This window comes from Arachis hypogaea, chromosome 18 (genome assembly GCF_003086295.3).
Source record: "Arachis hypogaea cultivar Tifrunner chromosome 18, arahy.Tifrunner.gnm2.J5K5, whole genome shotgun sequence".
Classification (NCBI taxonomy): Eukaryota; Viridiplantae; Streptophyta; class Magnoliopsida; order Fabales; family Fabaceae; genus Arachis; species Arachis hypogaea.
This window is the reverse complement of record NC_092053.1, coordinates 42,928,206-43,000,294: the sequence shown is the minus strand read 5'-3', so window position 1 is coordinate 43,000,294 and position 72,089 is coordinate 42,928,206. Positions and strand designations below refer to the sequence as shown.

Below are 72,089 nucleotides of genomic sequence, written 5' to 3'. Positions count from 1 at the left end.
TGAGGAAAGACATTTCCACAATTGTTCAGGATGACAATGAGACTCTCTTTGAATACTGGGAGCGCTTCAATACTGGGAGCGCTTCAATAGCATGCCCCCACCACATGATTGACAAGATAGTGTTACTTAGCTATATCACACAGGGTATGAGGCCCCAAGACCACATTGAAAAGTGCTAGCAATGGGTATATGAAGAAGTACAAGACCACTGATGAGGCATGGCAATTGATCAGTGATTTAGCTGAATCTACTAGGAATCACAGGCAAAAGCAAGGCCGTTCAAAAGCCGTTGCAGAAGTATCCTCTAACAGAGAGACTGCTGCTCTAACTCAGAGTATCTGTGAGATGACCAACTTGCTGAAGCAAATGCAATTGGATCAACAACAAGTTCAGCAAGCTCAACCTCCTCCACCACAGTAAAGCCAACAGTTAGTCCCACATAGAGTTTGTGGAGTCTGTGCTGATTATAGCCATTATACTGATGAATGCCCGCAGCTCCAATAAGAAGACAACATGGTTGCATCCACTCATAACTTCTATGACCGCCCCAACCAAGGGTACAATTAAAGTGGAAATAATAACCATGGATGGCAGGACAATTCTAATCAGAATTGGAGGGACAACAATAACAGAGGAGGCAGAGATAATCAGGGAAATCAGAGGTGGAATAATAATAACAACAGGCAGCAGAATCAACCTTACAGAGCACCTCACTTGAGGCAATCCCAAGGACCACAGAATACCCAACAGCAGACCTCTCAATTTACTCATTCTTCTTCATCTCCTAATGATGAGTTACTGCAATCTATTGAGCGGAGACAACAGACCATGGAAAATACAATTAATGCCAGTCTGAATAGTTTGACCGCTACTTTGCAAGCTCTTGTTTCACAGATTGGATCAATGCAAAATTCCAGTAACTAACCTTCAAGCTCCACTGGAATCCCCTCTCAACCATTACCCAATCCAAAGGGAGGCATTAATGCCATCACCCTAAGGTCCGGAACCACACTGCATGAGAGGAATCAGGAGGAGCCAAGCTTACCAGAACACGCCTCAGCTGAAGAGGTAGTAGAAATAGAAGATGTTGAAGAGGAAGAGGACATACAAGACGTAGCTGAAGAAGAAAAAATAGCTCAACCACAGGAGGAAGCACAAAAAGGAGCAGACACTGCGGAAAACACCACTCCTATTCCATTTCCACAACTTGCAAGGAAGCCCAGGAAGCAGCTGGAACCCGATCCTAAAATGGTAGAAATATTCAAAAAGGTCGAGGTAACTGTTCCTCTTTTTGATGTTGTTCAACAGGTACCTAAATATGCAAAGTTTCTAAAAGATTTATGTATCCATAAAGATAAAATTAATGAATTAGAAACTATTCCTTTAGGTAGTTCTATATCTGCTTTAATGGGAGGATTACCTGAAAAGTGTAGTGACCCAGGTCCTTGTATAGTTAGTTATACTATTGGTGGTGTAGTAATCTATGATTGCATGTGTGATTTAGGAGCATGTGTTAGTATAATGCCTTTGTCTATATATGATATTTTGAGGCTCCCTCCCTTAAAAAGGTCGGCAGCTCGTTTTGTGTTAGCAGATAAAAGCATTATTACAGTGGCTAGAGTTGCTAAAGATGTTTTAGTGAACATTAAAGGGCTTACATTTCCCACTGATTTTTATATCTTGGAGATGCCCCATAATGACTCAGATAAGCCATCGTCAATCCTACATGAAAGACCATTCCTAAAGACATAAAAATTCAAATTGGATGCTTTTTCAGGAACATATTCTTTTGAAATAGATGGTCGTATAGTAATCTTCAATCTGAATGGAGTCATAAACAACCCTCCAAAAGATCATTTTATCTTCTGGTGTGATGTTATAGATGAAACTGTAGCTGAAGTTCACAAGGAAGAGTTAGAAGAGAGGCACACTGGATAAGGTCCAAGTGTGGGGACCCTCTTAACTGACAATGAGGGCACTTCGCCATTTTCACAAGCTCCAGACAATCCAGAGCCTGCCCATGATCAGAAGTTAGAGTTGAAACCCCTCTCTCCACATCTCAAATATGCTTATCTTGAAGATGAGCAGAAGTTTCCAATTATCATTGCAAGGGAACTTACTTCTCAACAAGAAGAGCAGTTACTTGATGTGCTGAGGAGGCACAAGAAGGCAATTGGGTGGAGTTTGGCAGACATAGTAGGAATCGACCCTCAAGTATGTGAGCACAGAATATTTTTAGAAGAGGGAGCAAGACCTGTCCGTCAACCCCAAAGAAGATTAAATCCCACTATCTTGGAAGTTGTCAAGAAGGAAGTAACCAGACTATTGGAAGCAGGTATCATATATCCCATTTCAGACAGTGAATGGGTAAGCCCAGTACAAGTGGTGCCCAAGAAGTCTGGAGTCACTACAGTGAAGAATGAGCATGAAGAGCTCATAGCAACTAGAGTTAAGAATGCTTGGAGAGTCTGCATTGATTACAAGCGTCTCAACCAAGCTACCCGTAAGGATCACTACCCACTTCTATTCATTGATCAAATGCTGGATCGCCTGTCAGGTAAATCACATTATTGCTTTTTAGATGGTTACACAGGTTATTTCCAGATTCATATAGCCCCTGAGGATCACGAAAAGACCACTTTTACATGTCCTTTTGGGACTTATGCTTACAAGAGAATGCCCTTTGGCTTGTGCAATGCACCAGCTACTTTCCAAAGGTGCATGATGAGTCTTTTTTCTGATCTTATTGAGGACTGTATGGAAGTTTTTATGGACGATTTTAGCGTTTATGGTGATTCTTTTAGCCTTTGCTTAGATGGATTATCTAGAGTATTAGATAGATGTGTTAATACAAACCTTGTATTAAATTTTAAAAAATGTCACTTTATGGTAAAACAAGAGATTGTATTAGGACATGTGGTATCTAATAATGGCATTTCTGTAGACCCAGCAAAGGTGATTGTTATTTCTAGTTTACCTTACCCCTCTTCTATGAGGGAAGTCCGTTCGTTCCTTGGCCATGCAGGTTTTTACAGGAGATTTATTAAGGACTTTAGTAAGGTAGCACTTCCCTTATCCAGATTACTGCAGAAGGATATTGAGTTCGAGTTCAGTGAGGATTGCAAACAAGCGTTTGATAAGTTGAAGACCGCCCTGACTCAAGCTCCAATTGTGAGAGGACCAGACTAGAGCCAACCGTTTGAAATCATGTGCGATGCTTCCAACCATGCAGTAGGAGCAGCGCTGGGTCAGCGTGGAGGTAATGTTCCTTACCCACTATTTTATGGTTTATATTGTGTTTAATTGTGTGGTTTTATCATGATCCTTACCCACTTATTCATTAAATTAGCATGCATTTATATTTCCTTCCTAAATTTATTACATGTTTGAAAACTGCTTCCTAAGAGACTTTAATTATGTATTTTAATTCTCCTTTATTCCATTCGATGCCGTGATCTGTGTGTTAAGTGTTTCAGGCTTTACAGGGCATGAATGAGTTGGAGATTGGAAAGGAAGCTAGCAAAAATGGAAGGAACACAAGAATTTGAGGAGATAACCAGCGAGAAGTGACGCGGTCGCATGGCTCATGCGACCGCGCGAAAGAGGGCAAATCGCAGTGACGTGGCCGCATGACTCACGCGACCGCGCGGATTGGAAAAGCTCGAGCGACGCGGAAGCGTGGACGACGCGAATGCATGGCAGGGAAAAGCGCGAATGACGCGTTCGCATGGATGACGCGATCGCGTGACATGTGCAATCTGCATAATCTGTAGAATTCGCTGGGGGCAATTTTGGACCCTATTTCGACCCAGTTTTCGGCCCAGAACAGCGGACTAGAGCCGGAGAAAATGCAGAAACCAAAGACAACATTCATTCTACAGAGTTTTTAGTTTTAGATCTAGTTTTACTCCTCCTCTAGGTTTTCTCTCTAGACATTCATAGTTCTTAGGATTTAATTTTCTCTTACTTTTGGCATTGGAACATTGAGAAGAGTTATTACCTCATCAAGACTTCATCATTCTAGTTCGTTTTCTTTACTTGGTTTTATTCTTCCATGTTCTTTGCTTTGTTTAATTTTACCATTGGAATACTTTTAGAATTATTTAATATAAGGATTATTTTTATTTTTAATTAATCATTTTAATTTCCATTAATCATGTCTTCTTTTAATTCCCTTTCATATGTTATAGATTTATTATTTACAATGAGCGAGTAGTTCCCCCACTTGATGGGGAGTTGATTGAAAGGAATTCTTGAGTTGGAAGGATTGAAAGAAAAATTTGTAATTGGGTTAACTGTTGGATTGCTCTCTAGTCACTAACACCAATCCCTTTGAACTAAGTGGGTTGCAACTCGTGAACAGACGTAGCATTCCAACTTGTTTGACTTTCCTTTACCTAGTAAAGGATAACTAAACAGAACAACCATTAATTATCAATTAACCTTGAAAGCATTCCAACAATAATAGAGATTCCAACTAATCAACTCTCAGTCAAGGCTTTTATTCACTTTATTCAATTTGATCAATTTAATTTTCCATCTACTTAACTCAACTTTTTTGAAAACATCTGATTAAGAAAATAGCACACTTTCCTGCAACTCGTTGGGAGACGACCTGGGACTCATACTCCCAGTATTTTTAATTTCAATTCTCTGTGACATATTTCTAAATTGATAGGCAGATTTTCAGTGAGTTAAGAACTATACTTGCAACGTAATTAATTTAACAATTTTTAATTTGCCAATTTCTGTGCTCCATCAAGGTTGCAAATGCCGGATACTTCAACTCGCAGTATCGGTTTGCAAATTTTATGGGATCAGTAGCAGGGAGTAGCTGGTCAGCCTTCTCCTGCACGGTAAAGTATTTCTCCCGCGCGGAGTCATCTTGCTGGATGTCCAGGACAGACATAGAGGATTCTCCTCTTTTTTCGTTTGCCAGTTGTTACCTTTCCTTTTCCTTTCCTTTGAGTGTCAGACATCCCGAAAAACAGAAATCAAGGATATAATAAAAGCTGGAAAACAAGTAGGCAAATAACAAAATAAGCACATAGTGGCAGAGGAGTAGTAAAGTAATGAAAATGAGTTAAGTAAATGTGCATTAAGGATTGAATAGGAATTAAAAGTCCGAGAATAAAAATTCACAATCCAAAATATAAAAAGATTCATGTTAAGTAGGAAAAACGTCCGTCATGCCTTTGTTAGAATGTTAGAGAGAATAGTGAAAAACCAGAAAAGATGTTTTGAAAGTTAAGTGGGTTAGGAATGAAAAAGAGGTTAGGAAGGTTAAAATTAGTGAATTAGTAAAAAGTGGGTTAGAGTAAGTGGCATGATGAGCATTTTCTAAATAACAAGAATCACAAATTAAAGCAACAGATAACTCAAATTCAATCAAGGAACTTAAGGATGAGTCAAATGAAAATAGCAAAAAGTGGAATTGAATATTCCAAGATGCAATTTGTAAACCGGGAATTTAAAAAGAATAAGAAAGCTTGCCCTGTCATTCATGAATTGTTTGGTAAGAGCTGAGTAAAGCAAAATTGAAATTGCCAAAACCAAAACATGAATGAAAATCAAAACATTTTACAAAAATTTGGGTAGCATTCCGGCTAAAATTGGATGTTCCCAGAATTTAAACAGCAATCAGAATCAGTTCATATGAATTAAAATACAGCTGCAATACATAAAGGGAATATGAATCATGGAAAAGCAGTGTAAAAAGTAGCGTGAAACAGTAAAACAAACATATGAACAATACTAACATCACAGCAATAGCAGAATTACGAAAATTATAAAACAAGTAGCATGAACAGCGCAATTAGTCAGGCCTAAATCTACTAACCACATCCTAATCTACCTAACAACCTAGGATCCACTACATCATGCATATCTAACTAACCTAAATATGAACATAAACAGAAAAATAGGAAATTAACGATGAATGAAAGAAAAATGGCGTTCAGCGGAACCTGGAAAATGTAGGGATGATAGTGGGGCAGAGAGGTGGTTCGGGATGGTGGCGGCGGCGGTTGACGCGGCGGTTGAGGGTAATGGGGGTAGGAGGGTGATGGGTTAGGACGGGAAGGGTTGAGGGTGGTGGTTGTTGGCGGAGGCGCGGCGGATGGTTGGCGCGGCGGTGATGGGTACTGTTCGGAGGCAGGGGCTTCGGGAAGGGTAATGGGGAAGAAGGGGAAGGGGCGGGGGTTGTGGGTGGTGGTGGGGGCGCAGCGGTTGAAGTGATGGCGGCGCGGTTGCTGGTGGTGGTTGCGGAGGGGCAGTGGTGGTGGAGGGGAGAAGAGAAGAGAAGAGGAAGAAAGGGAGAATGGGGAAGGGTGGTGGGATTACAGTGGGGCTGGGGTTTGGTTGGCGGTGCGGCGGTGGTTGGTGGTCGGTGGTCGGTGGCGAAGGGCAGAGAGAGAGGAGTGATTGCAGGGAAGAGGGAGAAGAAAGGGTTTGGAGGGGCGCGATGGGTAGGGTTTCGCGTCACTGGGGGGGTTAATGAATTTGAATCCACGCGATCGCGTGGGGCACGCGGTTGCGTGGCTTGGGGGTAATGGGGGTTGACGCGATCGCGTGGGTGGTGCGATCGCATGGATTTGGTGAAGGATATATGACGCGGTCGCGTGAGGCATGCGACCGCGTCGCTGGAAATTGTGCTAAACGCATACTTCCAGCACCATTTCAGCGCAACTCTCTGTCTCCTTTTGGGGTGTTGTGCTATCCATGCGATGCGATCGTGTCGCTCACGCTGTCGTGTGGGATTGGTGATTGTGCATGTGACGCGATCACGTCAGGGACGCGACTGCGTGGGTCATTTTGTGCGAAACGCACAATGGCCGCACGATTCCAGCCCAACTTTCTGGGCGTTGGATCATTACGCCAATTTCCAGGTCACGCGACCGCGTGGATGACGCGGACGCGTGGAAGATGTTTTATCATAACTAACGTGATCGCGTGGGTGATGCGGTCGCGTCGTACGCCCTTTTTTTTTATATGCAGGTATGTAATTATGCAGTATGCAGTGCTAAATGCAAATGTTATGAATAGCATCCAGGTTCAAAATAAAACAATATAAAATAAACAAAACGAAATAAAACTGAAAAAAAACGACCATACCACGGTGGGTTGTCTCCCACCTAGCACTTTTAGTTATAGTCCTTAAGTTGGACATTGGATGAGCTTCCTGTTATGGTGGCTTGTGTTTAAATTCATCCAGAAATCTCCACCAATGTTTGGAATGCCAATAGCCTCCGGGGTCCCAAACTAGGCATGTAAAGCTTCTGAGCAGCTTCAGACAAATTTTCATGCTCCCGGGGTGGCGAATATCAGAATAGATTCTAGGATCCCAAACTTTGCTTTTAAATCTGCCTTCATCTTGATCTATATTTTTTCATCCGAGCGGTTTAGAAATTAGATTCTCACCAGGATAACCAAACATTTTCCGAGATCCATTCGAGTGAACATGATACCAATCCGTGCACTTCGAGTTGAAGTGTGGAACCTCATTGAACCTTGTGCACCAGCTCTTAGCACGAGCCATCTCCCTCTTACTCTTAAAGCTGCAGAGAGCTCTAAGCTGGCCATCTGTTTCAAGCAAACCATATTCAAGTGAAAAAGTAAAGTTAAAGGTTAAGGATTGTACCCACTTGAAGCTTGTATTAGGTGGTAATGGCCTCGGGATAGGTGTTTCTGGTGGTTCCGTAAGTTCTGCTCCCTAGTAATCTTTTGTGAATTCCTCCACTTCTTTGCAAGATTCTTCAAATGCATTTGTGTCCTGATCAAAGTCTTCTATGTCTTCCTCATCACTTAAGTCATAGACTGGAGGTTGAGAGAAATCTACCTCCGCATCATCTTCGTGTTCACTTGGGGAAGATTCTTCGATCTCAGAGAATTCACTTGCGGATGCACGTTCATTACTAAGAGAACTTGACTTGTGACTATCATCATCAAGGGAATTTGTGTCTTGGGTTATTCCGTCTGATTCTTCATAAACGACTTGCCTTGGGGATTGTGCACTATCCTCCTTAGCATCAACTGTAACGTCTTTGACGGAGTTCTCCTCAGTTCTGGATTCCCATGGAGGTTCAGCGTCTCCTAAATCTTCAACCAACTCTTCTTCTTGCATAATGACAGCTTCCTCTGCTTGTTCTAGTACGAAGTCATGCTCTGTCTTGTCCACTGGAGTTTTCTAGTATCTCCTTCATGCTACGCTCTTCATTAGATTGTCCACATGGGGTTGTGGTTGGTCCTTGAATGTTCGAACGTCTAGAAGCTAATTGACTTACTGCTTGCTCCAGTTGACGAATGGTTGTTTGAAGTTTATTTACTGTTTCCTTTAGGCGAACCTCTGATTCTCGGGGTGATGGATTTGGACATGATACATAGGGAAGTGGTGGTGCTTGGGAGTGAGTGGATTAGAACTGGGGTAAATCAGGATCATACGATGGTGAATGGTAAAAAGGAGCTTGTGAGTGTGGTGATTTGAAGCCATGTTGAGAGGATGGTCTATGAGCATAGGGTGGGGCTTGTTGGTGCCTACAAGGGGGTCCACCATATCTATCAGCTTGGTATGTATTGTAGAACGGTCTTTGTCCATGATAACTTGGAGGGTGTTGTTGCCTAAAGGGTTGATCAGATCCTCTTGGCTCCATCCATCTTTGATTGCGTAGACCTTGATGCATATTCCTGTTATAACTTCCATTCCTTTCAACAAAATTAGAACTAAACTCAAAGCAAGAGGGGTGAGAATTCATAGTAGCAAATAAAAATTAAAAGGGGAAAAATAAAAATAAATAAACAAGTAAAAGGAAAAATATTTACAATAACCAATAATAAGGCACACGATTGCAGTTCCCCGGCAACGACGCCATTTTGACGTTAGGATTTTTGCTAGTAAAGAATTTTATAAAAATAGTCGCGTTGTAGGTATAGATTCTAAACCAACAGAAATCCCTTCGTACAAATGTTTTGGTTGTCACAAGTAACAAACCCCTTTAAAAATTGTTAACTGAAGTATTTAAACCTCGGGTCGTCTTCTCAAGGAACTGCAGGGAAGTATGTTCTTATTATTGGTTATGAAGATTGTAAATTGGGGGTTGAGAAAGATGAGGAACAAGTAATTTAAATGGCAAGTAGAATAAATAAATAACTGTAAAGCAAACTTTTGGCAAGGTATGAGAGATTAGAAGTCCTAGCCTAGTTATCCTTATCAACAATAATGAAAGTTGAATCTTAATTCCACTTAGTTAACCTTTACTAAAGCAAAGGAAAGTCAAGCGACTAATTAGTTTGATCTTCGAATCCTATTTATTTCCTAAGAAAAGGTTGGGATTATTGAAGTTCGATTCAATTAGCAAAGATATCAATTATCAATTATATTGAGTTTGATAACTCCTGAGTTACTGATTTTTTAACCAAGACCAAAAGGGAAAAAGTAAATCTACTGGAATAAAAATGTTTTCAAATCGGAAGCAACAGTAATATAAATAAAAGCAAGCAATAATAAACTGAAATACCTCAAATAACATTAATTCTAAAAATAATCTGTAACATAGGAGAATTCATAAATTAAATTGAGAAAGCAAGTAATTAAAAGGAATGTTGAACCTGGTAAAAAGATAATCCTGAAAGCGAATAAAATCCTAAATCTAAATCCTAATCCTAAAGAGAGAAGAGAGAACCTCCCTCAAAACTAAATCTAATTCATGGAAAGTAACTAAATTGGCAAGCTCCCTTTAAATGGATGCATTCCCACACTTTATAACCTCAATTCTGTGCTTTCTGTACTTGGATCTGGGCCAAAAAGGCTTCAGAAATCGCTGGAAGCGTTTTCTGTAATTTCTGGTGCGTGGCCTCTGTCACGCATCCGTGTGGGTCACGCGGTCGCGTCATCTGGAGTTTTCCGTGTCACGCGATCTCGTCAGTCATGCATCCGCGTCATATGCAATTCGCTCAAGGCGCGCGATAGCGTCAATCACGCGTTCGCGTCGCGCTCTTTCCGCATTGGCACGCGGCCGCGTCGTCCATGCGATCGTGTCGCTGCCAGTTTCTTCAAAAACTCCGTTTTATGCTTTCCTTCCATTTTTGTATGTTTCCTTTTCATCCTTTAAGTCATTCCTGCCTTAGAAGTTCTGAAACTACTTAACACACGAATCACGGCATCGAATGGTAATAAAAGGGATAATTAAAATAATTAATTTTAAAGCATACGAAACATATTTTTCACATACATCACATAATAAGGAAGGAAAAGTAAAACCATACAATTAATATGAATAAGTGAGTGAAGGATTGAATAAATCACTCAATTTCGGCACAAAATATATCATAAAATATGGGTTTATCAGACACCAAACATAAAAATTTAAAAAAAAAAAAAAAAGAAAAGCAAGAACACTTTGAAGATCTAGAAGAACACTAAGAACAAAACTCAAAGAATTCAAAGAACACAAGAACATGCAAAAGACATCAAACTTAAAATCTTTGAAAAATAAAGACAAAATTTTCGAAAAATTAAAGAAAATACACAAGAAGATACCAAACTTAAAGATTGACACAAGAATCAAACAAAAGACACTAATTTTGAAAATATTTTTGAAAATGACACCAAGAAATTTGAAACTTTTACCAAGAACAAGAGCTAAAGACTCAAACAAATGATAAAGATTAATAAAGGGAAGAAAAGATTTTTGAAGAAATTTTGAAAAAGAAAATAAGAAATAGGTAAAACTCAAAGTAAGAAAAATCAAAAGAAAATACATAGCCAAAAACAGAAAAGGTTTTGAAAACAAAAAAAAATTCGAACTTTAAGCAAGAACAAGAACAAAATCAAAAGACTCAAATAAAAAGATCAAGATTAATAAAGAAAAGAAAATATTTTTGAAAGCTTTTTGATTTTTTCTTCGAAAAAAGAAAAATAAAATAAAATAAAAGACTCTAATAAAATTAAAGATAATACCTGATCTAGGGAACAAGATGATTCGCTCGAAAACTGTCTCTTAACAATTTCCTTCCAGTAAGTGCACCGGATTGTCGTCAAGTAAAAACTCACTATAGAGTGAGGTCGAATCCCATAGGAATTGGTTGGTTGATCAATGTTAATTGGAGAATTGTGCTAGTTGAGCGAAATCAGATTTGGTTGAGAATTGCATAAAGTAAAATTGGCGGGAAACTTAAATTGCAAGAAATTAACTAACAGAAATTAAATTGCGAGAAATTAAATGACAGAATCTTAAATTGCAAGAAATTAAATGGGAATAGGGGTTTAGCATGAAATCAACGAGCAGAAAGTAACAGAATGGGTAGATCAGAGATGGGGAAGCTCATTGGCGTCAGGAGATGTGATAATTCTCCAGATCAAGTTCATTTTCATCTCTTCCTCAATCAATGCATTCATTAATCTCCTTGGCAATCTTAAGTGATTAGATACCAATTCCTTGGCAATCTATTCTCTCTAAGCATGAACAATTGCCCAATTCGTTGATTTAAGTGCTCATGGGAAGAGATAAAGTTTGGTCACTGATTATACCACACAAATTCATAGATCAAAGTATTGGTAGGATTACATGTCACTATATCCGTCCAAACCCAAATCTAATCCAATATGAGAAAGCATTTCTAGCATGATCTCCTCATTCCTTTTCCAAGGTTCCGAGGAGATCCAATTATGAATAGCTTCTTTTCCAAGATAACTATCCAATTGAATGAAGAACGAAAGCTTTCTAGCAAAATCAAGAGAAAAGAAAGAAGAAGATGAATGAAAACTAATATTGATCCATTGAATTACACAGAGCTCCCTAACCCAATGAAAGGGATTTAGTTGTTCACAGCTCTCAAAATGGAAATTGGAATTGAAAGATACATTGCTGAAAATTAAAGAATTGCAGAAAACTAAAATGAACCGAAAGTAAAAAATGAAGTCAAAGTCCTTTCTAATTAAATTCTAAGCTATTTATACACTTTCTTCAATTGATCTTCAATCTCTGAATTGGGCTTTTGGCCTTGATGGAATTAGGTTGAAAATGGCTCCAATTAGTTTCCTTGCTGTTGAGAAGATATCTATTTCAATTACAAGTTCTGATGCTTCACGTTGGAGTCAACATTTAATGGCCAACGTTGACTCAAATGCTATCCTTAAAAACCAGATAATTCTGCTGTCATTGGCATTTGACTCAATGTTGGAAGGCCAACGTTCTGCTACCCACGCGTACGCGTACACCATACGTGTCCGTGAAAGCTATGATTTTGCTTATTCACGCGTACGCGTGCACCATGCGTGCGCATGAAGGCTGAGATTTTGCTTCTTCACGCGTGCGCGTACACCACGCTTACGCGTGCATTACCATTTTTTCCATCCACGCGTACGCGTCACTGACGCGTATGCGTCGATTCAAGTTTTTTAATTCCAAATTCTGAGCTTTTCATCGCGGACGTTGGAGGTAGTGTTTGAGGCAACGTTGGACCTCCAACGTTCGTTTTGTGACGCGTACGCGTGGATGGTCAATTTTGCCATTCCATGCGTGCGCGTGGCTCACGCTTGCGCGTGGATTTAAAAATTTTCTTCTCTCACGCGTACGCGTCATTGACGCATACACGTCGCCGGAAATTCTTTCAGCTCTAGAAATGAACATTTTCAAGGACGTTAGAGGTAATGTTGGACTTTTAACGTTCCGTCCAACGTTGGCACCAGAAACTTGCAGAGAGTTGCATTGTCTCCTTTCCTTTCCTTGCTCCTCTTATGGTTCCTTCCTCCTATTATTAACCAAACAAATACATCAAAGCTTTGCTATAATCACAAGAATTTGCCTCATTCTTAGCTGATGAGCGGATAATTTATACGCTTTTTGGCATTGTTTTTAGTATGTTTTTAGTATGATTTAGCTAGTTTTTATTATATTTTTATTAATTTTTAATTAAAAATTACATTTCTGGACTTTACTATGAGTTTGTGTGTTTTTCTATGATTCCAAGTAATTTCTGGCTGAAATTGAGGGACCTGAGCAAAAATCTGATTCAGAGGCTAAAGAAGGACTGCAGATGCTGTTGGATTCTGACCTCCCTGCACTCGAAATGGATTTTCTGGAGCTATGGAATTCCAAATGGTGTGCTCTTAATTGCGTTGGAAAGTAGACATCCAGGGCTTTCTAGAAATATATAATAGTCCATACTTTATTCGAGCGTAGATGACGCAAACTGGTGTTAAACGCCAGTTTCATGCTGCATTCTGGAGTAAAACGCCAGAAACACGTCACAAACCAGAGTTAAATGCCAAAAACACGTTACAACTTGGCGTTTAACCCCAAGAGAAGCCTCTGCACGTGTAAAGCTCAAGCTCAGCCCAAGCATACACCAAAGTGGGCCCCGAAAGTGGATTTCTGCACTTAAACTTATTTCTGTAAACCCTAGTAACTAGTTTAGTATAAATAGAACTTTTTACTATTGTATTTACGTCTTTGGGACCATCTTTTGATCATGTTTTGATGATTGAACCCTGATGACAAGTCATCCTAGCCTATTTTAACTAGTCTTTTCCTTTTGTTTTCATTAGAATTATGCACTTTCTTGAACCATAAGCAAGCTAATTGAGTAGATTTTCATGTTTCCCTTGATTGAATCAACCATGTATAAATTCATGCCATTTCATGAGGTTTTATGCTAAAATTGTTGCATATTATGATAGAATGAATATCTCATGATTATGAGCATAGCTTTGATGAGTTTGGTTGATTAATTATAGGTGAAGAAAGCTTGGAGAAAGATTAAAGTAAGAAGGAATAGCTAGGAGTAAAGAGAAGACAATGGAATAAGTGAAATTGAACCAGGAAGCAAAAAGCTGGACCTAAAGTTAGCATCAAACTTTTGCACAAACTTTTGGTTGAAAAGTTAGCCCCAACGTTAGCCCCCTAACTTGGAGGCTAACGTTGGAACTTGAAAATCATTCCCTGGGTACCAAAAGTTTGCGCCAACGTTAGCCCCCTAACTTTGAGGCTAACGTTGGCACATGAAATTTACCCCTGGGCACCAAAAGTTTGCGCCAACGTTAGCCCCCTAACTTTGAGGCTAACGTTGGCATGAAGAAATCCTCCCTGGGCACCAAAAGTTTGCGCCAACGTTAGCCCCCTAACTTTGAGGCTAACGTTGGCACATGAAAATCACAAGGAGGAGCAAAAGTTTGCGCCAACGTTAGCCCCCTAACTTGGTGGCTAACGTTGGCGCCACAAGCACACAAGGCAAGGCCAACGTTAGGGTCAAAGTTAGACCCCTAACGTTGGCACCAACGTTCATATCAACAAATTTTGTGGGCTGCTATGAAAAGTTGGAGCAAAAGTTAGACCCCTAACTTTTGCTCCAACTTTTGGTCCAACTTTTGCAAAACTCCAACCCGGTTCAATTGGTTCACTTTGGTTCTTCTCCAAACTTCAAGAGCAATCAACCAAGGCCTCTTTCAACCCAATTCCACCAAGAGCAAAGGCCCAACTCAAGGCTTGAAGATCATTTGAAGAAAGTGTATAAATAGGATAGAATTCAAGTTCTTCAGAGAGCTTTTCTTTTTGGAATTTTCATAATAGTTTTCGGAGAGCTTTTGATATTGAGTGAACTTTAATTTCTTTGTCTTGAGGAAGGAGAATTCACTTCTCTTCCTCTTAGTTTTATTGCTTTCAATTTAAATTAGAATTGTCTTGGATCTTGGGTTGGAGAATTGAAGAAATTCTGTTTCAATCTCATCCTTGGATCTCTCTGTTTATTTACTGAATTTGAATTTCTGTTTCCATTACTTGCTTCTCATCTAATTTCTTTGCAATTTACAATTTCCTTGCAATTGTTCTTGTTGGATCTAGGAAGGCATTGAGATCTAGACTTGGTTTTCTAGTCTCTGGGTCCTGAGATCTGATTTCCCATTTCGATTCTCTGTTTACTGCTTTCCATGTTTATCTACTTTGCTGTTTCGGATCCAATTCAATCCCAATTCCCTTTTACTCTTCTGTTTAATGCAATTCAACTTTTTCTTGTTTAAATTCTGCAAATCCAATCCCCAATTCCCTTTACAATTCCAGCCGTTACATTTCTTGCACTTTAAGATTCCGCTATTTACATTTCTTGCATTCTAAGTTTCTGCTATTTAATTTCTTGCTCTTTAAGATTCAGCACTTTAATTCCCTGTTCTCTTTACTTCCATGCAATTTAATTTCTGCCCATCACAAAACACTCAACCAAATCTTGATTCGCTTGACTAAATTAACCACTAAGCTAAAATTGCTCAATCCTTCAATCCCTGTGGGATCGACCTCACTCCCGTGAGTTTTTATTACTTGATGCGACCCGGTACACTTGCCGGTTAGATTTGTGTGTTTTGGGAGAAATTCGTTTCTCCACCAAAATATCTCATCAAACCCTCTTTGGGGAGGCTGGCCATTCGGCCATGCCTGGACCTTTATCACTTATGTATTTTCAACGGTAGAGTTGCTACACACCATAGATTAAGGTGTGGAACTCTGCTGTCCCTCATGAATTAATACGAAGTACTATTATTTTTCTATTCAACTCAAGCCTATGTCTTATCTAAGATATACACTTGTTCTTCAACCTGAGGAAGGTGATGATCCGTGACACTCATCATCATTTCCACCCATGAACGCGTGACTGACAACCACCTCCGTTCTACTTGCAATCGCTTAAGTGCATATCTCTTAGCCTTCTAGTTCATGACGCATGGTTGCCTCGCCTGACAACCGAGCCTTCCATTCCATGAGATCAGAGTCTTCGTGGAATAGGCTAGAATTATTGGCCGCCATTCTTGAGATCCGGAAAGTCTAAACCTTGTCTGTGGTATTCCGAGTAGGATCCGGGAAGGGATGGCTGTGACGAGCTTCAAACTCGCGAGTGCTGGGCGTAGTGACAGACGCAAAAGGATGACTGAATCCTATTCCAGTATGATCGAGAACCGACAGATGAATAGCCGTGCGGTGACAGCGTATTTTGGACCATTTTCACTGAGAGGACAGGATGTAGCCGTTGACAACGGTGATGCGCTGCATAAGCTTGCCATGGAAAGGAGTATGAAGGATTGGATGAAGACAATAGGAAAGCAGAGAATCAAAGGGAATGAAGCATCTGCATAGGCTTATCTGAAATTCTCACCAATGAATTATATAAGTACCTCTATCCTATATTTTATTTATATTTTAATTATCAATTCACCATAACCATTTGAATCCGCCTGACTGAGATTTACAAGGTGACCATAGCTTGCTTCAAGCCGACAATCTCTGTGGGATCGACCCTTACTCACGTAAGATTTATTACTTGGACGACCCAGTGCACTTACTGGTTAGTTGTGCGAAGTTGTGACAAAGTGTGATTCACGATTGAGAGCACCAAGCCTATTGGTGCCATTGTTGATGATCACAATTTCGTGCACCAAGTTTTTGGCGCCATTACCGGGGATTGTTCGAGTTTAGACAACTGACGGTTCATCTTGTTGCTCAGATTAGGTAATTTTATTTTATTTTTAAGGTTTTTATTTCTTATTTTCGAAAAATACAAAAAAAAATTTATTTTTTTCGTTCTTCCCAATATAATTTTCGAAAAATACCAAAAAAATTTAATAAAATCATAAAAACCAAAAAATTTTATGTTTCTTGTTTGAGTTAGTGTCAATTTTTATGTTTGGTGTCAATTGTATCATTTTAATTTTCTCAAAATTTTCGAAAAATTCATGCATGTGTTCTTCATGATCTTCAAGTTGTTCTTGATGATTTTATATGTTTGATCTTTAATTTTTCTTGTTTTGTGTCTTTTCTTGTTTTTCATATGCATTTTAGAATTATTAGTGTCTAAGCATTGAAAATTTCTAACTTTGGTGTCTTGCATGTGTGTCTTTTCTTAAAAATTTTCAAAAATAAGTTCTTGATGTTCATCTTGACATTCAAAGTGTTCTTGGTGTTCATCTTGGCATTCAAATTGTTCTTACATGCATTAGTTGTTTTGATTCATAATTCTTATGTCTTGTGTCATTTTTGTGTTTTTCTCTCTCATCATTAAAAATTCAAAAATCAAAAAAATATCTTTCCCTTATTTTTCTCATAAATTTTCGAAAATTTGGATTGACTTAGTCAAAAATTTTTAAAATCTAGTTGTTTCTTATGAGTCGAATCAAATTTTCAATTTAAAAAATTCTATCTTTTTCAAATCTTTTTCAAAAATCAAATCTTTTTCATTTTTTCCTTCATAAATTCGAAATTTTTAAAATTTATTTTCAAAATCTTTTTCTTATTTCTATTTCATATTTTCGAAATTAATGCCAATAATTAATGTGATTGATTCAAAAATTTTAAAGTTTGTTACTTGCCTATTAAGAAAGGTTCAATCTTTAAATTTTAAAATCATATCTTTTTGTTTCTTGTTAGTCAAGTAATCAACTATAATTTTCAAAATCAAATCTTTTTAACATTTCTTTTTCAAATCTTTTTCAAAATTAATTTCAAAATCTTTTCTAACTTCTTATCTTTTCAAAATTGATTTTCAAATCTTTTTCAATTAATCTTATCTTCTTCAAAACTGCCTAATTAATTCTCTCTCTAATTTTCGAAAATCACTAACTTCTTTTTCAAAATTCCTTTTTAATTAACTAATTGTTTTAAATTTTAATTTAATTTAATTTAATTTTTCTTTTTTTTTAATTTTTGAATTTTAACTTTAATTTTAAATTAAAAACAAAAATATTTTTATTTAATTTTTGAAATTCTCTCCCCCTCATCTCTTTCTAATTTTTTTTTTTATCTACTAACACTACTCTTCTTCTTAAAAATTTGAATCCTCTCCCTCTTTCTGTGTTCGAATTCTTTTTCTTCTCTTCTACTCACATAAAGGAACCTCTCTACTGTGGCAAAGAGGATCCCTATTATTTTTTGTTTCCTTCTTTTTCATATGAGCAGGAGCAAGGACAAGAACATTCTTGTTGAAGCAGATTCTGAACCTGAAAAGACTCTGAAGAAGAAACTAAGAAAAGCTAAAATACAACAATCCAGATAAAACCTTACAGAGAATCTTGAAAAAGAAGTAATGGCCGAACCCAACAACAATGCAAGGAAGATGCTTGGTGACTTTACTGCACCAAATTCCAACTTACATGGAAGAAGCATCTCAATCCTTGCCATTGGAGCAAACAATTTTGAGCTTAAACCTCAATTAGTTTCTCTGATGCAACAGAACTGCAAGTTTCATGGACTTCCATCAGAAGATCCTTTTCAGTTCTTAACTGAATTCTTGCAGATCTGTGATATTGTTAAGGCCAATGGGGTTGATCCCGAGGTCTACAGGCTTATGCTTTTCCCGTTTGCTGTAAGAGACAGAGCTAGAATATGGTTGGACTCTCAACCTAAAGATAGCCTGAACTCTTGGGATAAGCTGGTCACGGCTTTCTTAGCCAAGTTCTTTCCTCCTCAAAGCTTAGCAAGCTTAGAGTGGATGTTCAAACCTTCAGACAAAAAGAAGGTGAATCCCTCTATGAAGCTTGGGAGAGGTACAAGCAACTGACCAAAAAGTGTCCTTCTGACATGCTTTCAGAATGGACCATCTTGGATATATTCTATGATGGTCTATCTGAATTATCTAAGATGTCATTGGACCATTCTGCAGGTGGATCCATTCACCTAAAGAAAATGCCTGCAGAAGCTCAGGAACTCATTGACATGGTTGCAAATAACCAGTTCAAGTACACTTCTGAAAGAAATCCTATGAGTAATGGGACACCTCAGAGGAAGGGAGTTCTTGAAATTGATGCTCTGAATGCCATATTGGCTCAGAACAAAATATTGACTCAGCAAGTCAATATAATTTCTCAGAGTCTGAATGGATTGCAAGCTGCATCCGACAGTACTAAAGAGGCATCTTCTGAAGAAGAAGCTTATAATCCTGAGAACCCTGCAATAGCAGAGGTGAATTACATGGGTGAACCCTATGGAAACACCTATAATCCCTCATGGAGAAATCATCCAAATTTCTCATGGAAGGATCAACAAAAGCCTCAACAAGGCTTTAATAATGGTGGAAGAAACAGGTTTAGAAATTGCAAGCCTTTTCCATCATCCACTCAGCAACAGACAGAGAATTCTGAGCAGAGTCCCTCTAGCTTAGCAAATATAGTCTCTGATCTATCTAAAGCTACTTTAAGTTTCATGAATGAAACAAGATCCTCCATTAGAAATTTGGAGGCACAAGTGAGCCAGCTGAGTAAAAGAGTCATTGAAACTTCTCCTAGTACTCTCCCAAGCAATACAGAAGAGAATCCAAAAGGAGAGTGCAAGGCCATAACCTTGCTTGGTATGGCCGAACCCAGAGAGGAGGAGGAGGACGTGAATCCTAGTGAGGAAGACCTCCTAGGACGTTCAGTGACCAATAAGGAGTTTCCCTTTGAGGAACCAAAAGAATCTGAGGCTCATCTAGAGACCATAGAGATTCCATTGAACCTCCTTTTACCATTCATGAGCTCTGATGACTATTCATCTTCAGAAGAAGATGAAGACATTGCTGAAGAGCAAGTTGCTCAATATTTAGGAGCAATCATGAAGTTGAATGCCAAGTTATTTGGTAATGAGACTTGGGATGATGAACCTCCATTGCTCATCATGGAACTAAATGCCTTGGTTCAGCAAACTCTACCTCAAAAGAAACAGGATCCTGGTAAATTCCTAATACCCTGTAACATAGGCACCATGACCTTTAAGAAAGCTCCGTGTGACCTGGGGTCAGGAATAAACTTAATACCACTCTCTGTAATGGAGAAACTAGGGATCTTTGAGGTACAGGCTGCCAAATGCTCATTAGAGATGGCAGACAACTCAAGAAAATAGGCATATGGACAAGTAGAGGACGTGCTAGTAAAAGTTGAAGGCCTTTACATCCCTGCTGATTTCATAATCCTAGACACTGGGAAGGATGAGGATGAATCCATCATCCTTGGAAGACCCTTCCTAGCCACAGCAAAAGCTGTGATTGATGTGGACAGAGGAGAGTTGATCCTTCAACTGAATGAGGACAACCTTGTGTTTAAAACTCAAGGATCTCCTTCTGTAACCATGGAGAGGAAGCATGAAAAGCTTCTCTCACTGCAGAGTCAACCAAAGCCCCCACAGTCAAACTCTAAGTTTGGTGTTGGGAGGTCCCAACAATGCTCTGAACATCTGTGAGGCTCCATGAGAGCTCACTGTCAAGCTATTGACATTAAAGAAGCGCTTGTTGGGAGGCAACCCAATTTTTATTTATCTATATTTCTATTGTTCTTTTATGTTTTATTAGGTTTATGATCATGTGGAGTCACAAAATAATTGCAAAAAAATTAAAAACAGAATCAAAAATAGCAGAAGAAACAACACACCCTGGAGGAAGACCTTACTGGCGTTTAAATGCCAGTAAGGAGCATCTGGCTGGCGTTTAACGCCAGAACAGAGCATGAAGCTGGCGTTAAACGCCAGAAACAAGTAGCAGTCTGGCGTTTAAATGCCAGGATTGCACCCTGAGGAAAGCTGGCGTTAAACGCCAGAAACAAGCAGCAAAGTGGCGTTTAACGCCAGAAACAAGCATAGAGCTGGCATTTAATGCCAGAAACAGGCAGCAGTCTGGCATTAAACGCCAGGATTGCATACATAGGGTGTTTTACATGCCTAAAAGGTGCAGGGATGAGAAATCCTTGACACCTAAAGATCTGTGGACCCCACAGGATCACCTCAGGATCTGTGGACCCTACAGGATCCCCACCTCTTCTTCTCTCCCCTTCACACTTTTTCATAAACCTCTTCCCCAAAATAAACCTCCATTACTCCTCCAACGCACCTACACCCACCCACTCAAATTCAAACCATTCACACACCTCCATCTTCTCCATCTCTTCTTCTTCTCATCCTTTCTTTTTTCTTTTGCTTGAGGACGAGCAAACCTTTTAAGTTTGGTGTGGTAAAAGCATTGCTTTTTGTTTTTCCATAACCACTAATGCCTCAAGGGATGCACTTCCTTCCACAAAGCTATTGGGAGCAAATCAACACTTCCCTAGGAGAGTTAAGTTCCAACATGGGACAACTAAGGATGGAGCACCAAGAGCATTCCATCATCCTCCATGAGATTAGAGAATATCAAAGAGCTATGAGGGAGGAGCAACAAAGACAAGGAAGAGACATAGAGGAGCTCAAGAGCACCATTGGTTCTTCAAGAAGAGGAAGACGCCACCCTTATTAAGGTGGACTCCTTCCTTAATCTCCTTGTTCTTATTTTTCCTGTTTTTCGGTTTTTGAGCTTTATGTTTTGTTTATGTTTGTGTCTTTACTATATGATCATTAGTATTTAAGTGTCTATGTCTTAAAGCTATGAATGTCTTATGAATCCATCTCCTCTCTTAAATGAAAAATGCTTTAATTACAAAAGAACAAGAATTACATGAATTTCGAATTTATCCTTGAAATTAGTTTAATTATTTTGATATGGTGACAATACTTTTTGTTTTCTGAATGAATGCTTGAACATTGCATATGTCTTTTGAATTTGTTGTTTATGAATGTTAAATATGTTGGCTCTTGAAAGAATGATGAAAAGGAGAAATGTTATTGATAACCTGAAAAATCATAAAAATGATTCTTGAAGCAAGAAAAAGTAGTGAATACAAAAGCTTGCAGAAAAAAAAAGAAAAGAAAAATGGCGGAAAAAAAAGAGAGAGAAAGAAAAAGAAAAAGTAAGCAGAAAAAGCCAATAACCCTTAAAATCAAAAGGCAAGGGTAATAAAAAGGATCCAAGGCTTTGAGCATCTGTGGATAGGAGGGCCTAAAGGAATAAAATCCTGGCCTAAACGGTTAGACCAAGCTGTCCCTAACCATGTGCTTGTGGCGTGAAGGTGTCAAGTGAAAACTTGAGACTGAGCGCTTAAAGTCGAGGTCCAAAGCAAAAACAGAGTGTGCTTAAGAACCCTGGACACCTCTATTTGGGGACTTTAGCAAAGCTGAGTCACAATCTGAAAAGGTTCACCCAATTATGTGTCTGTCGCATGTATGTCTCCGGTGGTAATACTGGAAAACAGAGTGCTAAGGGCCACGGCCAAGACTCATAAAGTAGCTGTGTTCAAGAATCAACATACCGAACTAGGAGAATCAATAACACTATCTAAATTCTAAGTTCCTATAGATGCCAATCATTCTGAACTGCAAAGGAGGAAGTGAGATGCCAAAACTATTCAGAGGCAAAAAGCTACTAGTTCCGCTCATCTGATTGGAGCTAAGTTTAATTGATAGTTTAGAATTTATAGTATATTCTCTTCTTTTTATCCTATTTGATTTTCAGTTGCTTGGGGACAAGCAACAATTTAAGTTTGGTGTTGTGATGAGCGGATAATTTATACGCTTTTTGGCATTGTTTTTAGTATGTTTTTAGTATGATTTAGCTAGTTTTTATTATATTTTTATTAGTTTTTAATTAAAAATCACATTTCTAGATTTTACTATGAGTTTGTGTGTTTTTCGGTGATTTCAGGTAATTTCTGGCTGAAATTGAGTGACCTGAGCAAAAATCTGATTCAGAGGCTGAAGAAGGACTGCAGATGCTGTTGGATTCTGACCTCCCTGCACTCGAAATAGATTTTCTGGAGCTACAGAACTCCAAATGGTGCGCTCTCAAATGCGTTAGAAAGTAGACATCCAGTGCTTTCCGGCAATATATAATAATTCATACTTTATTCGAGCTTAGACGACACAAAGTGGCATTCAACGCCTGTTCCATGTTGCATTCTTGAGTAAAACGCCAGAAACACGTCACAAACTAGAGTTAAACGCCAAAAACACGTTACCACTTGGCGTTTAACCCCAAGAAAGCCTCGGCACGTGTAAATCTCAAGCTCAGCCCAAGCACACACCAAAGTAGGCCCCAGAAATGGATTTCTGCACTTAAACTTATTTCTGTAAACCCTAGTAACTAGTTTAGTATAAATAGAACTTTTTACTATTGTATTTACATCTTTTGGACCATCTTTGGATTATCCTTTGATCACGTTTTGGAGGCTGGCCTCTCGGCCATGCCTGGACCTTGTTCTTATGTATTTTCAACGATAGAGTTTCTACACACCATAGATTAAGGTGTGGAGCTCTGCTGTCCCTCATGAATTAATGCGAAGTACTATTGTTTTTCTATTCAACTCAAGCCTATTTCTTATCTAAGATATATACTTGTTCTTCAACCTGAGGAAAGTGATGATCCGTGACACTCATCATCGTTCCCATCCATGAACGCGTGCCTGACAACCACCTCTGTTCTACTTGCAATCGCTTAAGTGCATATCTCATAGCCTTCTGGTTCATGATGCATGGTTGCCTCGCCTGACAACCGAGCCTTCCATTCCATGAGATCAGAGTCTTCGTGGTATAGGCTACAATTATTGGCGGCCATTCTTGAGATCCAAAAAGTCTAAACCTTGTCTGTGGTATTCCGAGTAGGATCGGGGAAGGGATGGCTGTGACGAGCTTCAAACTCGCGAGTGCTGGGCGTAGTGACAGATGCAAAAGGATGACTGAATCCTATTCCAGTATGATCAAGAACCGACAGATGAATAGCCGTGCGGTGACAGCGCATTTTGAACCATTTTCACTGAGAGGACGGGATGTAGCCACTGAGGATGGTGATTCCCTGAATAAGCTTGCCATGGAAAGGAGTATGAAGGATTGGATGAAGACAATAGGAAAGCAGAGAATCAGAGGGAACTAAGCATCTCCATACGCTTATCTGAAATTCTCACCAATGAATTATATAAGTACCTCTATCCTATATTTTATTTATATTTTAATTATCAATTCACCATAACCATTTGAATCCGCCTGACTGAGATTTACAAGGTGACTATAGCTCGCTTCAAGCCGACAATCTCCATGGGATCGACCCTTACTCACGTAAGGTTTATTACTTGGACGACCCAGTCCACTTGCTGGTTAGTTGTGCAAAGTTGTGACAAAGTGCAATTCACGATTGAGAGCACCAAGCCTATTGGTGCCATTGTTGATGATCACAATTTCTCACACCAAGTTTTTGTGTGATGAGCGGATAATTTATACTCTTTTTGGCATTGTTTTAAGTATGATTTAGCTAGTTTTTATTATATTTTTATTAGTTTTTAATTAAAAATCACATTTCTGGATTTTATTATGAGTTTGTGTGTTTTTCTGTGATTTCAGGTAATTTCTGGCTGAAATTGAGGGACCTGAGCAAAAATCTTATTCAGAGGCTGAAGAAGGACTGCAGATGCTGTTGGATTCTGACCTCCCTAAACTCGAAATGGATTTTCTGGAGCTACAAAACTCCAAATGACGCTCTCTCAATTGCGTTGGAAACTAGATATCCAGGGCTTTCCAGCAATATATAATAATTCATACTTTATTTGAGCTTAGATGATGCAAACTGGCGTTCAACGCCAGTTCCATGCTGCATTCTGGAGTAAAACGCCAGAAACACATCACAAACCAAAGTTAAACGCCAAAAACATGTTACAACTTGGTGTTTAACCCCAAGAGAAGCCTCTGCACGTGTAAAGCTCAAGCTCAGCCCAAGCACACACCAAAGTGGGCCCCGAAAGTGGATTTCTGCACTTAAACTTATTTCTGTAAACCCTAGTAACTAGTTTAGTATAAATAGAACTTTTTACTATTGTATTTACATCTTTTGGACCATCTTTGGATCATCTTGGAATCTGGGGAACGTTTAGTCCTTAGACATTGGAGGCTGGCCATTCGGCCATGCTTGGACCTTTATCACTTATGTATTTTCAACGGTAGAGTTTCTACACACCATAGATTAAGGTGTGGAGCTCTACTGTTCCTCATGAATTAATGCAAAGTATTATTGTTTTTCTATTCAATTCAAGCTTATTCCTATTCTAAGATATTCATTCGCACCCAAGAACATGATGAATGTGATGATTATGTGACGCTCATCACCATTCTCACTTATGAACGCGTTCCTGACAACCACTTCTATTCTACATGCAAACAAGCTTGAATGTGTATCTCTTAGCCTCCTGATCTATGATCAGAGTCTTCGTGGTATAGGCTAGAATTATTGGCAGCCATTCTTGAGATCCAGAAAGTCTAAACCTTATCTGTGGTATTCCGAGTAGGATCTGGGAAGGGATGGCTGTGACGAGATTCAAACTCGCGAGTGATGGGCGTAGTGACAGACGCAATAGGATTACTGAATCCTATTCCAGCAGGATCAAGAACCGACAGATGATTAGCCGTGCGGTGACAACGTATTTTGGACCATTTTCACCTAGAGGACGGGATGTAGCCATTGACGACGGTGATGCCCAACATACAGCTTGCCATGGAAAGGAATAAGAAGGATTGAATGAAGACAATAGGAAAGTAGAGAATCAGAAGGAATAAAGCATCTCCATACGCTTATCTGAGATTCCGACTAATGAATTACATAAGTATCTCTATCCTATCTTATATTTTATTTATATTTTAATTATCAATTCATCATAAGCATTTGAATCCGCCTGACTGAGATTTGCAAGATGACCATAGCTTGCTTCAAGCCGACAATCTCTGTGGGATCGACCCTTACTCACGTAATGTTTATTACTTGGACGACCCGGTGCACTTGCTGGTTAGTTGTGCGAAGTTGTGACAAAGAACTAAGATTATGAACGTGCGTATTACATTTTTAGCGCCGTTACCAAGGAATGAACGATTACAATTTCGCATACCATGTTTTTGGCGCCGTTGCCGGGGATTGTTCGAGTTTGGACAACTGACGGTTCATCTTATTGCTCAGATTAGGTAATTTTATTTTATTTTTAAGCTTTTTATTTCTTATTTTCGAAAAATACAAAAAAAAATTCTTCTTTTTCGTTCTTCCCAATATAATTTTCGAAAAATACCAAAAAAATTTAATAAAATCATAAAAAGCAAAAATATTTTATGTTCCTTGTTTGAGTCTAGTGTCAAATTTTAAGTTTGGTGTCAATTGCATCTTTTTAATTGCTCTTAAAATTTTTGAAAAATTCATGCATGTGTTCTTCATGATCTTCAAGTTGTTCTTGATGATTCTCTTTGTTTGATCTTTAATTTTTCTTGTTGTGTGTCTTTTCTTGTTTTTCATATGCATTTTTGCATTCATAGTGTCTAAGCATTAAAAATTTCTAAGTTTGGTGTCTTGCATGTGTGTCTTTTCTTAAAAATTTTCAAAAATAAGTTCTTGATGTTCATCTTGACATTCAAAGTGTTCTTGGTGTTCATCTTGACATTCAAAGTGTTATTGCATGCATTGTGTGTTTTGATCCCTAATTTTCATATTTTGTGTCAATTTTGTGTTTTTCTCTTTCCTCATAAAAAATTCAAAAATCAAAAAATATCTTTCCCTTTTTATCTCATAAAATTCAAAAATTTGAGTTGACTTTTTAAAAAATTTTTAAAATCTAGTTGTTTCTTATGAGTCAAATCAAATTTTCAATTTAAAAATTCTATCTTTTTCAAATCGTTTTCAAAAATCAAATCTTTTTCATTTTTTCCTTCATAAATTCAAAATTTTTAAAATTTATTTTCAAAATCTTTTTCTTATTTCTATTTCATATTTTCGAAATTAATGCCAACAATTAATGTGATTGATTCAAAAATTTTAAGTTTGTTACTTGCCTATTAAGAAAGGTTCAATCTTTAAATTTTAAAATCATATCTTTTTGTTTCTTGTTAGTCAAGTAATCAACTTTAATTTTCAAAATCAAATCTTTTTAACATTTCTTTTTCAAATCTTTTTCAAAATAAATTTCAATCACATCTTTTCAAAATTAATTTCAAAATCTTTTCTAACTTCTTATCTTTTCAAAATTGATTTTCAAATCTTTTTCAATTAATCTTATCTTTTTGTTTGATTCTTATCTTTTTCAAAACTACCTAACTAATTCTCTCTCTAATTTTCGAAAATCACTAACTTCTTTTTCAAAGTTCCTTTTTAATTAACTAATTGTTTTAAATTTTAATTTAATTTAATTTAATTTTCTTTTTTTTAATTTTCAAATTTTAACTTTAATTTTAAATTTAAAACAAAAATATTTTTATTTAATTTTTGAAATTCTCTCCCCCTCATCTCTTTCTAATTATTTTATTTATCTACTAACACTTCTCTTCTTCTTAAAAATTCGAACCCTCTTCCTCTTTCTGTGTTCGAATTCTTTTTCTTCTCTTCTACTCACATAAAGGAACCTCTCTACTGTGGCAAAGAGGATCCCTATTATTTTCTGTTCCCTTCTTTTTCATATGAGCAGGAGCAAGGACAAGAACATTCTTGTTGAAGCAGATCCTGAACCTGAAAGAACTCTGAAGAAGAAACTAAGAGAAGCTAAAATACAATAATCCAGAGAAAACCTTACAGAGAATCTTGAAAAAGAAGTAATGGCCGAACCCAACAACAATGCAAGGAAGATGCTTGGTGACTTTACTACACCAAATTCCAACTTACATGGAAGAAGCATCTCAATCCCTGCCATTGTAGCAAACAATTTTTTTAGCTTAAACCTCAATTAGTTTCTCTAATACAACAGAACTGCAAGTTTCATGGACTTCCATCAAAATATCCTTTTCAGTTCTTAACTGAATTCTTGCAGATCTGTGATACTGTTAAGACTAATGGGGTTGATCCCGAGGTCTACATGCTTATGCTTTTCCCGTTTGCTGTAAGAGATAGAGCTAGAATATGGTTGGACTCTCAACCTAAAGATAGCCTGAACTCTTGGGATAAGCTGGTCACGGCTTTCTTAGCCAAGTTCTTTCCTCCTCAAAAGCTTAGCAAGCTTAGAGTGGATGTTCAAACCTTCAAACAAAAAGAAGGTGAATCCCTCTATGAAGCTTGGGAGAGGTACAAGCAACTGACCAAAAAGTGTCCTTCTGACATGCTTTCAGAATGGACTATCTTGGATATATTCTATGATGGTCTGTCTGAATTATCTAAGATGTCATTGGACCATTCTACAGGTGGATCCATTCACCTAAAAAAAATGCCTGCAGAAGCTCAGGAACTCATTGACATGGTTGCAAATAACCAGTTCATGTACACTTCTGAAAGGAATCCTGTGAGTAATAGGACGCCTCAGAGGAAGGGAGTTCTTGAAATTGATGCTCTGAATGCCATATTGGCTCAGAAAAAATATTAACTCAGCAAGTCAATATGATTTCTCAGAGTCTGAATGGATTGCAAGTTGCATCCAACAGTACTAAAGAGGCATCTTCTGAAGAAGAAGCTTATGATCCTGAGAACCCTGCAATAGCAGAGGTGAATTACATGGGTGAACCCTATGGAAACACCTATAATCCCTCATGGAGAAATCATCCAAATTTCTCATGGAAGGATCAACAAAAGCCTCAACAAGGCTTTAATAATGGTGGAAGAAACAGGTTTAGCAATAGCAAGCCTTTTCCATCATCCACTCAACAACAGACAGAAAATTCTGAGCAGAGTCTCTCTAGCTTAGCAAATATAGTCTCTGATCTATCTAAGGCCACTTTAAGTTTCATGAATGAAACAAGATCCTCCATTAGAAATTTGGAGGCACAAGTGGGCCAGCTGAGTAAAAGAGTCATTGAAACTCCTCCTAGTACTCTCCCAAGCAATACAGAAGAGAATCCAAAAGGAGAGTGCAAGGCCATAACCTTGCTTGGTGTGGCCGAACCCAGAGAGGAGGAGGAGGACGTGAATCCTAATGAAGAAGACCTCCTGGGACGTTCAGTGACCAATAAGGAGTTTTTCTTTGAGGAACTAAAGGAATCTGAGGCTCATCTAGAGACCATAGAGATTCCATTGAACCTCCTTTTACCATTCTTGAGCTCTGATGACTATTCATCTTCAGAAGAAGATGAAGATATTGCTAAAGAGCAAGTTGCTTAATATTTAGGAGCAATCATGAAGCTGAATGCCAAATTATTTGGTAATGAGACTTGGGAGGATGAACCTCCATTGCTCATCAAGGAACTAAATGCCTTGGTTCAGCAAACTCTACCTCAAAAGAAACAGGATCCTGGTAAATTCCTAATACCCTGTAACATAGGCACCATGACCTTTGAGAAAGCTCTGTGTGACCTGGGGTCAGGAATAAACTTAATGCCACTCTTTGTAATGGAGAAACTAGGGATCTTTGAAGTACAGGCTGCCAAATGCTCATTAGAGATGGCAGACAACTCAAGAAAATAGGCTTATGGACAAGTAGAGGACGTGCTAGTAAAGGTTGAAGGCCTTTACATCCCTGCTGATTTTGTAATCCTAGACACTGGAAAGGATGAGGATGAATCCATCATCCTTGGAAGACCCTTCCTAGCCACAGCAAAAGCTGTGATTGATGTGGACAGAGGAGAGTTGGTCCTTCAACTGAATGAGGACAACCTTGTGTTTAAAACTCAAGGATCTCCTTCTGTAACCATGGGGAGGAAGCATGAAAAGCTTCTCTCACTACAGAGTCAACCAAAGCCCCCACAGTCAAACTCTAAGTTTGGTGTTGAACCCCCACATTCAAACTCTAAGTTTGGTGTTGGGAGGTCCCAACAATGCTCTGAACATCTGTGAGGTTCCATGAGAGCTCACTGTCAAGCTATTGACATTAAAAAAGCGCTTGTTTGGAGGCAACCCAATTTTTATTTATCTATATTTCTATTGTTCTTTTATGTTTTATTAGGTTTATGATCATGTGGAGTCACAAAACAATTGCAAAAAAATTAAAAACAGAATCAAAAATAGCAGAAGAAACAGTACACCCTGGAGGAAGAGCTTACTGGCGTTTAAACGCCAGTAAGGAGCATCTGGCTGGCGTTTAATGCCAGAACAGAGCATGAAGCTGGCGTTAAATGCCAGAAACAAGCAACAGTCTGGCATTTAAACGCCAGGATTGCACCATGAGGAAAGCTGGCGTTAAACGCCAGAAAAAAGCAGCAAAGTGGCGTTTAACGCCAGAAACAAGCATAGAGTTGGCGTTTAACACCAGACATAGGCAGCAGTCTCGCGTTAAATGCCAGGATTGCATACATAGGGCATTTTACATGCCTAAAAGGTGCAGGGATGAGAAATCCTTGACACCTCAAGATCTGTGGACCCCACAGGATCACCTCAGGATCTGTGGACCCCACAGGATCCCCACCTCTTCTTCTCTCCCCTTCACACCTTTTCATAAACCTCTTCCCTAAAATAAACCTCCATTACTCCTCCAAACCACCTACACCCACCCACTCAAATTCAAACCATTCACACACCTCCATCTTCTCCATCTTTTCTTCTTCTCATCCTTTCTTTCTTCTTTTGCTTGAGGATGAGCAAACCTTTTAAGTTTGGTGAGGAAAAAACATTGCTTTTTGTTTTTCCATAACCACTAATGCCTCAAGGGATGCACTTCCCTCCACAAAACTATTGGGAGCAAATCAAACACTTCCCTAGGAGAGTTAAGTTCCAACTTGGGACAACTAAGGATGGAGCACCAAGAGCATTCCATCATCCTCCATGAGATTAGAGAAGATCAAAGAGCTATGAGGGAGGAGCAACAAAGACAAGGAAGAGACATAGAGGAGCTCAAGAGCACCATTGGTTCTTCAAGAAGAGGAAGACGCCACCTTCACTAAGGTGGACTCCTTCCTTAATCTCCTTTTTCTTATTTTCCTGTTTTTTGGTTTTTGAGTTTATTTATGTTTGTGTCTTTACTATATGATCATTAGTATTTAAGTGTCTATGTCTTAAAGCTATGAATGTCCTATGAATCCATCACCTCTCTTAAATGAAAAAATGCTTTAATTACAAAAGAACAAGAAGTACATGAATTTCGAATTTATCCTTGAAATTAGTTTAATTATTTTGATGTGGTGACAATACTTTTTGTTTTCTGAATGAATGCTTGAACAGTGCATATGTCTTTTGAATTTGTTGTTTATGAATGTTAAATATGTTGGCTCTTGAAAGAATGATGGAAAGGAGAAATGTTATTGATAATTTGAAAAAGCATAAAAATGATTCTTGAAGCAAGAAAAAGCAGTGAATACAAAAGCTTGCAGAAAAAAAAAAGAAAAATGGCAAAAAAAAAGAGAGAAAGAAAAAGAAAAAGCAAGCAGAAAAAGCCAATAGCCCTTAAAACCAAAAGGTAAGGGTAATAAAAAGGATCCAAGGCTTTGAGCATCAGTGGATAGGAGGGCCTAAAGGAATAAAATCCTGGCCTAAGCGGCTAGACCAAGCTATCCCTAACCATGTGCTTGTGGCGTGATGGTGTCAAGTGAAAACTTGAGACTGAGAGGTTAAAGTCGAGGTCCAAAGCAAAAACAGAGTGTGCTTAAGAACCCTGGACACCTCTAATTGGGGACTTTAGCAAAGCTGAGTCATAATCTGAAAAGGTTCACCCAATTATGTGTCTGTGGCATGTATGTATCCGGTGGTAATACTGGAAAACAGAGTGCTTAGGGCCACAGCCAAGACTCATAAAGTAGTTTTATTCAAGAATCAACATACCGAACTAGGAGAATCAATAACACTATCTAAATTCTAAGTTCCTATAGATGCCAATAATTCTGAACTGCAAAGGAAGAAGTGAGATGCCAAAACTATTCAGACGCAAGAAGCTATTAGTCCCGCTCATCTGATTGGAGCTAAGTTTCATTGATAGTTTGGAATTTATAGTATATTCTCTTCTTTTTATCCTATTTAATTTTTAGTTGCTTGGGGACAAGCAACAATTTAAGTTTGGTGTTGTGATGATTTAGCTAGTTTTTGACATTGTTTTTAGTATGTTTTTAGTATGATTTAGCTAGTTTTTATATTTTTATTAGTTTTTAATTAAAAATCACATTTCTGGACTTTACTATGAGTTTGTGTGTTTTTCTGTGATTTTAGGTAATTTCTGGCTGAAATTGAGGAACCTGAGCAAAAATCTGATTCAGAGGCTGAAGAAGGACTGCAGATGCTGTTGGATTCTGACCTCCCTACACTCGAAATGAATTTTCTGGAGCTACAGAACTCCAAATGGGGTGCTCACAATTGCGTTGGAAAGTAGACATCCAGGGCTTTCCAGCAATATATAATAGTCTAGACTTTATTCGATCTTAGACGATGCAAACTGGCGTTCAACGCCAGTTCCATGCTGCATTCTGGAGTAAAACGCCAGAAACACGTCACAAACCAGAGTTAAATGCCAAAAACACGTTACGACTTGGTGTTTAACACCAAGAGAAGTCTCTGCACGTGTAAAGCTCAAGCTCAGCCCAAGCACACACTAAAGTGGGCCCCGGAAGTGGATTTCTGCACTTTTATTTCTGTAAAACCCTAGTAACTAGTTTAGTATAAATAGAACTTTTTACTATTGTATTTACATCTTTTGGACCATCTTTGGATCATCCTGGAATCTGGGGAACGCTTAGTCCTTAGACATTGGAGGCTGGCCATTCGGCCATGCCTGGACCTTTATCACTTATGTATTTTCAACGGTAGAGTTTCTACACACCATAGATTAAGGTGTGGAGCTCTGCTGTTCCTCATGAATTAATGCAAAGTATTATTGTTTTTCTATTCAATTCAAGCTTTTTCCTATTCTAAGATATTCATTCGTACCCAAGAACATGATGAATGTGATGATTATGTGACGCTAATCACCATTCTCACTTATGAACGCGTGCCTGACAACCACTTCCGTTCTACATGCAAACAAGCTTGAATTTGTATCTCTTAGCCTCCTGATCTACATTCAGAGTCTTTGTGGTATAGGCTAGAATTATTGGCAGCCATTCTTGTGATCCAGAAAGTCTAAACCTTGTCTGTGGTATTCCGAGTAGGATGTGGGAAGGGATGGCTGTGACGAGATTCAAACTCGCGAGTGATGGGCGTAGTCACAGACGCAAAAGGATTACTGAATCCTATTCCAGCAGGATCGAGAACCGACAGATGATTAGCGGTGCGGTGACAGCCCATTTTGGACCATTTTCACTGAGAGGACGGGATGTAGCCATTGACGACGGTGATGCCCAACATACAGCTTGCCATGGAAAGGAATAAGAAGGATTGAATGAAGACAATAGGAAAGCAGAGAATCAGAAGGAACAAAGCATCTCCATACGCTTATCTGAGATTCCGACCAATGAATTACATAAGTATCTCTATCCTATCTTATAATTTATTTATATTTTAATTATCAATTCACCATAAGCATTTGAATCCGCCTGACTGAGATTTGCAAGATGACCATAGCTTACTTCAAGCCGACAATCTCCGTGGGATCGACCCTTAGTCACGTAAGGTTTATTACTTGGACGACCCAGTGCACTTGCTGGTTAGTTGTGCGAAGTTGTGACAAAGAACTAAGATTATGAACGTGCGTATTACGTTTTTAGTGCCGTTACCATGGAATGAATGATCACGATTTCGTACACAAGTAGTTATGGCATAAATCTCATGAAAATGCATCAAATTAACAATGTTTGATTGAATCAAGACAAGCATGAATTTCTCATCCAAATACTTACTTATTGCCTAAGAAATGCATGAAACTACTCTAAAACAAACTAAAAATGGGTTGTGAAACAAGCCAAGATGCCTTGGCATCACAACACCAAACTTAAATCTTGCTTATCCTCAAGCAAGTGATAAAACATGAAAATACAAGAGATACAAGTCCTTATTCAGAGAATTCAAATCCTTGGTTCATGGAGTTTTATGCATGGCAATTTAGGTTCATGTTCATGCTGGTTGGTGCGCAGAAATTGTGATCACACTTTGATTATGTAAAATTCATCGCTCTTTTTTTCCCTGGTAATGGCGCCAAAAATATGATGCCAATACCATGGTTCACAACTTCGCACAACTGACCAGCAAGTGCACTGGGTCGTCCAAGTAATACCTTACGTGAGTAAGGGTCGAATCCCACGGAGATTGTTGGTATGAAGCAAGCTATGGTCACCTTGTAAATCTCAGTCAGGCGGATATAAAATAGTAATGGAGTTTTCGAAAATAATTAATAAAATAGGGATAGAATTACTTATGTAAATCACTGGTGAGAATTTCAGATAAGCGAATAGAGCTGCTTTCGTTCCTCTGAACCTCTGCTTTCCTGCTATCTTCATCCAATCAGTCTTACTCCTTTCCATGGCTGGCTTTATGTGATACATCACCACTGTCAATGGCTACTTTCGGTCTTCTCTCAGAAAAATGATCCAAATGCCCTGTCACGTTACGGCTAATCGTCTAGAGGCATCACCCTTGTCAATGGTTTAATCTTATCCTCTCAGTGAAAATGGTCAACGCACCCTGTGACGGCACGGCTATTCATCTGTCGGTTCTCGATCCTGCTGGAATAGGATTTACTATCCTTTTGCATCTGTCACTACGCCCGGCAATCGCGAGTTTGAAGCTCGTCACAGTCATTCGATCATTGAATCCTACTCGGAATACCACAGACAAGGTTTAGACCTTCCGGATTCTCTCGAATGCCGCCATCATTCTAGCTTACACCACGAAGATTCCGATTAAGAGATCTAAGATATACTCATTCAATCTAATGTAGAACGGAAGTGGTTGTCAGGCACGCGTTCATAAGGAATGATGATGATTGTCACATTCATCACATTCAGGTTGAAGTGCGAATGAATATCTTAGAAGCGAAATAAGATGAATTGAATAGAAAACAGTAGTACTTTGCATTAATCCTTGAGGAACAGCAGAGCTCCACACCTTAATCTATGGAGTGCAGAAACTTTACCGTTGAAAATACATAAGTGATAGTGGAGTTCATTGGTCTCGGCCCCAGAGGGGAACCGGAGTAACCAAGATGATCAAAGGATCAAAAGATAAAACTCAGGATGCCTAATACAATAGTAAAAGGTCCTATTTATAATAAACTAGTCACTAGGGTTTACAGAAATAAGTAATTGATGCATAAATCCACTTCCGGGGCCCACTTGGTGTGTGCTTGGGCTGAGCTTGAGTGTTACACATGTAGAGGTCATTCCTGGAGTTGAACGCCAGTTTTGGTGCCAGTTTGGGCGTTCAACTCTGGTTTTGGATCCTTTTCTGGCGGTGGATGCCAGAATTGGGCAGAGAGCTGGCGTTGAACGCCGGTTTGCGTCATTTATTCTTGGCCAAAGTATGGACTATTATATATTTCTGGAAAGCCCTGGATGTCTACTTTCCCACGCAATTGAAAGCGCGCCATTTTGAGTTCTGTAGCTCTAGAAAATCCATTTTGAGTGCAGGAAGGTCAGAATCCAACAGCATCAGCAGTCCTTCTTCAACCTCTGAATCTGATTTCTGCTCAAGTCCCTCAATTTCAGCCAGAAAATACCTGAAATCACAGAAAAACACACAAACTCATAGTAAAGTCCAGAAATGTGAATTTAACATAAAAACTAATGAAAATATCCCTAAAAGTAACTAGATCCTACTAAAAACATACTAAAAATAATGCCAAAAAGCGTATAAATTATCCGCTCATCACAACACCAAACTTAAATTGTTGCTTGTCCCCAAGCAACTGAAAATCAAATAGGATAAAAAGAAGAGAATATACTATAAATTCCAAACTATCAATGAAACATAGCTTCAATCATATGAGCGGGACTTATAGCTTTTTGCCTCTTGAATAGTTTTGGCATCTCACTCTATCCATTGAGGTTCAGAATGATTGGCTTCTATAGGAACTCAGAGTTTAGATAGTGTTATTGATTCTCCTAGTTCAGTATGATGATTCTTGAACACAACTTCTTTATGAGTCTTGGCCGTGGCCCTAAGCACTTTGTTTTCCAGTATTACCACCGGATACATAAATGCCACAGACACATAACTGGGTGAACCTTTTCAGATTGTGACTCAGCTTTGCTAAAGTCCCCAATTAGAGGTGTCCAGGGTTCTTAAGCACACTCTTTTTTTTGCCTCGGACCTTGACTTTAACCGCTCAGTCTCAAGTTTTCACTTGACACCTACACGCCACAAGCACATGGTTAGGGACAGCTTGGTTTAGCCGCTCAGACCAAGATTTTATTCCTTTAGGCCCTCCTATCCACTGATGCTCAAAGCCTTGGGATCCTTTTTATTTGCCCTTGCCTTTTGGTTTTAAGGGTTATTGGCTTTTTGCTCTTGCCTCTTGGTTTTAAGAGCTTTGGCTTTTTCTGCTTGCTTTTTCTTTTTCTTTCTATTTTTTTTTCGCCCATTTTTTTTCTCTCTGCAAGCTTTGTTCTTTGCTACTTTTTCTTGCTTCAAGAATCATTTTTATGATTTTTCAGATTATCAAATAACATGTCTCCTAGTCATCATTCTTTCAAGAGCCAACATATTTAACATTCTTAAACAACAACTTCAAAAGACATATGCATTGTTCAAGCATACATTCAGAAAACGAGAAGCATTGTTACCACATCAATATAATTAAACTAAGTTCAAGGATAAATTCGAAACTCATGTACTTCTTGTTCTTTTGAATTAAAACATTTTTCATTTAAGAGAGGTGATGGATTCATAGGACATTCATAACTTTAAGACAAAGTTACTAACTACTAATGATCATGTAATGAAGACACAAACATAGATAAGCACATAACATAGAAAATGAAAAACAGAAGAAATAAGAACAAGGAATGAATCCACCTTAGTGATGGTGGCGTTTCCTTCTTGAGGAACCAATGATGTCCTTGAGCTTCTTCTATGTCTCTTCCTTGTCTTTGTTGCTCCTCCCTCATTGCTTTTTGATCTTCTCTTATTTCATGGAGCATGATGGAGTGCTCTTGATGTTTCACCCTTAATTGTCCCATGTTGACACTTAATTCTCCTAGGGGGGTGTTGATTTGCTCCCAATAGTTTTGTGGAGGAAAATGCATTTGAGGCATCTCCAGGATCTCATGGTGATGAGCTTCCTGCGCCTCTTGAGCTCCATGAATGGGCTCCCTTGCTTGCTCCATCTTTTTCTTAGTGATGGGCTTCTCTTCCTTAATAGGAATGTCTCCTTCTATGAAAGCTCCAGCTGAGTAACATAGATGGCAGATAAGATGAGGAAAAGTTAGCCTTGCCATGGGGGATGACTTTTCGGCTATTTTGTAGAGTTCATTAGAGATGACTTCATGAACTTCTATTTCCTCTCCAATCATGATGCTATGAATCATGATGGCCCGATCCACAGTAACTTCAGATCGGTTGCTAGTGGGAATGATTGAGCATTGAATGAACTCCAACCATCCTCTAGCCACAGGCTTGAGGTCCAATCTTCTTAGTTGAACCGGCTTGCCTTTGGAGTCAATCTTCCATTGAGCTCCTTCCACACATATGTCCATAAGGACTTGGTCCAACCTTTGATTAAAGTTGACCCTTCTAGTGTAGGGGCGTTCATCACCTTGCATCATGGGCAAGTTAAACGCCAACCTCACATTCTCCGGACTAAAATCTAAGTATTTCCCCCGAACCATTGTAACGTAGTTCTTTGGATCCGGGTTCTTACTTTGATCATGGTTCTTGGTGATCCATGCATTGGCATAGAACTCTTGAACCATTAGGATGCCGACTTGTTGGATGGGATTTGTTAGAACTTCCCAACCTCTTCTTTGAATTTCATGTCGGATCTCCGGATACTCATTTCTTTTGAGTTTGAAAGGGACCTCGGGGATCACCTTCTTCTTGGCCACAACATCATAGAAGTGGTCTTGATGGGCTTTGGAGATGAACCTTTCCATCTTCCATGACTCGGAGGTGGAAGCTTTTGTCTTCCCTTTCCCCTTTCTTGAGGATTCTCCGGTCTTCGGTGCCATCAATGGTAATGGAAAAAAAAAAAGCTTATGCTTTTACCACACCAAACTTAGAATATTGCTCGCCCTCGAGCAATAAAAGAAAGAATAGAGGAAGAAGAAGAAGAAAATATGGAGAAGAGGGGTGAAGTGTGTTTCGGCCAAGTAAAGAGGAGAGGGTTGTGTTGTGTGAAAATGAGGAAGAATGAAGGGCTATATATAGGGGAGGGAGGAGAGTTAAGGTTCGGCCATTTAGGGTGGGTTTGGGTGGGAAATTGGTTTTGAATTTTGAAGGTAGGTGGAGTTTATGAGGTAGGTTTATGGGGAAGAGTGGATGGATGTGAGTGGTGAAGAAGTGATGGGGAAGAGAGATTGAGGTGATTGGTGAAGGGTTTTGGGAAAGAGTGTTTATGAGATTGTGTGAAAGAGGGGTGAGAAGAAGTGAGTGGAGGTAGGTGGGGATCCTGTGGGGTCTACAGATCCTGAGATGATCCTGTGGGGTCCACAAATCCTGAGATGATCCTGTGGGGTCCACAGATCCTGAGATGATCCTCTGGGGTCCACAGATCCTGAGGTGTTCAAGGATTTACACCCTTGCACCAAATTAGGCATGTAGAATGCCCTTGCATGCAACTCTGGGCGTTCAGCGCCAGGTTGGTGCCCATTTTGGGCGTTCAACGCCCATTTACTGCCATTTCTGGCGTTGAACGCCAGAACCATGCTTGTTCTGGGCGTTCAGCGCCAGGATGCTGCCCATTTTGGGCGTTCAGCGCCAGAACCATGCTCCGTTCTGGCGTTGAACGCCAGGCAGATGCTTCCTCCAGGGTGTGATTTTTCTTCTGCTGTTTTTGATTCTGCTTTTAATTTTTCTATTTATTTTGTGACTCCACATGATCATGAACCTATAAAGACATATAACTAAGAAAAATATTGTTAGATAAAAATTGGGTTGCTTCCCAACAAGCACTTCTTTAATGTCAATAGCTTGACAGTGGGCTCTCATGGAGCCTCACAGATGTTCAGAGCATTGTTGAGACTCTCCAACACCAAACTTAGAGTTTGGATATGGGAGTTCAACACCAAACTTAGAGTTTGGTTGTGGCCTCCCAACACCAAACTTAGAGTTTGACTGTGGGGGCTTTGGTTGACTCTGCTTTGAGAGAAGCTTTTTCTGCTTCCTCTCCATGGATGCAGAGAAAGATCCTTGAGTTGTAAACACAAGGTTGTCCTTATTTAATTGAAGGATCAATTCTCCTCTGTCCACATCAATCACAGCTCTTGCTGTGGCCAGGAAAGGTCTTCCTAGGATGATGGATTCATCCTCTTCCTTTCCAGTATCCAGGACTATGAAATCAGCAGGGATGTAAAGGCCTTCAACCTTTACTAACACGTCCTCTACTTGTCCATAAGCCTGTTTTCTTGAGTTATCTGCCATCTCTAATGAGATTTTAGCAGCTTGCACCCCATAGATTCCCAGTTTTTCTATTACAGAGAGGGGCATGAGGTTTATCCCTGAACCAAAGTCACACAGAGCCTTAAAGATCATGGTGCCTATGGTACAAGGTATTATGAACTTTCCAGGATCCTGTCTCTTCTGAGGCAATGTCAGTTGATCCAGATCACTTAGTTCATTGGTGAACAAGGGAGGTTCATCTTCCCAAGTATCAATACCAAATAATTTGGCATTCAGCTTCATGATTGCACCAAGAAACTTGGCAGTTTGTTCTTCAGTAACATCCCCATTCTCTTCAGAAGAGGAATACTCATCAGAGCTCATGAATGGCATAAGGAGGTTCAATGGAATCTCTATAGTCTCTAGATGAGCCTCAGAGTCCTTTGGTTCCTCAGAGGGAAGCTCCTTATTGATCACTGGACGTCCCAGGAGGTCTTCCTCCTTGGGATTCACGTCCTCTCCTTCCTTTACAGGTTCGGCCATGGTGCTTATGTCAATGGCCTTGCACTCTCCTTTTGGATTCTCTTCTGTATTGCTTGGGAGAGTACTAGGAGGGATTTCAGTGATTCTTTTACTCAGCTGGCCCACTTGTGCTTCCAAATTTCTAATGGAAGACCTTGTTTCATTCATGAAACTTGCAATGGCCTTGGATAGATCAGAGACTAAGTTTGCTAAATTAAAAGTATTTTGTTCAGAGTTCTTTGTCTGTTGCTGAGTGGATGATGGAAAAGGCTTGCTATTGCTAAACCTATTTCTTCCACCATTATTAAAGCCTTGTTGAGGCTTTTGATCCTTCCATGAGAAATTTGGATGATTTCTCCATGATGAGTTATAGGTATTTCCATAAGGTTCACCTAAGTAATTCACCTTTGCTATTGCAGGGTTCTCAGGATGATAAGCTTCTTCTGCATAAGAAGCCTCTTGAGTACTGTTGGATGCAGCTTGCATTCCATTCAGACTCTGAAAAATCATATTGACTTGCTGAGTCAATATTTTGTTCTGAGCCAATATGGCATTCAGAGTATCAACTTCAAGAACTCCCTTCTTCATAGGCGTCCCATTACTCATAGGGTTCCTCTCAGAAGTGTACATGAACTGGTTGTTAGCAACCATGTCAATGAGTTCTTGAACTTCTGCAGGCGTTTTCTTTAGGTGAATGGATCCACCTGCAGAAGTATCCAATGACATCTTTGATAACTCAGATAAACCATCATAGAATATATCCAGGATGGTCCATTCTGAAAGCATGTCAGAAGGACACTTTTTGGTCAACTGTTTGTATCTTTCCCAAGCTTCATAGAGGGATTCACCATCTTTTTGTTTGAAAGTTTGAACATCCACTCTAAGCTTGCTCAGCTTTTGAGGAGGAAAGAACTTGGCTAAGAAAGCCGTGACCAGCTTATCCCAAGAGTTCAGGCTATCTCTAGGTTGAGAATCCAACCATATTCTAGCTCTGTCTCTTACAGCAAAAGGGAAAAGCATGAGCCTGTAGACTTCAGGATCTACTCCATTAGTCTTAACAGTATCACATATCTGCAAGAATTCAGTTAAGAACTGAAAAGGATATTCAGATGGAAGTCCATGAAACTTGCAGTTCTGCTGCATCAGAGAAACTAATTAAGGTTTCAGCTCAAAGTTGTTTGCTCCAATGGCAGGAATGGAGATGCTTCTTCCATGTAAATTGGAATTAGGTGCAGTAAAGTCACCAAGCATCCTCCTTGCATTATTATTATTTTCGGCTGCCATCTCCTTTTCCTGTTCGAAAATTTCTTAAAGGTTATCTCTGGATTGTTGTAATTTAGCTTCTCTTAATTTTCTCTTTAGAGTCCTTTCAGGTTCTGGATCTGCTTCAACAAGAATATTCTTGTCCTTGCTCCTGCTCATATGACAAAGAAGAGGGCACAGAAAAATAATAATAATAGAGATCTTCTTTTTTTTTTGTGAGTGAGGGAGAGATGTTAGTAGATGAATAAACAAATAGAAGGAGATGAGAGAGAAGAGAATTTTCAAAAATTATTTTTGAAAAAAGAGTTAGTGATTTTCGAAAATAATTTTGAAAAAGGTTAGTAGTTTTTCGAAAATTCAAATAAAAAAATAATTAGTTAATTAAAAAGAAATTTTTGAAAAAGGGGAAGATATTTTCGAAAATTAGAGAGAGAGAGTTAGTTAGGTAGTTTTGAAAAAGATAAGAAACAAACAAAAAGTTAGTTAGTTAGTTGAAACAAATTTTGAAAAGATAAGAAATTAGGAAGTTAGAAAAGATATTTTGAAATCAAATTTTTGAAAAAGTTAAGATAAGAAGATATTTTTGAAAAGATATGATTGAAATTAGTTTTTGAAAAAAATATGATTTTTAAAATCACAATTAATGACTTGATTCACAAGAAATCACAAGATATGATTCTAGAACTTAAAGTTTGAATCTTTCTTAACAAGCAAGTAACAAACTTGAAATTTTTGAATCAAAACATTAATTGATGATGTTATTTTCGAAAATATGATGTAAAATTAAGAAAAAGATTTTTGAAAAATATTTTTGAAATTTTCAAAAATAAAAAAAATGAAAAAGATTTTATTTTTGAAAAAGATTTTGAAAAAGATAAGATTTTTAAATTGAAAATTTGATTTGACTCATAAGAAACAACTTGATTTTAAAAATTTTTGAAAAAGTCAAATCTAATTTTCGAATTTGATGAGAGAAAGAGGGAAAGATATTTTTTTGATTTTTTTGAATTTTTATGATGAGAGAGGAAAACAAGAAAAATGATGCAATGCATGAAAGTTATGAATCAAAACAATGAATGCATGCAAGAATGCTATGAATGTCAAGATGAACACCAAGAACACTTTGAAGATCATGATGAACATCAAGAACACATTTTTGAAAAAAATTTTAATGCAAGGAAAACATGCAAGTCACCAAACTTAGAAATCTTTCATGTTTAGACTCTAACAGACGAAAAATGCATATGAAAAACAAGAAAAGACACAAAACATGAAAACATCAAGATCAAACAAGAAGACTTACCAAGAATAACTTGAAGATCATGAAGAACACTATGAATGCATGATATTTTTGAAAAAAGCAAGATGCATATGCAATTGACACCAAACTTATGATCTGACTCAAGACTCAAACAAGAAACACAAAAATATTTTTGATTTTTATGATTTTCTAATTTTTTTTGGTTTTTTTTTCGAAAATTATTTAAAAAAGAAAAATAAGGATTCCAAAATTTTTAATATGAATTCCAGGAATCTTGCCATGTTAGTTTAAAGATTCAGTCCAGGAATTAGACATGGCTCACTAGCCAGCCAAGCTTTCAATGAAAGCTCCAGTCCAAAACACTAGACATGGCCTATGGCCAGCCAAGCTTCAGCATGTAAATCAGGAACAACAGCAGGTGGATTAACAACAACTAGCTTGCTCTTGATAACAAATTGCAAGCCTCAGTCCAAAAGAATTTAGACATGGCTTTACAGCCAGCCAGGCTTCACATGCTTCATGAAACAGTAGAATTCATTCTTTAAAAATTTTGAATAAAATTTTTTTTTTCGAAAACAGGTGAGAAAATTTTGAAATATTTTTGAAAAATTTTTGAAAAGAAAACAAAAAGAAAATTACCTAATCTGAGCAACAAGATGAACCATCAGTTGTCCAAACTCGAACAATCCCCGGCAACGGCGCCAAAAACTTGGTGTTGTTGCCAGATCAAAACTTGGCACTGATGTTACCGGACCAAAAGCTTGCCGAAAACTCAAACAATCCCCGGCAACGGCGCCAAAAACTTGGTGCGCAGAAATTGTGATCACACTTTGATTATGTAAAATTCACCGCTCTTTCTTTCCCTGGTAATGGCGCCAAAAATATGATGCCAATACCATGGTTCACAACTTCGCACAACTGACCAGCAAGTGCATTGGGTCGTCCAAGTAATACCTTACGTGAGTAAGGGTCGAATCCCACAGAGATTGTTGGTATGAAGCAAGCTATGGTCACCTTGTAAATCTCAGTCAGGCGGATATAAAATAGTAATGGAGTTTTCGAAAACAATTAATAAAACAGGGATAGAAATACTTATGTAAATCACTGGTGAGAATTTCAGATAAGCGAATAGAGATGCTTTCGTTCCTCTGAACCTCTGCTTTCTTGCTATCTTCATCCAATCAGTCTTACTCCTTTCCATGGCTGGCTTTATGTGATACATCACCACTGTCAATGGCTACTTTCGGTCTTCTCTCGGGAAAATGATCCAAATGCCCTGTCACGGCACGGCTAATTGTCTGGAGGCATCACCCTTGTCAATGGTTTCATCTTATCCTCTCAGTTAAAATGGTCAACGCACCCTGTCACGGCACGGCTATTCATCTGTCGGTTCTCGATCCTGCTGGAATAGGATTTACTATCCTTTTGCGTCTGTCACTACGCCCGGCAATTGCGAGTTTGAAGCTCGTCACAGTCATTCGATCATTGAATCCTACTCGGAATACCACAGACAAGGTTTAGACCTTCCGGATTCTCTCGAATGCCGCCATCATTCTAGCTTACACCACGAAGATTCCGATTAAGAGATCTAAGAGATACTCATTCAATCTAATGTAGAACGGAAGTGGTTGTCAGGCACGCGTTCATAAGGAATGATGATGATTGTCACATTCATCACATTCAGGTTGAAGTGAGAATGAATATCTTAGAAGCGAAATAAGATGAATTGAATAGAAAACAGTAGTACTTTGCATTAATCCTTGAGGAACAGCAGAGCTCCACACCTTAATCTATGGAGTGCAGAAACTCGACCGTTGAAAATACATAAGTGATAGTGGAGTTCATTGTTCTCGGCCCCAGAGGGGAAACGGAGTAACCAAGATGATCAAAGGATCAAAATATAAAACTCAGGATGCCTAATACAATAGTAAAAGGTCCTATTTATAATAAACTAGTCACTAGGGTTTACAGAAATAAGTAATTGATGCATAAATCCACTTCCGGGGCCCACTTGGTGTGTGCTTGGGCTGAGCTTGAGTGTTACACGTGTAGATGTCATTCCTGGAGTTGAACGCCAGTTTTGGTGCCAGTTTGGGCGTTCAACTCTGGTTTTGGATCCTTTTCTGGCGGTGGACGCCAGAATTGGGCAGAGAGCTGGCGTTGAACGCCAGTTTGCGTCATATATTCTTGGCCAAAGTATAGACTATTATATATTTCTGGAAAGCCCTAGATGTCTACTTTCCAACGCAATTGAAAGCGCGCCATTTTGAGTTCTGTAGCTCCAGAAAATCCATTTTGAGTGCAGGGAGGTCAGAAGCCAACAGCATCAGCAGTCCTTCTTCAACCTCTGAATGTGATTTCTGCTCAATTCCCTTAATTTCAGCCAGAAAATACCTGAAATCACAGAAAAACACACAAACTCATAGTAAAGTCCAGAAATGTGAATTTAACATAAAAACTAATGAAAACATCCTTAAAAGTAACTAGATCCTACTAAAAACATACTAAAAACAATGCCAAAAAGCGTATAAATTATCCGCTCATCACTGGTTTTTAGGATCTCATATTCTCTTGAATTCTCACTCTATTGCCTTTATATGAGACTCTTATTCTTGATCCTTAACTTCTCTGTTTTTGTTTTCTTTCCTTCTTTAGAGCTTATTGCTTTCGGTAGCTAAGTGTTCTGTGTTGAGACAACTCTTTAGGATAGATTTTCAGCTAGCACTCCCGAACCAGTTGGTTCAAGGTGCTAGGTGTTGAAACACCCCTAAGGACTTAATCACCCAAGTCTCTCCTCAGCACATACACACCACAGGCACATGGTTTGTTTTCTTTTTTCATTCCTTAGACCTTGGTGTCCAGAACCTCTTTGGGTTGCTAAATGTTTTGTGGCAAAGTTGCTCTTGATTGTGGACTTTCAGTTGACAATCCCGTATTAGTTAACCTAAGTTATGAAGTGATAAAGTACTCCTAAGAACTTACTCATCCAAGCAGATCCTTGCACAGAAACACCACAGACACATGCCTTAAGGTTCAAACTATTGGTGCCTAGCTTTATTTGCTCTTTTCTTTCTTTTTCTTTCTTTTTCTCTTTTTAGGATCTTTATTAATTCATTTAAGTCTCATAGAATTCACTTCAAGCTCATAATTCAAGAGATATCTTAGCCCTGTACCTTATTGATGAACCAACTTAGCTAATAGATACCACCACAACACTAGGACTTTATTCTGCACATTGGATTTCACTCTTGTCTTTCACAGGAAATTCTCATAAACTCTTTTATTGAGCTCAAGCACACAACATAAAATTCAAGCAAGATGACAATAAGGTAGGCACTTAGACTAGCAGCCCCAAAACATCAATAAAGAGAAACAAGCAGAATATGAATGTTCATGAGAACAGGATTCAATCATACTTCTAATTTAAGAACTACAAATCAGAGACAGTTAAGTACAATACAACCTCTTGGTGTCTTCTTGTTTCTTCCTGGTCATCATCATCCATAGCTTTTGCATCTTTCTTTGTCTCCTTGGATAATGGTGTATAGTCATTCCAAGAGATTGATTGAATTCCTGCAAAGTTATTGGAAGTTGCTTGTTCCCCAAGCACTTGAAAAACAGTTAACATGCATGTATGCTTGTGAATTTCTGAACTTAATTTGGTATGTGAATACCAAACTTAGTTCCTTGCATAATGCAGCAGATTGAATACATGCAGAAAACTCATGTGCTTTTATTAAGAAAATAACTATGAACTAGAAAAATAAATTATTAACTAGAAATTAAACTATTGTTAAGTAGTTTCCCTGATTGTTTGGAGCTGACAACTGGTTATGCTGAGGGTTACAATGTGTTCTTAATGAAATTTTTGGTGGAACACCAAACTTAGAATTACACATTCACCCTTGGATTGTTTTGGTGTGGAACACCAAACTTAGCTCCTTGCAATACAGAGAATCTACTTAACTCTTTTATTGAATTAACTAGGAAAAGAAAACTACCTTTGGTTGGGTTACCTCCCAACAAGCGCTCTTTTAATGTCATTAGCTTGACATTTTTGTCATGAATTTCTTCCTCTTCTTCCAATTTGTTAAGAGGAATGACCTCCAGTGGAAAAAAGAGCCAGTTAATGCCCTTTGCTTTGAGTGACTTCTTCCAGCAAGCTTTCTTTTGTTATTGACTTGAGTGAACTTGCTTATTGGGTCAGCAGTTGGATTGTTCTTTGACCTTCTCCTCTTCATGGATATGGTTCTTTGTTTCTCGGTCACAATCCTCATTTTGGTGCTTGTTTCTACTGCCTTCACATCTTTGATCTCAGCATTTGGATCTTATCGAATAGTTGGAGCATCTTCTTCATCAAGAGCTTCTTGAATTGGTGGTTCACTGAACTCAGCCTTTATGCAAATCTCTGTTTCATTGGAGTGTGAACTCCCTTGATTGACTTCCTCCCCTTCTTCTACATGATGTTGCATTAAGTCTTTTGGGAGTGAGTTTGCATGTTCTTTTGTCACCCTTAGTAGCCTCTGTGGGTCTGGAGCCTTAGGCTTATATACTCTCACAACCTCCTCCTCCTTCATAGAAATCTCACTTGGTATGGGTGCTCTTTTCATGTTCCTCTGATTCCTCCCCGGTACTTGTCTTGGTGGTATTACGTGAACTGTGGCCAGGAGCTTGCTTGGACAAGTATCTAATTTGTGCTTCAAGTTTCTGAGTGGCAGAATCTTGATTTTACAGATTGGATATTACTTCCTCCATGAATTTCTTCATATCTTCAGACTCCTTGCAAAGGTTTTCAAGCATAGCTTCCATTTTGGTCATTCTGTCATCATCATATGGTGATGGTTGGTTGGAAGTGGGGTATTGAGGCTGATTGGCTTGTAAATGGAGTTGATTGTTTTGTAGTTATGTGTTTTGAAAGTGGTAATGCTCTTGTAGGTAGTGAAATGAGTTTTGTGAATGGTGGAATGAATTGTATGGGTCTGGGAAGGAATTTTGTGTTGAGGCATACTCCAATGGTGAAGAATTTGGATATGTGAAACTAGGAGGTGAGGTTGGATAATTGAGAGGTGATGGCTCTTGATGGATAGGGTATGAATGAGTGAAATTCCTTTGATTGTGATCTTCCCAGCCAAAACTTGAGTAGTGATCAATTTTACCAAAATATGGACCATTTTGTGGCTCTGGAAAGTACCCCGTTTCAGCTTCTTGATGCTCCCACCCACCATGAGCATAATAACATGAATCATTCTGTTATGGTGGAGAGTTTCTCATGAATTTTGGTTGACCAAAACTTGATGGATACTCCTTTCCTTCCTACAAAAGGCTCTGTCTCAAACAATAATCAACAAAAGACATTGGAATTTCCATAGTGAGGGAATATCACAAATAGCTGGTGGTTAGTGTGCTAACAAGTGAATAAGCAAAGAAAACCAACTAAAATTGCAGAAGTTAGTGCATAAAAGACTCAAATAAAAATATCAAGATTAATAAAGAAAAGAAAGTATTTTTGAAAGCTTTTTGATTTTTTCTTCGAAAAAAGAAAAATAAAATAAAATAAAAGACTAATAAAATTAAAGATAATACCTGATCTAGGGAACAAGATGATTCGCTCGAAAACTGTCTCTCAATAATTTTCTTCTGGCAAGTGCACCGGATTGTCGTCAAGTAAAAACTCACTGTAGAGTGAGGTCGAATCCCACAGGGATTGGTTGGTTGATCAATGTTAATTGGAGAATTGTGCTAGTTGAGCGAAATCAAATTTGGTTGAGAATTGCAGAAAGTAAAATTGGCAGGAAACTTAAATTGCAAGAAATTAACTAACAGAAATTAAATTGTGAGAAATTAAATGACAGAATCTTAAATTGCAATAAATTAAATGGGAATGGGGGTTTAGCATGAAATCAAAGAGCAGAAAGTAACAGAATGGGTAGATCAAAGATGGGGAAGCTCATTGGGGTCAGGAGATGTGATAATTCTCCGGATCAAGTTCATTTTCATCTCTTCCTCAATCAATGTATTCACTGGTCTCCTTGGCAATCTTAAGTGATTAGATCCCAATTCCTTGGCAATCTAATCTCTCTAAGCATGAACAATTTTCCAATTCCTTGATTTAAGTGCTCATGGGAGGAGATGAAGTTTGGTCACTGATTATACCACACAAATTCATAGATCAAAGTATTGGTAGGATTACATGTCACTATATCTGTCCAAATCCCAATCTAATCCGATGTGAGAAAGCATTTCTAGCATGATCTCCTCATTCCTTTTCCAAGGTTCTGAGGAGATCCAATTATGAGTAGCTTCTTTCCCAAGATAACTATGCAATTGGATGAAGAACGAAAGCTTCCTAGCAAAATCAAGAGAAAAGAAAGAAGAAGATGAATGAAAACTAATATTGATCCATTGAATTACACAGAGCTCCCTAACCCAATGAAAGGGGTTTAGTTGTTCATAGCTCTCAAAATGGAAATTAGAATTGAAAGATACATTGCTGAAAATTAAAGAATTGCAGAGAACTAAAATGAACCGAAAGTAAAAAATGAAGTCAAAGTCCTTTCTAACTTAAATTCTAAGCTATTTATACACTTTCTTCTATTGATCTTCAATCTCTGAATTGGGCTTTTGGCCTTGAAGGAATTGGGTTGAAAATGGCTCCAATTGGTTTCATTGCTGTTGAGAAGATATCTGTTTGAATTACAAGTTCTGATGCTTCACATTGGAGTCAGCGTTTGATGGCCAACGTTGACTCAAACGCTATCCTTAAAAACCAGATAATTCTGCTCTCATTGGAGTTTGACTCAACGTTGGAGGGCCAACGTTCTGCTACCCACGCGTACGCGTGCACTATGCGTGTGCATGAAGGCTGAGATTTTGCTTCTTCACGCGTGCGCGTGCACCACACTTACACGTGCATTGCCATTTTTCCCACCCACGCGTACGCGTCATTGACGCGTGCGCTCGATTCAAGTTTTTCAATTCCAAATTCTGGGCTTCTCATCGCAGATGTTGGAGGCAGCGTTTGAGGCAACATTGGACCTCCAACGTTCCTTTTGTGACGCGTACGCGTGATGAGCGGATAATTTATACGCTTTTTGGCATTGTTTTTAGTATGTTTTTAGTAGGATCTAGTCACTTTTAGGGATGTTTTCATTAGTTTTTATGTTAAATTCACATTTCTGGACTTTACTATGAGTTTGTGTGTTTTTCTGTGATTTCAGGTATTTTCTGGCTGAAATTGAGGGACTTGAGCAGAAATCAGATTCAGAGGTTGAAAAAGGACTGCTGATGCTGTTGGATTCTGACCTCCCTGCACTCAAAGTGGATTTTCTGGAGCTACAGAATTCGAAATGGCGCGCTTCCAATTGCGTTGGAAAGTAGACATCCAGGGCTTTCCAGCAATATATAATAGTCCATACTTTGGCCAGGAATTGACGACGTAAACTGGCGTTCAACGCCAGCCTTCTGCCCAAATCTGGCGTCCAGCGCCAGAAAAGGATCCAAAACCAGAGTTGAACGCCCAAACTGGCACAGAAACTGGCGTTCAACTCCACAAATAGCCTCTGCACGTGGAACACTTAAGCTCAGCCCAAACACACACCAAGTGGGCCCCGGAAGTGGATTTATACATCAAATACTTACTCATGTAAACCCTAGTAGCTAGTTTATTATAAATAGGACCTCTTACTATTGTATTAGGCATCTTTGGTCTCAGTTTTATTCCATTGTTCATCTTAGGAGACTATTGATCTCGTTTAGGGGGCTGGCCATCTCGGCCATGCCTGGACCTTTCACTTATGTATTTTCAACGGTAGAGTTTCTACATTCCATAGATTAAGGTGTGGAGCTCTGCTGTTCCTCAAAGATTAATGCAAGTACTACTGTTTTCTATTCAATTCTTCTTATTTTGCTTCTAAGATATCCATTCGCACCCAAGAACGTGATGAAGGTGATGATTATGTGTGACGCTCATCATCCTTCTCCCTTATGAACGCGTGCCTGACAAACACTTCTGTTCTACATGAATTAAGCTAGAATGAGTATCTCTTAGATCTCCTAACCAGAATCTTCGTGGCGTAAGCTAGAATGATGGCGGCATTCAAGAGAATCCGGAAGGTCTAAACCTTGTCTGTGGTATTCTGAGTAGGATTCAATGATTGAATGACTGTGACGAGCTCCGAACTCGCGATTGCAGGGCGTTAGTGACAGACGCAAAAGGATAGTAAATCCTATTCCAGCATGATCGAGAACCGACAGATGAATAGCCGTGCCGTGACAGGGTGCGTGAGCATATTATTCACTGAGAGGATAAGATGAAGCCATTGACAAGGGTGATGCCTCCAGACGATTAGCCGTGCCGTGACAGGGCATTGGATCATTTTCCCGAGAGATGACCGAAAGTAGCCATTGACAGTGGTGATGTATCACATAAAGCCAGCCATGGAAAGGAGTAAGACTGATTGGATGAAGATAGCAGGAAAGCAGAGGTCCAGAGGAACGAAAAGCATCTCCATTCGCTTATCTGAAATTCCTGCCAATGAATCTACATAAGTATCTCTATCCCTTTTATTGTTTATTTTAATCTAATAAAGTATCATGTTTAAATCCGCCTGACTGAGATTTGCAAGGTGACCATAGCTTGCTTCATACCAACAATCTCCGTGGGATTCGACCCTTACTCACGTAAGGTATTACTTGGACGACCCAGTGCACTTGCTGGTTAGTTGTATCGAAGTTGTGACAATTATGAATTAAGATCAAAGCACCAAGCTTTGGAGCCATTACCAGGGATTGTTCGAGCCTGGACATCACAATTTCGTGCACCAAGTTTTTGGCGCCGTTGCCGGGGATTGTTTGAGTCTTCGGCAAGCTTTTGGTCCGGTAACATCAGTGCCAGATTCCCTTTTGATCCGGCAACAGCACCAAGTTTTTGGCGCCGTTGCCGGGGATTTTTTGAGTTTGGACAACTGACGGTTCATCTTGTTGCTCAGATTAGGTAATTTTCTTTTTATTTTATTTTTCAAAACTTTTTCAAAAATCTTTCAAAAATATTTTCAAAAAAAAAAAAATTTCTCTTGTTTTCGAAAAAAAATAATAAAAATGTTTTCAAAAATTTATTCAAAATTTTTAAGAATGAATTCTAGTGTTTCATGAAGCATGTGAAGCCTGGCTGGCTGTAAAGCCATGTCTATTCCTTTGGTAATGAGTATGTCAGGCATGTCATATCTGAGTTACATGCTAAAGCTTGGCTGGCCATTGGCCATGTCTAGTATTTTGGACTGGAGCTTTCTTTGAAAGCTTGGCTGGCTAGTGAGCCATGTCTAATTCCTGGACTGAAGCTTTAGACTAAGAATGCAAGATTCCTGGAATTCATATTAAAAATTTTGGAATCCTCATTTTTCTTTTTTTTTTATTTTTTCGAAAAAAATCCAAAAAAAAATTTTAGAAAATCATAAAAATCAAAAATATTTTCTGTTTCTTATTTGAGTCTTGAGTCATATCATAAGTTTGGTGTCAATTGCATGTGCATCTTGCATTTTTCGAAAATTCATGCATTCATAGTGTTCTTCATGATCTTCAAGTTGTTCTTGGTAAGTCTTCTTGTTTGATCTTGATGATTTTTTGTTTTGTGTCTTTTCATGTTTATCATATGCATTCTTAAATTCTTAGTGCGTAAGCAATAAAGAATTCTAAGTTTGGTGTCTTGCATGTTTTCTTTGCATTAAAGATTTTTCAAAATTGTGTCTTGATGTTCATCATGACATTCAAAGTGTTCTTGGTGTTCATCTTGACATTCATAGCATTCTTGCATGCATTCATTGTTTTGATCTAAAAATTTCATGCATTGCATATTTTTCATGTTTTTCATAAAAATTTCAAAAAACAAAAAAATATCTTTCCCTTTTTCTCTCATCAAATTCGAAAATTTGGATTGACTTTTTCAAAAATTTTTAAAATCAAGTTGTTTCTTATGAGTCAAATCAAATTTTCAATTTGAAAATCTTATCTTTTTCAAAATCTTTTTCAAAAATCAAATCTTTTTCAAAATTATTAGTTATTTTCGAAAATTCCAAAAATATTTTTCAAAAATCTTTTTCTTATTTTTATACCAAATTTTCGAAAATAACATAATCAATTAATGTTTTGATTCAAAAATTTGAAGTTTGTTACTTGCTTGTTAAGAAAGATTCAAACTTTAAGTTCTAGAATCATATCTTGTGATTTCTTATGAATCAAGTCATTAATTGTGATTTTAAAAATCAAATCTTTTTCAAAAACTAATCTCTATCATATCTTTTCAAAAATATCTTCTTATCTTATCTTTTTCAAAAATATCTTTTCAAAATATCTTTTCTAACTTCCTAACTTCTTATCTTTTCAAAATTTGTTTCAACTAACTAACTAACTTTTTGTTTGTTTCTTAACTTTTTCAAAACCACCTAACTAACTCTCTCTCTCTCATTTTTCGAAAATATCTCTCCCCTTTTTCAAAATTTCTTTTTAATTTATTAATTATTTTAATTTTTAAATCTTAATTTTCGAAAAATACTAACATTTTTCAAAAACCATTTTCAAAAATCACTAACTCCTTTTCAAAATTAATTTTCGAAAATTCCCTCCTTCTCTCTCATCCTATTCTATTTATTCATTCATTAACTAACATCTCTTCCTCACATCATCACCAAATTCGAACCCCCTCTTCTATCTGTGTTCGAATTTCTTCCTCTTTTCTTCTACTCACATAAGGGAATCCCTATACTGTGGTATAGAGGATCTCTATTATTATTATCATTTTTCTGGCCATTCTTCCTTGTCATATGAGCAGGAGCAAGGATAAGAACATTCTTGTGGAAGCAGATCCAGAACCTGAAAGGACTCTGAAGAGAAAATTAAGAGAAGCTAAAATACAACAATCCAGAGATAACCTTTCAGAAATTTTCGAACAGGCAGAGGAGATGGCAGGCGAAAATAATAATAATGAAAGGAGGATGCTTGGTGACTTTACTGCACCTAATTCCAATTTACATGGAAGAAGCATCTCCATTCCTGCCATTGGAGCAAACAACTTTGAGCTGAAACCTCAGTTAGTTTCTCTGATGCAGCAGAACTGCAAGTTTCATGGACTTCCATCTGAAGATCCTTTTCAGTTCTTAACTGAATTCTTGCAGATATGTGATACTGTTAAGACTAATGGCGTAAATCCTGAAGTCTACAGGCTCATGCTTTTCCCTTTTACTGTAAGAGACAGAGCTAGATTATGGTTGGATTCTCAACCTAAAGACAGCCTGAACTCTTGGGATAAGCTGGTCACGACTTTCTTAGCCAAGTACTTTCCTCCTCAAAAGCTGAGCAAGCTTAGAGCTGATGTTCAAACCTTCAGACAGAAAGAAGGTGAATCTCTCTATGAAGCTTGGGAAAGATACAAATAGTTGACCAAAAAGTGTCCTTCTGACATGCTTTCAGAATGGACCATCCTGGATATATTCTATGATGGTCTGTCTGAGCTATCAAAGATGTCACTGGACACTTCTGCAGGTGGATCCATTCACCTAAAGAAAACGCCTGCAGAAGCTCAAGAACTCATTGACATGGTTGCTAATAACCAGTTCATGTACACTTCTGAAAGAAATCCTGTGAATAATGGGACACCTATGAAGAAGGGAGTTCTTGAAGTTGATACTCTGAATGCCATATTGGCTCAGAATAAAATATTGACTCAGCAAGTCAATATGATCTCTCAGAGTCTGCATGGAATGCAAGCTGCATCCAACAGTACTCAAGAGGCATCTTCTGAAGAAGAAGCCTATGATCCTGAGAACCCTGCAATAGCAGAGGTAAATTACTTAGGTGAACCTTATGGAAACACCTATAACTCAACATGGAGAAATCATCCAAATTTCTCACGGAAGGATCAGAAGCCTCAACAAGGCTTTAACAATGGTGGAAGAAACAGGTTTAGCAATAGCAAACCTTTTCCATCATCAACTCAGCAACAGACAGAGAACTCTGAACAAAATGCTTCTAATTTAGCAAATCTAGTCTCTGATCTATCTAAGGCCACTGTAAGTTTCATGAATGAAACAAGGTCTTCCATTAGAAATCTGGAAGCACAAGTGGGCCAGCTGAGTAAAAGGATCACTGAAATCCCTCCTAGTACTCTCCCAAGCAATACAGAAGAGAACCCAAAAGGAGAGTGCAAGGCCATTGACATAAGCGCCATGGCCGAACCTGTAAGGAAAGGAGAGGACGTGAATCCCAAGGAGGAAGACCTCCTGGGACGTCCAGTGATCAATAAGGAGCTTCCCTCTGGGGAATCAAAGGACTCTGAGGCTCATCTAGAGACCATAGAGCTTCCATTGAACCTCCTTATGCCCTTCATGAGCTCTGATGAGTATTCCTCTTCTGAAGAGAATGAGGATGTCACTGAAGAGCAAACTGCCAAGTTTCTTGGTGCAATCATGAATCTGAATGCCAAATTGTTTGGCATTGATGCTTGGGAAGTTGAACCTCCCTTGTTCATCAATGAACTAAGTGATCTGGATCAACTGACATTGCCTCAGAAGAGACAGGATCCTGGAAAGTTCATAATACCCTGTACCATAGGCACCATGATCTTTAAGGCTCTGTGTGACCTTGGTTCAGGAATAAACCTCATGCCCCTCTCTATAATAGAGAAACTGGGAATCTATGGGGTGCAAGCTGCTAAAATCTCACTAGAGATGGCAGACAGCTCAAGAAGACAGGCTTATGGACAAGTAGAAGATGTATTAGTAAAGGTTGAGGGCCTTTACATACCTACTGATTTCATAGTCCTGGATACTGGAAAGGAAGAGGATGAATCCATCATCCTAGGAAGACCTTTCCTGGCCACAGCAAGAGCTGTGATTGATGTTGACAGAGGTGAAATAGTCCTTCAATGGAATGAGAACTCCCTTGTATTCAAAACTCAAGGATCTCCCTCTGCAACCATGGAGAGGAAGCTTGAAAAGCTTCTCTCAAAGCAGAGTCAACCAGAGCCCCCACAGTCAAACTCTAAGTTTGGTGTTGGGAAGCCACAACCAAACTCTAAGTTTGGTGTTGAACTCCCATATCCAAACTCTAAGTTTGGTGTTGGAGAGTCTCAACAAAGCTCTACACATCTGTGAGGCTCCATGAGAGCTCACTGTCAAGATATTGACATTAAAGAAGCGCTTGTTGGGAGGTAACCCAATGTTTATCTAATTCTTATTTTTATTGTTTTTCATGTTTTCTTAGGTTCATGATCATGTGGAGTCACAAAATAAATATAAAAATTGAAAACGGAATCAAAAACAGCAGAAGAAAAATCACACCCTGGAGGAGCATCTGTCTGGCGTTCAAACGCCAGAACAGAGCATAGTTCTGGCACTGAACGCCCAGAATGGGAGCATCCTGGCGCTGAACGCCCAGAACAAGCATGGTTCTGGCGTTCAACGCCAGAAATGGCAGCAAAGGGGCGTTGAACGCCCAGAGTTGTGTGCAAGGGCATTTTACATGCCTAAATTGGTGCAGGGATGTAAATGCCTTGACACCTCAAGATCTGTGGACCCCACAGGATCATCTCAGGATCTGTGGACCCCACAGGATCCCCACCTACCTCATCATCTCTCTTTCCATTCATGATCATCCCTTCTTTTTTTTCCATTTACCACTCACATCCATACAGCCACTACCTTCAAAAATTCAATATCTCTCTCCCACCCAATCCCACCCATATGGCCGAATACACACTCCCATCCATCTCCTCCATATCTTCTTCTTATTCTTCTATTCTTTCTTCTTTTGCTCGAGGGCGAGCAACATTCTAAGTTTGGTGTGGTAAAAGCATAGCTTTTTTGTTTTTTCCATAACCATTGATGGCACCTAAGGCCAGAGAAACCTCTAGAAAGAGGAAAGGGAAGACAAAAGCTTCCATCAAGGGTCTATAGCTCAGTGGTAGAACATTTGACTGCAAATCAAGAGATCCCTGAGATACCTCAGGGGATTCATTTTCTTCCACACAATTATTGGAAGCAACTAAGGGTGGAACATCAGGAGCACTCCATCATCCTTCATGAAATCAGAGAAGATCTAAAAGCAATGAAGGAGGAGCAGCAAAGACAAGGAAGAGACATAGAAGAGCTCAAGGATATCACTAAGGTGGACTCATTCCTTGTTCTTACTCTCTCTGTTTTTCGTTTTCTATGTTATGTGCTTATCTATGTTTGTGTCTTCATTACATGATCATTAGTAGTTAGTAACTTTGTCTTAAAGATATGAATGTCCTATGAATCCATCACCTCTCATTAAATGAAAAATGTTTTAATTCAAAAGAACAAGAAGTACATGAGTTTCAAATTTATCCTTGAACTTAGCTTAATTATATTGATGTGGTGACAATGCTTCTTGTTTTCTGAATGTATGCTTGAACAGTGCATATGTCTTTTGAAGTTGTTGTTTAAGAATGTTAAATATGTTGGCTCTTGAAAGAATGATGACTAGGAGACATGTTATTTGATAATCTGAAAAATCATAAAAATGATTCTTGAAGCAAGAAAAAGCAGCAAAAAAACAAAGCTTGCAGAAAAAAAAAAGGGGGCGAAAAAAAAAAAAAGAGAATAGAAAAAAAATAGAAAGAAAAAAAAAAGCAAGCAGAAAAAGCCAATAACCCTTAAAACCAAAAGGCAAGGGCAAATAAAAAGGATCCCAAGGCTTTGAGCATCAGTGGATAGGAGGGCCTAAAGGAATAAAATCCTGGTCTAAGCGGCTAAACCAAGCTGTCCCTAACCATGTGCTTGTGGCGTATAGGTGTCAAGTGAAAACTTGAGACTGAGCGGTTAAAGTCAAGGTCCAAAGCAAAAACAAAGAGTGTGCTTAAGAACCCTGGACACCTCTAATTGGGGACTCTAGCAAAGCTGAGTCACAATCTGAAAAGGTTCACCCAATTATGTGTCTGTGGCATTTATGTATCCGGTGGTAATACTGGAAAACAAAGTGCTTAGGGCCACGGCCAAGACTCATAAAGAAGCTGTGTTCAAGAATCATCATACTGAACTAGGAGAGTCAATAACACTATTCGAAATCTGAAGTTCCTATAGATGCCAATCATTCTAAACTTCAATGGATAAAGTGAGATGCCAAAACTATTCAAGAGGCAAAAAGCTATAAGTCCCGCTCATATGATTGAAGCTCTGTTTCATTGATAGTTTGGAATTTATAGTATATTCTCTTCTTTTTATCCTGTTTGATTTTCAGTTGCTTGGGGACAAGCAACAATTTAAGTTTGGTGTTGTGATGAGCGGATAATTTATACGCTTTTTGGCATTGTTTTTAGTATGTTTTTAGTAGGATCTAGTCACTTTTAGGGATGTTTTCATTAGTTTTTATGTTAAATTCACATTTCTGGACTTTACTATGAGTTTGTGTGTTTTTCTGTGATTTCAGGTATTTTCTGGCTGAAATTGAGGGACTTGAGCAGAAATCAGATTCAGAGGTTGAAAAAGGATTGCTGATGCTGTTGGATTCTGACCTCCCTGCACTCAAAGTAGATTTTCTGGAGCTACAGAACTCGAAATGGCGCGCTTCCAATTGCGTTGGAAAGTAGACATCCAGGGCTTTACAGCAATATATAATAGTCCATACTTTGGCCAAGAATTGACGACATAAACTGGCGTTCAACGCCAGCCTTCTGCCCAAATCTGGCGTCCAGCGCCAGAAAAGGATCCAAAACCAGAGTTGAACGCCCAAACTGGCACAGAAACTGGCGTTCAACTCCACAAATGGCCTCTGCACGTGGAACACTTAAGCTCAGCCCAAACACACACCAAGTGGGCCCCGGAAGTGGATTTATACATCAAATACTTACTCATGTAAACCCTAGTAGCTAGTTTATTATAAATAGGACCTCTTACTATTGTATTAGGCATCTTTGGTCTCAGTTTTATTCCATTGTTCATCTTAGGAGACTATTGATCTCGTTTAGGGGGCTGGCCATCTCGGCCATGCCTGGACCTTTCACTTATGTATTTTCAACGGTAGGGTTTCTACACTCCATAGATTAAGGTGTGGAGCTCTGCTGTTCCTCAAAGATTAATGCAAGTACTACTGTTTTCTATTCAATTCTTCTTATTTCGCTTCTAAGATATCCATTCGCACCCAAGAACGTGATGAAGGTGATGATTATGTGTGACGCTCATCATCCTTCTCCCTTATGAACGCGTGCCTGACAAACACTTCTGTTCTACATGAATTAAGCTAGAATGAGTATCTCTTAGATCTCCTAAACAGAATCTTCGTGGCGTAAGCTAGAATGATGGCGGCATTCAGGAGAATTCAGAAGGTCTAAACCTTGTCTGTGGTATTCCGAGTAGGATTCAATGATTGAATGACTGTGACGAGCTCCGAACTCGCGATTGCAGGGCGTTAGTGACAGACGCAAAAGGATAGTAAATCCTATTCCAGCATGATCGAGAACCGACAGATGAATAGCCGTGCCGTGACAGGGTGCGTGAGCATATTATTCACTGAGAGGATAAGATGAAGCCATTGACAAGGGTGATGCCTCCAGACGATTAGCCGTGCCGTGACAGGGCATTGGATCATTTTCCCGAGAGATGACCGAAAGTAGCATTGACAGTGGTGATGTATCACATAAAGCCAGCCATGGAAAGGAGTAAGACTGATTGGATGAAGATAGCAGGAAAGCAGAGGTCCAGAGGAACGAAAAGCATCTCCATTCGCTTATCTGAAATTCCTGCCAATGAATCTACATAAGTATCTCTATCCCTTTTATTGTTTATTTTAATCTAATAAAGTATCATGTTTAAATCCGCCTGACTGAGATTTGCAAGGTGACCATAGCTTGCTTCATACCAACAATCTCCGTGGGATTCGACCCTTACTCACGTAAGGTATTACTTGGACGACCCAGTGCACTTGCTGGTTAGTTGTATCGAAGTTGTGACAATTATGAATTAAGATCAAAGCACCAAGCTTTGGAGCCATTACCAGGGATTGTTCGAGCCTGGACATCACAATTTCGTGCACCAACGCGTGCGCGTGACTCACGCTTGCGCGTGGATTTAAAAATTTTCTTCTTTCACGCGTATGCGTCATTGATGCGTTCACGTCGCCTGAAATTCTTTCAGCTCTAGAAATGAACATTTTCAAGGACGTTGGAGGTAATGTTGGACTTTTAACGTTCCCTCCAATGTTGGCACCAGAAACTTGCAGTGAGTTGCATTGTCTCCTTTCCTTTCCTTGCTCTTCTTCTGCTTCCTTCCTCCTATTATTAACCAAACAAATACATCAAAGCTTTGCTATAATCACAAGAATTTGCCTCATTCTTATCACACAAGTACTTATGGCATAAATCTCATGAAAATGCATCAAATTAACAATGTTTGATTGAATCAAGACAAGCATGAATTTCTCATCTAAATATTTACTTATTGCCTAAGAAATGCATGAAACTACTCTAAAACAAACTAAAAATGGCTTGTGAAACTAGCCAAGATGCCCTATCATCACAAGATAATCCATCAATTGTCCAAACTCGAACAATCCCCAGCAACGGTGCCAAAAACTTGGTGCACGAAACCCCACACTTCGTACAGCTGAACCAGCATGTGCACTGGGTCGTCCAAGTAATACCTGAGCGAGTCAGGGTCGACCCCACGATGATTGTGGTTTGAAGCAAGCTATGATTATCTTGCAGGTCTTAGTCAGGTGGATAGAAGAGTTGTTGGATTTATGAGATCTGAACTAGGTTGATATGTTTACAATGATAATCTTAAATCTTAGGTGGTTAAGGCTTGGAGTTGCTTTGTCCTTCTGGGTTAACTCTAGTCTTACTGTCTTCTTCAATTGTGAATAATTTCTTCAATGGTAGCCTGTATGTGATTGACACTGGTTTGATCAGCCGCTAATACTCTTCCAAATCTGAACACCAGAGTTAGTGCGTATCCAGTCTTATTGAAGGTGAAGCTCCTGCAGTCCATTCTCTTTAATGATCCTACTTAAAACGCCATAGACAAGGTCAGATCTTTCGGATCAGAGAATGTTGCGCCTTTGGATTCTAGCCTCTACCACAGAGACCCTAGTCTCCCTATACCTCGGCTGAACTGGTATCTCGAGAAGTCCCCAACAAAGTCGTAGATTAGCCATCTAAGAGATGTATAATCAAGCTGGCGGTTCGATGCTTTTCAGTCACATATTCACACGAACCCAAGAAGACACAGGTAGTTGTCAGGCACGCGGTCTTGGTATAAAGAACGAAGATAATTGTCACGGGTCACCCCGTTCATCATGTTGAAGAACTAATATACATCTTAGAATTGATCAAACACGGATTGAAGAGAAACAGTAATACTTTTATTAATTCATAGAACTCAGCAAGGCTCCTCCCCTCAACCTAGGAGGTTTAGAAACTCATACTAATAGGAAATACAATGATTAAAATGAAATAGGGCAGATCTCCCTTAATGAGAGGTGTAAAAGTTCTTTAAATACTAAGCTAATTACTAAGGATTACATAAGAAAGGGTAAAATAGTCTTTTATTGCTAAAATCCACTACTGAGGCCCACTTGGTGAGTGTTTGGGTTGAGCTTTGATGATATCTACGTGCTATGAGGCCTCTAAGGCATTGAACACTGGCTAGCGGGTCTTCTTTGGGCCTTTAGATGCTGGTCTCCTCCTTTGGGCGCTGGACGCCTGGAATAGGGTAGGAGGCTAGTGTTGGATGCCAGTTTTGGGCCTTCTAATCTGAAGCAGAGTATAAACTATTATACATTGCTGGAAAGCTCTAAAAGTCAGCTTTCCATAGCCGTTAAGAATGCTCCATTTCATCTTCTGTAGCTCCAGAAAAGCTCTTTCGTGCAAGGAGGTCAGATCTGGACAGCATCTGTAGTGCTTTCTCTGTCTCTGAATCACACTTTTGCTCCAGCTCCTTAATTTCATTCAGAAAATACCTGAAATTGCATAAAAACACACAAACTCATAGTAGAATCCAAAAATGTTAATTTAACACTAAAACCTATGAAAACTTAATAAAAATTAAACAAAACATACCAAAAACAATATGAAAACAATGCCAAAAAGCGTATAAAATATCTACTCATCAATCAACTTATCCCCTGGTGAAAAGTCTTCGGTAGGGATCTTTTTGTTTCTGTACCCTCTAGGTACTTTGTTCGGAGTCTTTTCTTTCCTTTTTGGTGGTGGTTCATACTCAATGCCAATCTTAGGCTCATTATCAGGAGAAATCTTGTTGGCTGTCACAAATCGATGCTTTGGTTGCAAATCCTCTTTAGCTCTAATGATCCCTTGAGCTTGTTGATTCACTACTACTTCTTTTCTCTCTTTCAAGCATGGGAGTGGTGGCTTTTGAAGTAATTCACTGGGAGCTTTCTTCAAGTTTGGATCCCTGGAGTCAATCTTTATACAATTCTCCTCATGATTGGAATCAAGCATGGTCTTGAAAACATGGAACACCAAGTGTTCATCGTGCACCTTTAGCATCAATTCTCCCTTTTCAATATCAATCAAAGCCCTCCTAGTAGCCAAGAAGGGCCTCCCCAAAATAATGGGGGTGTTGTAGTCTTCTTCCATAGCAAGGATAACGAAATCATCTGGGAGAAAGAATTTTTCTACTTTCACCAAAACATTTTCTACAACTCCATATGCCTGCTTTATGGATCTGTCAGCCAATTGAAGAGTAATTTTTGCTGGTTTTAATTCATGGATTTGGAGCTTCTTCATCACAGAGAGAGGCATTAGGTTGATGCTTGAACCAAGATCACATAATGCTCTTTCAAATGTTATATTTCCAATGGTACACAGAATTTGGAAGCTCCCTAGATCTTTCTTCTTCCTTGGTAAGTCCTTTTTTATGATGGCACTATACTCCTTAGTCATGACTACAGTTTGTCCTTCCTTCAAGGATCTTTTCTTTAATAATAACTCTTTCATAAACTTAGCATACATTGGCATTTGTTCAAGTACTTCTAAGAAAAGAATGTTGATGTGGAGTTTCTTAAATACCTCTAAAAATTTGGAGTATTGCTTCTCTTTGATCTCTCTCTTGAATCTTTGAGGATATGGGATTATTGGTTTGTGTGCCTCCACTGTCTCCTTCTTTATTGGAATGTTACTTTATGTGGATGCTTCTTGTTCTTTCTTTTGCTCCTCCAATTCCTCCTTCGAAGCTTCTTTATTGTGCACTTTGTAAGAATAGGAGTAAATGCTTTAATAAAATAATAATTTAATTACCTGGAATACGTTCGGAAATATAGAAATGATATTTGGAAAATAAAAAGGTGAAATTTGATTTCAATGAATTTTTCTGAATTGGAAAATGTATCTTTTGTGGAAAATTTTTATAAAAATGTGTACTAGTGCTTAAGCCGGTAATACCGGCTCTAGTCTATCCGGTACCGTGTTTTGAGAAAAATAAGATTTTGAAAATTGAATTTATTGCTTTGAAAATACAAAAATAATTTAGAATTGAAAACGGGGCGCTAATCTTAAAGGTTTTAGCCCAAAGTGAGCCAAACGGACCTAAAACGCTAACGGATTGGATCGGGTCCAAACCGGGTCCAAGGCCCAAATATATATGCATATTTAATTAAAAGAACTAAAGAACTAAAGAAAAAAAATTAAAAGCAAATAAATGACTACAAAAAGAAAAGAAAAAGGTGCCTAATCTAGTTAATCAATCACCGATAGTTTGTTAATTACTGTTAATCCTCGACAACGGCGCCAATAACTTGGTACAGGATTTTACAATCTTGCATAACTACTGGCTAGTGCACCGGATCATATCAAGTAATAAACTCACGGTGAGTGAGTGTCGATCCCACGAGAATTAAGGAATTAAGCAAGCAATGATTGATTGAGTATTCTAGTCAGACAATTCACAATTTGATTAGGAACAATTGATAAAATAGTCATGAAATTTAAATGACTTGAGAAATAAGTAAATAGAAGCAATAAATGACACAAAAATAAAGGACGTAAATGTAAATTGCTAGGAATTTAAATTGCTAGAATGTAAATACTGGGAAAGTAAATTACAAGAATGTAAAAAAACAAAGTAAATGAACATTAATTGAAGGTAATTAATAAAGAAAGGGAATAAGAGAATAAGGAAAGATCATTGGGGTACAGAGATATTGAATTCTCTAGATCAAATAGTTTTTCATCTCAACTCCAATCATGCAATCATTGATCTTTTGGCAAATCATAAGTGATTAAACTCCAATTTCTTGGTAATTCAATCTCTCTTAACATGATCAATTACCAATTCTTTGATCTAATTGCTCATGAGAAGAGATGAAGATTGATCTTTGATTTAGAGCCACACAATTTCATGAATCCAGTTATGGGTTGATTATATGTCACATATCAATCCCAAACCCAAATTTACAAGAATTAGGACAAAGATCTTCAAGCTCAATTCCATGATCCCTTTTTCAAGTTTTCATAGTATTCAAGTTGGATTCAACTTCTTTCTCAAGATAATTGAATCCTTGAGATGAAGAACGAAGATTCTTTCTAAAGAAGCAAATGAAAAATGAATTGAAGATGAAGTAAATTACAATTGATCCATTAAATTCAATAGAGCTCTTTCCACAATGAAAAGCAAATTAGCCACTTATGGCTTATAAAAAGGTGAAAATAAGAATAGAAGAACAGTAGAGGGAGAGAGTCCTCAATGAGGCTTTCTCATCCTCTATTTATAGCCTATTCTAAATGAAAAATAAAATTCAATTCAAATTACATTAAATTCAACTAAATTGAGATTAATTTCGTGGGCTTGATCCATTTGGAAGCTTGGATAATTAAGGAATGAATGAGGAAATTGAAGTACTTGAAGTTGGACTGAGAGTAACCAAGTTAGATGGCACAATTTGTCCTCAAGGAGTAGCCTAAAGTTGGCCTCTGTTTACTTTGTCATGCCACGCTATTTGAAGGGGTGGGATGCCTGCAACTATGCCTCAATTCATGGCCCAAAATATACTATATTTTGCTTCAGCATAGGACATCACAAAACTGGCGTGGGACGTGAAACGGAGGTCATGCGTATGCATGAGGGATGCGTACGCGCAACACCCCTTATCGTGCCAAAACGTGTGTACGCATGAGGCGTGCATACGCATGTTTGCCGTTCCACCACGTTGGATGGCAAAGCTTCCAGGCTCAATTTTTTCGGTTTTAGAAAAGTGTATCCTAAGCCTTCAAAGCGTGTCCTTCTTTCCAAAGCGTGTCCTTGGCTTCCTCTTTTGTTCTTTTGATCCTTGTTTCATTTTCTCCACTTATCAAAGCATAAAACAACTCCAAAGAGCATTGATCAAAGCACTAAAAATCTCAATTAAAGCAAGAAAAATCTTTAACTTGAATTTAAGGAAAGAAATGCTAAGAACATTTTTTATTAAAAGCATGAAAATCCTAATAAAAATAATAGATCACTACCTTTATTTAAAGAAATAACAACTAAAAACTACTAAAGATGTGCATGGATCAGGTTGAAGGGGGACTCACAGGGGCATGCTCCCCTATGGCTCTGGACTCCTTCATAACTTTTTCATCTTGCTCCTCATCACCCAAGGCTTCTATACCTGCCACTTTTCCACTTCTCAAGTTGATGGTCTTGCACTCTTCTCTTGGATTTGGAATTGTATCACTGGAAAAGGTGTTGGTAGGTTTCTCAGCAACTTGTTTGTCTAATTTACCCATTTGAACTTCCAAGTTTCGGATGTAGACTTTAATTTCATGCATGAAATTGGTGGTGGTTTGGACAAAAGTGGAGGTATGCTGGGAGTGTTTTCCTAAGGCTATTTCTAAGGGGGAGGGTTTTTGAGGAATTTGTGGTGGATTTGATTATTATGGAGGTTGTGGAGGTTGGTATTGGTTATTGAAGTTGTTCTGGTGGGGGTTATTATTGAAGTTTGCTTGCCTCTGTCCTTGATTTCTCCATCCAATGATTTCTCCATCCAGGATTGTAAGTCTTAGAAAATAGATTATCGTTGGATGGTCTAGAGGAATTACCCATGTAATTGACTTTTTCAACAGGGGATTGCTCGTAGTCACAGCTTCTAAATTGAAGGGCTTCTCCTCCCATGTCATAAGTGGTTCCTTGTGTCCCTATAGTTGAAACTTGCATATGTCTTAGTTGCTGATTGATTATATTTATTTGCTGAGACATTGCTTTGTTTTGAGCTAGCCACCATTTCAATCAAATCCATTGCTTTCTCAATGGCCTTCTTCATATAGAGTGATCCTCTAACTGAGTTATCTAAATCTTTCCTTGCAATAGGAATAACACCATCATAGAAAATTTGGAGTTATACCCAATCGAAGAACATATCTGGAGAGCAGCTTCTTATCATCTCCTTGTATCTTTCCCATGCATCATACAAAGACTCTATATCTTACTGTTTGAATGTCTGAATGTCTTTCCCCATCTTTGTCAACCTTTGTCGTATGAAAAATTTTATTAAGAACCTGCTAACCAACTCATCTCAAGTCTCAATGCTTTCCTTGGGCTGTATTTCTAGCCATTGTTTGGCTCGATCCCTTAAGGAGAATAAGAACAACAGCAGCCGGTAGACCTCATCCGGAACTCCGTTGGTCTTGATTGTGCCACAGATTTAGAGAAAATTAGAGATGTGTTCATTAGGATCTTCAAGAGGTGTCCCATGCAAGTGACAGTTTTGTTGAACCAAGATGATCAGTGGAGGTTTCAGTTCAAAATTATTGGTATTTACTGTATGTGCCACAATACTACTCCCACAATTTCCACGTTTGGGAGTAGTGTATGACCCAAGAGTTCTTCTAACTGGAGGGACCTTGTTGGGATTATTAACAATAATATTATCATTGTTTTCTGCCATACTGACTTCTTTGTGACCCACCTACAAATGTAGGATAATTAAAAATTCAAGAATTTTATGCAAACACATGGATCACAGACAAAGAAGTTCATCATGTGAATAAGATGGACTATCAAAGCTTTGTGAGAGGAAATGTCATTGACTTTAGTGCAAAGAACATTCGAGAGATTTTTCACTTGCCACCTCCAATCCACCCTCCAACCTTAGACACTTACATTGAAAGAATGAAACATTTTCCAAAATATGATCAGGTGCTCAATGGAGACAAGGTGCGGATGGCAAGCCAAACCAATTGGGGAAAAGTGACCTCAAACCGGTGGTGAGAGGATGGTTGGAATTCATCTAACGCTCAATTATTCTTACAAGCAATTGTTCTGAAGTTAGAGTAGATAGGGATATTTTAATCCACTCCATCATGATAGGAGATGAGGTAGAAGTAGATCATTTAATTCCTCAACATTTATATCACATGACTTCAAATCCTCATTCGAGGTCACAGCTCGGTTTTCCAAGTGTCATCCATCGCCTTTGTGAGGTCGCAGGAGCATTCATTGAAAATGATATCCTCTTTCCCATTGAGAGGCCAATATTCAAAAGAACCATGGAAAATGCAAGGGTGGCAGTTCTGAGAAAAGGTCAAGTTGAGGAAGAAGAAGCTCTACAATCTCCTCCACCCCAACAAGCACCACCCTTCATGCCTCAAGGACTATATTTTCCCCATCAAGAATATTGGCATCAACTAACTTAATCCCTTGAGCAAATCAAGGTGAATCAAGACAGCTAAGGTTCTCTCCTCAATCGCATGGTAAGTGAACAAGTTATAGAGGCTAAGATAAATTATCTTTGTGTGGGAATACAAGTTTCAAACCTGGCTATGGCTCCATATCCCAAGTTGGTGAGTGGATCCATAATTAATTTCTCCAAAGGAATGGCAACATAACTCAGCAATCTCTTGAGCAACAACAAGAGATATGGAGGCCGAGAGAGCCACAGAGCGCTTAACATGAGGAGAAGGAGGAGGAGGAGGAGGAGGAGGAGGAGGATGACAATAATGACAATTGAGGTGGTGGAGTTCCTTTTTTGTTTGTGTTTCCATTTCCCTTATGTTTATGTTTATGTTTATGTTTTTGTTTCTGTTTCATTTTCTGTTATTTGCATGGTATCTTTTGTTAGTTAGTTTTTATTTTAATCTTGTTTCATGTACTGTCCTCTAAGAAATTATAAAAAAGAAAAAAAAGGGTAGAAGGTTTGTTAATGAATTAAGAGTTGATCAAAAACCTTGTTAATCAAAATTGGTGGTCTTTACTTGTGATTATAATTTCATAGAAAAGAACAATACATGAGTGACCTTGGATAAAAGGGAATGTTAATTCTTGATGAATAAGAATTTAGTGAAGTGTTATGATATTTCCAAAAACAAACAAGGGATTGGTCCTTGAATCAAAAGAATTGAGCAAGAAAAAGGGAAAGAGAGAAAAGAAACAGCAACAAAAACAAAAGAATAATGAAAAGATTAAAAGAAAATCGAGGTTGCAAAGATCTGAGTATCAGTGGCTGAAACCCAACCATGTGCATGTGGTGTCAATTGTCCAAGGTGAAGCTTGGGTAACTAGATCTGAGGGGTGCTTCATCACCCGGTAACTTGGACCAACTGGTCCAGAATTATCGATAAAAAATCTGCTATCAAAATCTACCAAGAAACAAGACATTTAGCAGCCCAAAGAGGCTTTGGACATCGATGATCGGGAATTCAAAGCTTTAGATATATGCTTGTGGTGCAACCGTGTCAAGGAGAGGCTTGGGCAACTAGATCCGCAGGATACATCATCACCCAGTAACTTGGACCAACTGGTCCAGGATTATCGATCGAATGCTCACCATCACGAGCTGCCTTGAAATGGAGCACTTAAAGTTATCAACAGAAAAAACTCTCTCTGTTTCAAATAAGAGAATTCAATGATCAATCAAAGCTTAAAGGAAGAGATATTTCATAACATTATCCGAATTCAAGTTCTTTTAAGATATTTGGCACTTCCAAAATTCCAAGGAGTAGTGAAATAGGAACAACTACTCATGATCACAATGTTGCTAAATCCCACTGACAAGGCAAACATGAGCTTTCAATAAGAATTCAACTATTAATCAAACCCCCTTCACTTTTGTTGTTTGGTTTGCTGGAGGACAAGCAACACTTTAAGTTTGGTATTGTGAAAGAAAAAAAATGTCTAATCTAGGTAATCAATTGACTGATTTGTTGTTAATCTTAATTAATCCCTGACAATGGTGCCAAAAACTTGATGTGAATTTTCCATACTTACTATCAGCAAGTATACCAAATCGTACTAAGTAATAACACGGGAGTGGGTTATCGTTCCCACGAGAATTAACGGACTAAGCAAGCGGTGGTCAATTTATTTATCTAGTTAGACAATCAAACTTAAGAGTTTCAGTGATGTTTAGCATAAAATAGTGAATTAAACAAAGTAAACAATAAATGTGTTACGAGATAATATGAGTAAAAGAGTTAAGGTTTTAGAGATATTTAAATTTCAGCATTAACAATTATTGCTATCTACTTTGATCATGTAGAGATGTAATTCATGGTAAACCCTAAATAATCGAACCCCAATCCCTTAGCAATTTGATTTCTCCTAACCTAATCAACCGTCAATTCCTTAAACAATTAATTGTGCTAGGAGATTAAGTGCAATTTCTGGTTTAAAGGCCACACAATTCTTAAGAGCCAACCTTAATTGATTTTATGTCACTTATCAAATTAGTTTCAGACAATTAAAGAATTATGAGAAAGGGTTTCTAGTTTAATTCCAAAGATTAACTTTTCCAAGATAACAGAGGAATTCAATTCAGATTAAAGTTATTTTCCAATACACTCTAACCCTTAAGAAGAAGAATGAAACTCAATTCTTAAATAAAATATCAGTGCATTAATTAAAATAGATAAACAGTAATATTAACCCATCAAAATAAATAGAGCTCCTAACCTTAACAATAGAGGTTTAGTTGCTCATGGTGCAGAGAAAAAAATAAAATCCTAATGTGTACCAACGAAAAAAGACAAAAACAAAGAAGGAAAAAAATAGAAGTCCGCCCCATTTGTGTGTTACTGCTAATCCTTTTAAAGCAAATGTTTTCCTTTGATTCAGATTCAAAATCAGCATCACAACGGATCCTCCCCTCAATCCAATCAAATCTTCATCATTAATTCCAAATTTGCAAGTTAATTTATCGGTTTCTGGGTCGTGCTGTAGCAAACGGCATTGAACGCCAGTTTGGTGGCATCAAACGCCACTTTTGTGGCAAATTCTGCAATCCTTTCGGTAAGTCTCATGTTGAACACAACTAGGATGGCGTTGAATGCCTTCACTTTTCGTCACTAGGATCTTGTTGTTGAACACGGGGTTGCTGGCGTTGAACGCCACTCGTGATTCAGGTTATTGCTTGGGGAAGTGGAATGGCGTTGAACGTTGCTTGGATGGCATCAAATGCCAAAAGTGATTCAGGGTATCAATTTTGGGATGCAGAATGTCATTTAACGCTAATGTCATGGGATTGAACACCATGAGGCCAGAGAGCAATCATGAACCATCATTGAAAAGCTTTGAAAGTTAAATTTCTAATGTCGTAAGAACTGCATCATTTGGACCTCTATAGCTCAAGTTATGCTCGTCGGAGTGTGAAAAGGTCAGGGTTGACAGCATCCACAAATTCTCTTCGCACTGATATCCAATTCTTGGTTCCTCCTTGTTCTTTTCTTTAACTTTCCAATACTTTCCTACATAAATCAAATCTCAAAGTAACTCCAAGAAATATTGAGTAAAAGCATATGAATCTTAATAAAAATAAGAAAATCACTAACTTTATTCAAAGAAATAATAACTAAAAACAACTGAAGATGCTCATACATCACTGACTGATAAACCCCAATTTTGTAGTTTATCTTGTGCTTAATTTAGGGGATTTTATTAACTTTTCTCATATTTATTCAATAAAATAGCATAGTTTTGTGAATTTCTCCTAATTTGTGCTTAAGAGTAAAAACATGCTTTCTAGGCCTTTAAATTGCTAATTTTGATTCACTTTAATTCCATTCGATGCCTTGATATGTTTGTTAAGTGATTTCAAGATTAGAAGGCAAAGATTGGGTTGAAGGAATGAAGAAAAAGCATGCAAAAATGGAGAATTCATGAAGAAATGAGGATTTGCTTAACTTAAGGCCACTGATGTAAGAAAATTGCCGGTATAGAATTTCACAATAAATTCTCGTTGCAAGTATAGTTCTAAACCAACAACGAATCCTCACATCAAATTTAATATGGTTATCACTAGTTCAACCCCAATAAAAATAACCGAGAGTATTAATCCTGGATCGTTCTCCCTAGGAATTACAATGAAGTGCTTTATTATTGGCTATGAAGGAATGTTTTGGGGTTTTTGTAATAAGGAACAAGAAATGTAAATAGCAAAAGAAATAAACTAATAACTTAGAAAGCTCTTAGCAAGGGATGAGAACTAGAAGTCCTATCCTTGTTATCATCATCAATTGTGACAAGAATTGTCCATTGTTCTCACTTAGTTAACCTCTAACTATGAAGGAAAGTCAAGTGGATACAATTAACTTGAGTCCACAAGTCCTAGTCAACTCCTAAGAAAAGACTAGCTTTAGTGGCATTCAAATCAACTAACAACCTCCAATTATCAATCAACAAAAGAGTTTGATAACTCAAGATTCTCTAATTACTCAAACCAAGCCAAGAGGAGAAAAATCTAACTCATGACTAAAAGAAATATTTCATCAAACACCTAGTGGGCATAAACATGGAGCATGGTAAATTGCGATAAATAATAAAAGTTATAACTATCAAAAGCATGAAATCAACAATAAGAACTAAGGCCAATATAAAAAAAAGACATGGAAATCATAAATTGCATTAAAAGAAAATAGAAACCAACAAGAGAGTTCATAAACTAAAATTAACAAAATAAAGGAATTAACAAGAGAAGTAAAGTACTAGAACAAATAAAAGTAAATTGAAGGAGAAAGAGATCTAGATCTAAAAATGAGTAAAACTAAGAACCCTAATCTAGAGAGAGGATAGAGCCTCTCTCTCTACAAAACTACATCTAAAGTAAAAAGTGTGTATGAATGGTCATCCCCTACCTTCCTTCACTCCCAGCCTCTTATCTGCATACTGGGCTCAAAACTGCACCAGAAATCAGCTCAGAAATTGCCCCCAGTGATTTCACTTTGAGGCACGTGCCGCTTGTCACGCGTACGCGTCATGTCACGCGTACGCGTTGCTCGGAGTATGGCACAATCATGCGCACGCATCGTCCATGCGTGCGCATCAGCATCAACTTCTCAAATCTTCATTTTCTTGTGCTTCTTCCACTTTTTCATGCTTCCTTTCTATCCTCTAAGCCATTCCTGCCCTATAATCTCTAAAATCACTTAACAAACACATCACGACATCGAATGGTAATAAGAGAGGATTAAAAATTAGTGATTTTAACGCCTTGGAAGCATGTTTTCATTCATAGCATGAAATCAGGAAGGAATCTTAAAACCATGCAAATTGTACGAATAAGTGTGAGAATAGTTGATAAAATCCACTAAATTTAGTACAAGATAAACCCTTAAAATGGGGTTTATCAACCTCCCCACACTTAGACATTAGCATGTCCTCATGCTAAGCTCAAGAGAAGCTATAAAGGGATGAAGAGGGATGGTAGGATTTGTTAAATGCAACATGCAATGCAACCTATCTATATGAATGCAACTAAATATTTCTACCTAATTGGTTAAAAGTTAATCAATCTCCAAGAACATATATAAGCAAGTAGGGCTAAGATAGTATGATAACTCATGAATTCCACTAATTCAAATCTCAAAATGAAGTACAAATAGACTTGCAAGAAGGAAGCTCATGAAAGCCGGGAACAAAGAATTGAGCATCGAACCCTCACCGGATGTGTATCCGCTCTAGTCACTCAAGTGTATAGGGTTGATTCTCTC

At 38.4% G+C, this 72,089-nt stretch overlaps 4 non-coding genes across 4 annotated transcripts; 1 reads left to right on the top strand and 3 right to left on the bottom strand.

Moving 5' to 3' along the window:
• Positions 1-18,449: 18,449 nt before the first annotated feature.
• On the bottom strand, positions 18,450-18,557 carry LOC112773961 (small nucleolar RNA R71). Its single transcript, XR_003188479.1, has one exon. It is a non-coding gene; the product is annotated as a small nucleolar RNA R71 (small nucleolar RNA).
• A 9,248-nt stretch (positions 18,558-27,805) lies between these two features.
• On the bottom strand, positions 27,806-27,913 carry LOC112773603 (small nucleolar RNA R71). The gene has a single exon (XR_003188146.1). It is a non-coding gene; the product is annotated as a small nucleolar RNA R71 (small nucleolar RNA).
• A 12,512-nt stretch (positions 27,914-40,425) lies between these two features.
• On the top strand, positions 40,426-40,533 carry LOC112774906 (small nucleolar RNA R71). Its single transcript, XR_003189360.1, has one exon. It is a non-coding gene; the product is annotated as a small nucleolar RNA R71 (small nucleolar RNA).
• Positions 40,534-53,517: 12,984 nt separating this feature from the next.
• Positions 53,518-53,625, bottom strand: LOC112774213 (small nucleolar RNA R71). The gene has a single exon (XR_003188712.1). It is a non-coding gene; the product is annotated as a small nucleolar RNA R71 (small nucleolar RNA).
• Between the last annotated feature and the right edge of the window lie 18,464 nt (positions 53,626-72,089).